This window comes from Chionomys nivalis, chromosome 7 (genome assembly GCF_950005125.1).
Source record: "Chionomys nivalis chromosome 7, mChiNiv1.1, whole genome shotgun sequence".
In the NCBI taxonomy this organism is placed as follows: Eukaryota; Metazoa; Chordata; class Mammalia; order Rodentia; family Cricetidae; genus Chionomys; species Chionomys nivalis.
This window is the reverse complement of record NC_080092.1, coordinates 79,451,721-79,516,018: the sequence shown is the minus strand read 5'-3', so window position 1 is coordinate 79,516,018 and position 64,298 is coordinate 79,451,721. Positions and strand designations below refer to the sequence as shown.

General features: G+C 44.0%; 4 protein-coding genes across 5 annotated transcripts in view; all 4 read left to right on the top strand.

Annotated features, from left to right (window-relative positions):
* Positions 1–3,578: 3,578 nt before the first annotated feature.
* Positions 3,579–3,878, top strand: LOC130878604 (keratin-associated protein 3-2). Its single transcript, XM_057776640.1, has one exon. It carries the CDS (start codon positions 3,579–3,581, stop codon positions 3,876–3,878), a length of 300 nt encoding a protein of 99 aa, XP_057632623.1.
* A 3,259-nt stretch (positions 3,879–7,137) lies between these two features.
* Krt40 (keratin 40) lies at positions 7,138–12,850 on the top strand. Of its 2 annotated transcripts, XM_057775495.1 has the most exons (7): positions 7,138–7,566; positions 8,525–8,607; positions 8,902–9,058; positions 10,056–10,217; positions 10,302–10,427; positions 11,458–11,678; positions 12,751–12,850. In XM_057775495.1, exons 1-7 carry the CDS (start codon positions 7,138–7,140, stop codon positions 12,848–12,850), a joined length of 1,278 nt encoding a protein of 425 aa, XP_057631478.1. The 2 variants fall into 2 exon arrangements, with proteins under 2 accessions (XP_057631478.1, XP_057631479.1); XM_057775496.1 differs by lacking the exons at positions 8,525–8,607; positions 8,902–9,058.
* Positions 12,851–27,322: 14,472 nt separating this feature from the next.
* Krt39 (keratin 39) lies at positions 27,323–34,347 on the top strand. Its single transcript, XM_057775551.1, has 7 exons — positions 27,323–27,754; positions 28,963–29,045; positions 29,650–29,806; positions 30,436–30,597; positions 30,701–30,826; positions 32,049–32,269; positions 34,101–34,347. The coding sequence occupies exons 1-7, from the start codon at positions 27,323–27,325 to the stop codon at positions 34,345–34,347; spliced, it is 1,428 nt and encodes a 475-aa protein (XP_057631534.1).
* A 19,830-nt stretch (positions 34,348–54,177) lies between these two features.
* Krt23 (keratin 23) overlaps positions 54,178–64,298 on the top strand; it is a 15,466-nt gene continuing 5,345 nt past the window's right edge. The window contains exons 1-3 of the mRNA XM_057776093.1: positions 54,178–54,637; positions 60,964–61,046; positions 61,874–62,030. Coding sequence (XP_057632076.1) covers positions 54,242–54,637; positions 60,964–61,046; positions 61,874–62,030 — 636 coding nt within the window. The 5' untranslated portion in view covers positions 54,178–54,241. The remainder of the gene's footprint in view (positions 54,638–60,963; positions 61,047–61,873; positions 62,031–64,298) is intronic.

Genomic DNA, 64,298 nt, shown 5'->3' with positions numbered 1-64,298 from the left:
AATCTCATTTATGACTAGGAAGCATGATATTCTACATACACAGTAATAAGCTGTTTTATTGCCAATACAGAGAAATAGTGCACACTGAGTAGGTTGACATCTTTTGGCCATGAAAATCTGATGACCTGCATGCCATTTTTTCTTTATAATGTCTCCAGAAAATGTCAAAGTCAATGCTTTGCTCTTAGAACCTAATCTTTCCTGCCCTAACATGATTTCTAATATCAGCAATTTATAATATATACGTGAGAAACCTGCCCAACAGACTATAAATTCCACGAGGACAGAGATTAAGTTTATTTTGTTCCCTGCCAACATTTATAACAGCATCTGTCATTATTCCTCAATAAATGACTAACGATGTCATTAATCATTTTAATGAATGAGACAAGGCTAAGGAGATAGCTCAGTTGGTAAAGTGTTTGCCTTGCAAATGCAAGGACTCGAGTCTGATTGTTAGAATCCACATTAAAAAGGAGAAATAAGGCCGGGCGTGGTGGCGCATGCCTTTAATCCCAGCACTCGGGAGGCGGAGGCAGGCGGATCTCTGTGAGTTCGAGACCAGCCTGGTCTACAGAGCGAGTGCCAGGACAGGCTCCAAAGCCACAGAGAAACCCTGTCTCGAAAAACAAAAAAAAAAAAAAAAAAAAAAAAGAGAGAAATAAAGTCAGGCTAGGTGGTTCACACCTTTAATCCCAGCACTTGTGAGGAAGAGGCAGGCAGATCTCTGTGTCTGGTCTACAGAGAGAGTTTCAGGACAACCATGACTACACAGAGTCTCAAAAAAAAAAAAAACAATTAAAAGTTAAAGATAAAAATAATATGTTTTTTTTTTAAAAAAAAAAATGGGCATTATGGCATATGATTGTAGCCCTAATGGATTGTAACCCTAATGTTGAAGAAGTGAAGATGGAGGATCCCTGGAGCTCACTAACCAGTCAAATCCCCTACTTGAGCAGCTCCAAGCCAGTGAGAGGTCCTGTCTCATAAAGAAAAGGTGCAGGCTTGAAGGGATGGTGCAGAAGTTACGAGCACTTTCTAGTCTTGCAGAGGACCTGGGTTCAGTTCCCAGTACCCACGTGACAGTTCACCCACATGACCAGGTGTGCTTCCAGTTCCAGAGGGTCTGCTGCCCTCTTCTAGACCCTGTGAACACCAACATGCACAAGATGCACATGCATACATACACATAAAAAAATAAAAATAACAAGTCTTTTTTTAAAGGGACGAATAGGTAAATGGTGTCTAAGGAACAACATGTGCACACATAAAAGCAAATACAAGCAAACATGCATGTGCACACATATATACACACACACACACGAGATAGTCATTTTTCCATAAGCAATGTGACATGCAATTTGGCAGCTATTCGTTGAGTGAGAAATCTCAGGGGGGTTCTAGAGCACTAAAGACTGTCAAATCCTCTCTTCCAAAGAAAACCACGGGGAACAATTTTTAAGTTTTTTAACTTAATATATACACCAACTATATTCTCTACTTGCAAATGTTAACACTTATTTTTATTTATTTGTTTACTTACTTATTTTATTTGCATGAACTTTCGAGATCAGTGTCTGCCATCCCACCTAAGGTTTCTCTCTTATTAGCTTCCCCCTCCTCCCTCCTCTTTCTTATGACTGTGTTTCTTCTCTCTTTACTTTGCTTTAAGTCTGGTCTGCAACTTAGTTCACATGTCACAATGTTCATCTGTGCACACCAAGGGTTTTAAACTCTTTTCGTTTCATGAGACTCACAGTGGTCTTTTAAGTGAGAGAATGCAAGTACTCCTGCTCTTCATTTGCAGACAAGAATGGCAAGACCCCCCAAAAAGTGGACTAACTATAAAAGTAACCAGGGATGTAGCCTACACTCCTAGGACCAACAAAGAGCTCCTTCTAGCTCTAAAGGGGGTCGCCTTGGTTCTATACACCTGTTCCCCAAGCATACAGACACATCCACCATCATCAAACACCATACACTGATGGACAGACAGCCTTAGAGTAGAAGCTGAGAAGGGTGTGAGGACCATGGCTTCCAGGATGCATGAGTTCAATCTTAGCAGAAATGCTCTCAGCTATAGGGATAATGCTATCCAGGGACACACCCAGCACTTGTTCTTAAGTGCTGAAGAGTCCCTAAGTCTAAACGGTGCCCTGGAAGTGGCTTGGGTCTTGCAACACATGGGAGAACAAAAAACTAAAATCTATCTGGTTCAGGCTCATGTGTTTGTGTTCTGTTGTGATCGGTTTTACTGGAATTCTAGTATTGTAGCTTAAGTTGTTCTTTGATTTAGTATTTCATTTTCATTCTATGTAAAGGTTAAATCTTAAACTCTTCCACATTTAACAGTCAAGGGGGAAAAGAGCAACAGTAATGGAAATTCTTGACAGGAGACAAAATCCTGGGGCGTGTATGATCGGAGGGTGTGTCAACCTGACTTGATATTTACAAAATGCACAGAGAACCGGGAATTCCCAACCAGACACAACTGGAGAAGTGCTGGATGGTGGTAGTATAATGAACATCAAAGGCTTCGAAAATACTAGACTTGAACATTTGTCCCTAGAACTCTATCTGGTAATTATTTCTGCTTCAGAAAAATCAGAACACACACAAAGATGCATGTAGAGGGTCTCTTTCTCTACTGCCACGGTTATCAAAGAAAAAAATTGAGATTAAAGCAAATGATAAAGAAAATGCAATCTTAGAGTAACCCAGAAGTACAATTCCATGATAAATGCTAGAGAACACTGAAAACATTAGTAAATACACTCAGGAATGCAAGATAATGAAATGCACATGCTTATGCAATAAGGTACATTATAGAACCTACACAAAATGATCCCAGAAATTCAAAAATGGACAATTACATACAGTCAAAAGTAGTTCTCATACATATGTAGTATTAATAGATAATGTTCCACTGTAGGTGAGTTGCCTTTATGGTTTTCAATAGTTTCAAAATTGTAGTGACTTTCATATTTCTTATTAAAATAAATGTTTTAAAGTTCTGCGATACTTCTCATAAAACTGTTTTCCCACTTTAGTATAGTGTTGAGCTTCAAATGCCTCAAAGCTCACAGACAGTAACAAGAATAAAATTCCCATTCAGCTCTTCAGAACAGAAACAGTTCGTCAAGTCATCTGATATAGAAACGGGCAAAGAGAAAAAAGTGGGCACAGCAGCATGGAGAGCAGCATTCTGCACATTGCTGTCATACCCATGTGGTCCCCAGCTAGCCTGGTGGTGGTGACATTGCAATAGTGGAAGCCATCTGTGGTACATCGTAAAGCTTGGGTCCGAATGACAAACAGCAAGAGTAATCAGTTCAAATTTGGCAACGAATTCAAATAAAAGGTAATTAGCAAAATAGGGACTCTTAACAGGCATCTAAATGTCAGGCCAATTAAAGGATAATGGGAACACGAACATAAACAAGAACCAGGAAAGAAGCCCATTGGTGGAACCAACGCCCACTGGAGAGGATATATAATAACCCCGGAGCAAGAGGAGACATTTGAACCTCAGAGACTTCATCTTTGCCTTAGACCAAAGCAAACCAGATTCCATCACCATGGCCTGCTGTGTTGCCCGCTGCTGCAGCGTCCCCACCGGCCCTGCCACCACCATCTGCTCCTCAGACAAGTCCTGCCGCTGTGGAGTCTGCCTGCCCAGCACCTGCCCACACACCATCTGGCAACTGGAGCCCACCTGCTGTGACAACTGTCCCCCACCCTGCCACATCCCTCAGCCCTGTGTGCCCACCTGCTTCCTGCTCAACTCCTGCCACCCAACCCCAGACCTGCTGACTGTCAACCTCACCACCTATGTGCAGCCTGGCTGTGAGGATCCCTGCACCCCAAGTTGCTGCTGACCTGTGGCTCCCTTGCATGGTGCCTGCCTTCGAAGAAAGAGTCATCCCAGGAGCCTTAGCACTTACCTGGCAGAACCTGCAAGGAGTTTGCTCTGATTTAGAAGCCGGAGTTGAGGGACAGGGTCATTGAGGACATCTCTCCTGCCAGCCTCCAAAAAAAGAAACCGGAATCTTTGGTAATGCGGCTTTTACCTGCAACCAGGTGCAGTGTGGACGGTTGATGCTCCAAGGCTCCTGAAGATGCTGACTCCTTCATCCTGATGTGCTTCTTTCTTTGGGTGTTTGGGGCTTCTGACTTCAGTCTTGGGTGGTATCCTTCTGCAAATTTAGGAACTTCTTCATGATCTTCCCAATAAATTGTGTGTCTATGGCATAGCACAAATGTGTATAATTGCTTTTTTGCTTGTTTCTAGGACTTGGTTAAATGTGTTTCTTATCTCCCAATGTTAGTTAGCATTTAAAGAAAAACTAACCGCCTGGGTGACATTGAAAACAGTGGCAGGAAAGTAAAGCTTATTGATCTTGTTGCTCTTGCTATTCTGGGGTAACTCAGTGGTCTGGTGTCATGATTAGGGTTTTTATTGCTGTGACAAAACACCAGGACCAAAAGTAACTTGGGAGGAAAGGGCTTATTTAGCTTTCACGCCCATATCGCAGTCCATCATCGAAAGGATCAGAGTAGGAACCTGGAGGCAGAAACTGAAACAGAAGCCATGGAAGAACATTGTCTGTTGATTTGTTCCTCATGGCTTGCTCAGCCTGTTTTCTTATACAGTTCCCAGGGATGGCCCCACCCCCGTGCCTGGGTTCTTCCACATTAATTATTAATCAAAACACTACCCTAAGATTTGTCTATAGGCCAGTCTTATGGAGACATTTTCTCAGTTAAGATTTCCCCTTCTCAGATGGCTCTAGCTTGTGTTAGTTGACAAAGAACACCAACCAGGACACCTGGTGTGCTGATTTGAATGGGATATGCTTCCCACAGGCTCATGGATGTGATTACTAGCCCTCAGTTGGTGGCACTGTTTGAGAAAGTCATGGATCCTTTAGGAGGTAGAAAGGGTATCACTGTGGACTGGCTTTGAGATTTTATAGCCTGGCTCCACTTCCTATTCTCTCTCTCTCCCTCCCTCCCTCCTTCTCTCTTCTCTTCTCTTCTCTTCTCTTCTCTTCTCTTCTCTTCTCTTCTCTTCTCTCCTCTCCTCTCTTCTCTTCTCTTCTCTTCTCTCTCTCTCTCACACACACACACACATTCTCTCTCTCCCCTCTCCCTTCCTCTCTTCTCTTCTCCCTCACACACATTCCTCCCTCCCTCTCCCTCCCCCTCCCCTCTCCTTCTTCCTCTCCTTCCTCTCCCTCTCCCTCTCTCTCTCTCTCCTTCCTGACTGCCGGACTTGTCTTATAGTCTGGCTGACATGCCCCTCCCATTTGAAAAGTCCAGAATTTCTTTTTTAAGATTTTATTTATTTTAGCACAGTTTTATTTTTAATTATGTATATTGTGTCTGCACCTGTGTGTGCGTATGTATACATGAGTGTAGATGCCTGCAGATGCCAGGAGAGGGTGTCAGACCCTCTGGAACTTCAGTAACAGGTGGTTGTGAGCTGCCTGACATGGGTGCTGGGAACTGAACTCAGGTCCTCTACAAGAGCAGAAAGTGTTCTTAACTGCTGCACCATCTCTCCAGTCCCCTTATTGTTTCTTATAAAAAGAAATAGAGAAATATATACCTACTCACAGCTCAACAATTCTACTCCTAATATTGGTCCAAGAGAAAAGAAAAAATATATCTACAAAAACACACACAAATCTCCCGCTCCCAGAAGCCACCAATTGCCAATAGCTCCTTGACTAGGGGCAGGACCCTGTGCTCACTGCTCCATGATCAGATTTGGTCCGGCTTGAGTTTGCGTGACTCTTCTGCACACTGCCACAACCACTGAGTTCCTCTGTGCAGCTGCCTTGCTGTGTCCGGTAAACACTGTCTCCTCATAATCATTTACCCCCTTCTGCTCCTCTAGTCCATAATGCTCTCCCAGCCTTGGCATGAGGAGTCTGATATGGGTATCCCAATCCAAAGCAGCTGGATGCCATTTCCACTGCTGTTTGAAACAGACATTACATAATCATATGTTCCCTAAGTTCCAATAGTCTTAACTTTCACGAAATTGAGACTATCATAAATAAACAGACAGATTCCATATAACAGGAGGTTAGATTTCGTGGCTTCCTTAGCTCTGTGACTAGGTACAATCAATGAGGTTTTCCAAATCTTCATCATAATTTCTGTCTCCGCTGTCCTTAAAAACACAGGTAAGGACTGTGGCTGTAGTCTGGGTAGATGATATACGTAGCCTGAACAATGCCTCATGTTTGAGCCCCAACACCAACATAAATAAACAGTAACAGCTTTTTAAAAATAGCATAAGGAATCTAAAATGGAAATATGTGAAGGCAAAGCTTGCACGTATGGCCATCCTCCCTGGGCACACTCAATCTCGACATCTAAGCAGGGCGGGCATGATTAGTACTTGGCTAGCGATTGAACATTTGAGATAACCAAAGATCACAATTCAGATCCTGACAGCCAGTTTCTACTTTGATCACAGGGCACACTTATACTCCTCGCTCTAGAAAATGAACACGCATGCTTCACACTCAGTATTTCTTTGCCATGTAAGCACATGCTTCAAGCATACAAACACACACACACACACACACACACAAGCACGTCAAGGTTGCTAGCCACCATGACCATTTTCATGGTGGTTGGTAGCACAAACAAATGCATGCAATTTAATGAGCTGTGGTGTCTATTTTTAAAGTAGACAAGAGCAATCAGTTTTCAAAATAAAAAACCTATGGAAATATTATTTTCTGTATCTCTCATGAGCTCTACCTAAAAAATCACTGATGGCTCGAATTTTCGCTTTGGTTCCTAATTCTTTCAAAAGAATAATGTTTCTGGTGGCCATTTGCTAAAATAAGGATTGTACCCAAGCAGCATGTGGAAATGGCGTTAGTCCCGACTTAGTAACCTGAAGTTATCCTCTTTTTACAAGGCATAAAACATCCTCGGTAAATAAGCAGCACTAATGAGATGTTTGTAGGAAAACTGGCACCCCTGGTGCTAGAGAAAACATCGGTGTGTCCTGTAAACACCCATTTGAAGGGGGATATAAAGGTCTCAGGAGGGAAGGAAACGTTTGGAGGCATCGGCCATACTGCATCCAGTCTGTTCATTCCTTCTCAGAAGATGGCTTCCGATGATTCCCCTGCGTGCTGCTCTTCTGAGCCCTGTGCAGTTGCCTCGCCCTGTCCCACCGACACGACTTGCCTTCCCAGCACGTGTGCCACATCCAGATGCCAGACTCCGAGCTTCCTCTGCAGGGCTCACCTCTCAGCCGGTCGCCTCTCACCCTGCTACTTCGCCAGCAGCTGTAGCAGTCCGTGCCTGGTCGGGAGCTGTGCCTGGTGTGAGGAAGGGGCATTCAACAGCAACGAGAAGGAGACGATGCAGTTCCTGAATGACCGCCTGGCCAGCTACCTGGAAAGGGTAAGAAGCCTGGAGGAGAACAACGCTGAGCTGGAATGCAGGATCCGAGAGCAGTGCGAGCCTGATGCCCCATTGGTGTGCCCAGATTACCAGCGTTACTTCGACACCATTGAAGAACTCCAGCAAAAGGTTGTGTGTCCCTAATGCTCTCTGTTTGCCATTCCTGATTTCTCTCATACTTTTACTGGAGCAGGTTGCTTGATGGATGGAAAACACAGGGATTCCAGGAGCTAATAAGCTGCCAGAAAAAGGGGGCCATAGATGACAAGGAATGTCTCCATATCAGCCCTATTGAGTGACTATAGAAATGTCATCTCTCTAGCCGGGTGGTGGTGGCACACGCCTTTAATCCCAGCACTCGGGAGGCAGAGGCAGGCGGATCTCTGTGAGTTCGAGACCAGCCTGGTCTACAAGAGCTAGTTCCAGGACAGGCTCCAAAACCACAGAGAAACCCTGTCTCGAAAAACCAAAAAAAAAAAAAAAAAAAAAAAAGAAATGTCATCTCTCTGCAGAGTTCAGGGAGAAACTGGAATATGATATCTAAAATCTGCTCTGTGTATATCATTGCATATTTATATGCTTTATCAAACAGATATTGAATGCCACCTATATTAGTTCACCTGGTAATCATTTTCTTTTCATGTGTATGTGTGCATACATGTGGGGTTGGTGGGGGAAGTGAATGTATGTACATGTGTAGAGGGAATGTATGTAGGTTTGAGGAAGCCTGAGGTCAAGGACAAGTGGCTTCAGCTCCCCATCTTGTTTTTTTGAGACAGAGTCTCTTCAAGGGAGCTGGAGTTCACTGATCTGACTGGCTAGGCAGAGTCCCAAGGTTACTACTCTCTCCACCTCACCGGTGCCCTCAGGACAAGGGGCAACAGGCACATGCTGCTAGACTTAGTTTTTTTTCCACATGAGTTCTGCGGGATAGCACCCGCGTCCTCCTATTGCATTGTAATCTGATAAAAGCGATGGTATGCTCACTGACAAAAGCTTCTATAAGATAATGAATGGCACGGCTGTTAAAACAGATTTGTGGGTTTCTCCCAGAGAGCTGTTGATTCCATGATGACTTACCTCTTAGATACTGTGCACGAAGGCAGAGAATTCTAGACTTGCCGTTCAGGTGGACAACTGCAAACTGGCCGCTGATGATTTCAGGTCAAAGTAAGTCCACTTATACTTATTTTCTCAATCACGCTGTATTTTAGATGTACATTTTGCATGTTAAGTTTTAAATCTAATTTGAAAATAATAATGGTTCCAGTGAGAGAGAAAATAATCCCTGCATGAGATATATTTTTTAAACTGAGAAACCTGAACTCCCCCATCATTTGGGATGCAAGGGAAATTGTGGCATATGGCTCCCCAGAGGCCACAGGTCACTCATCCTGTACCCCAGCACTCTGGTCAGTGTTTAGCCAAGTCAGCCTCTCCCCTCTCTTTCTCTTGCTGGGAAAGGTATGAGAGCGAACTGTCTCTTCGTCAGCTGGTGGAGAATGACATCAGTGGCCTTCGTGGGATCCTGGGTGAACTGAACCTGTGCAAATCAGACCTAGAGGCCCATGTGGAGTCGCTGAAGAGTGACCTCCTTTGTCTTAAGAAAGACCATGAAGAGGTAAGCCAAGTGGCTGCTGGGACAAGGACGACAGGAAAAGTTCTATTGAGAGATTTCATGGGTAAACTGTACTGGGGCAGACACTGACCAAGCTGGAATGAAACCAGAGGCACGCCTGCGCGGCCTACTGCGCGGCCTACTGCGCGGCCTACTGCGCGGCCTACTGCGCGGCCTACTGCGCGCCTGGTGTATCACAAGGTAGATGTGACAGACAGTGTGTATCCTTTGTAGCATCACCCTCAGCAGGGGCAGGAGGTGGGGCCACTCTCTCGCCAGCCCTTGCTTGGGTGGAGAACTAACTCCCCTAATGTCTATCTCCTTAGCTATACTGTACAACAAGAAAATTGACCTGATGAACAGGCTGCCAAAAAAGAGATAAATTGTTATGCGATATTAGGAGCAGCATTTTTATATGCTGTACATTTATAATCTTGTTTCTGTTATAAACTGTTACAAATGAAAAGCAGAGTTATGTAACAAAGTAAGACAAAAATTTATACTTTGAATATTTTGGTGGTAATAGTTGCTAGAAATTACAGATGCATACCTTAGCATGCATCAGGAATTTTATAAATTTATTGTTTAACTCTTCCCTTTCTCACAATAACTCTCTGGGAAAGAGAACAATATTATCGTCATTTTTCAGATGAAGAAACTGAGACACTTGAAAGTAGCAGGGAGAGTGCGATAGAGAAATGGCCCGGCAGTTAAGTCTGCTTCTTGCACTTCTAGGGGACCCAAGATTAGTACCCAGCACTCATAACTGCCCCCAACTCCAGCTCCATGTGGCAACAGACATAGACATGTCAATTTTAAAACTCTTCCTTAAACAAAAGTAATCAAAAGAGATTCAACCAAGAGAATCTGAACCAAAACCCAGACTGTTACCCCCTGTGCCAAAAATCAAAATAGGATTGCTATTTTTTTTATCAAATTGACATTACACACACATACACACACCCCACTCTGACATTCTTTACCCCATTTCCACTCTCAGGAGGTCAACGTGCTTCGTGAGCAACTTGGAGATCGGCTCAGTGTGGAGCTGGACACTGCCCCCACCATGGACCTCAACAAGGTCCTGGATGAGATGCGATGTCAGTATGAGACCGTGCTGGCCAACAACCGCAGGGATGCGGAGGAGTGGTTCGCTGCTCAGGTCAGTGCTCACCGGAAAGGGCGGGCTTCTGGAAAGGAACTGCGGGCTTCTGGTAAGGAGCATCCTAACCCTTCTGTGTTTCAGACCGAAGAGCTGAACCAGCAGCAGATGTCCAGCGCCGAGCAGCTGCAGGGATGCCAGACTGAGGTGCTGGAGCTGAAGCGCAAGGCCAACGCTCTGGAAATTGAGCTCCAGGCGCAGCAAACCCTGGTGTGTGGGAGAACAAACGGCATCCCGTGTCAGCAGCATGCCCAGAAAAGTCCAGGGAGATGCCCCCAGTTCACACAGCAGCTCTGAGTGTCCAGCTAGCCAGGGTGGCCGTTCCCTGCCTTTCTCCACATACATTGATAGTGCATATTGGAACCAGAGCGACAGATCAACAGCTTTCTTGGTCTCCCCAGGGTGCCTTGCTGGTCCCCCTAGGCCTAAGTATGTCCCCAATACCACCCACTAGAAACACAAAGAGTCTCAGAACACAGTGGAAGCAGAGAGCTGAGCGGAAGGCACTCAAACTTAACAACATATTTTAATTCCCTTTTATCGATGGGCAATTTTCCAGTTTCATTGTCGTATCTAAATCACACACAAAAAATCATTTCCCCAGTGTTCATACTACAGCTGAGATCTACACATTACCACACCCCTCCCCACCAAAGCAACAAGAACGCACCATACAGTGAAAGTCACATACACCAGGTCCCATCAGGCATTCGCTGGGTTGGGTCCAAGGAGTACAATAGATGAGCCACACCTGAGCATTCATCTAGGCGAGGCATGGTTTAATCTATGGCAGACACCTTCCCTAGCCTCATTGGATGGGGTGGGGAGGAGCTAGGGTCAAGAGAAGTGAGTTCCAGAATGTTCTGCAGTTCTCAGTGGAAATGGAACCCAGGTGATTGAACCCCCAATCTGCAGTCATTGCAGACACTGTGCTGCTCGTCCCTGCCAGGGGCTCAGACCCAGAGTGGCTTCCCAGATACTGTCCAACCCTCCTTAAGCTACACAAATATGTCCTAGGGGACAGCAGTCATAGAGATAGAGGTGACCCATTGAAAGGCCTTGAGTAGTTTTCAGGCACAGGAAGTGTTCCCAACTCATTTCACCCTCCCAGCCTTCCCATGACATGACTATAGAATAAAACCAAGTCTCAGAGAAGCTAAGTAACTGAGTCTCAGAGCTGGAAAGGGGTACGGCAAAGGTCTGACATAGGGTCCTTCTGAGAAGGTCTTCCTCTCCGCAGACAGAATCTCTGGAATGTACTGTGGCAGAGACCGAAGCCCAGTACAGCACACAGCTGGCCCAGATGCAGTGTCTGATTGACAGCGTGGAGCACCAGCTGGCTGAGATCCGCTGTGACCTGGAGCGGCAGAACCAGGAGTACCAGGTGCTGCTGGATGTCCGGGCCCGGCTGGAGTGTGAGATCAATACGTACAGGGGCCTGCTGGAGAAGGAGGACTGCAGGTAAGTTCCAGGGTTCTGCAGTCCCCCAAGTCCTAAAGGAGAATCCTGTTTCCATGAGGTCTGACCACGGTCAACCCCCACTAATAGGTTTAGGGATGTTTTCTTTTTAAAAAAAAAAAGAAGAAGAAGAAGAAGAAGTGAAGGCCTGGCTAGGTGGCTCGGTGCATGTTTTAGTTACTTCTCTGCTTCTGTGACCAAATACAAGTTAAGGACGAGAGTTGATTTTGGCTATGCGTTACCAGTGGGCAAGAGTCTGTTGTGGCAGAGCAAGATGGCAGCAAGCCTAAGGCCAGACAGCAGGAGAAGGAAGTTTAGAGATCATATCTTCAACTACAAATGCAAAGCAGAGGGCGTGAACCGGAAGTGGTGCAAGGCTATAAACTCTCAAAGCCCACCCCCCAGTGATGTACTTCCTCCAGTAAGCTGCAACAACCTCCCTCCCTACCACCACCAGAAAGCCACACCAATCTGGAACCAACTTTTTAAATATCCGAACCTATAGGGGACATTTCTCATTCAAACTACCACAGTGGGTAAAGGCACTTCCTGTGGAGCCTGATAACTGGTGGTCGGTGGTCGATCCCTGAAATCTACGTGATGGAAGAAGAGAACTGACTGACTCTATGGGCTGTTATCTGACCTACACACACACACACACATTCTCTCTCTCTCTCTCTCTCTCTCTCTCTCTCTCTCTTTCTCTCTCTCTCTCTCTGTAAGTCTAAAAGAAAAAGGCTGAGGCTGAGTCTATGATAGTGGAAAAGTCCGAAAATATCCTCAAGTTCTGAAACAGAATAATTTTCATATATGACATTCCCACAAGAGGAAATCGGTACGGTACGTGATATAACATTTGGCAAACTACAAAGGGGCTGCACAACAATCCCTACTGCAGTGAACGTGTAGCTGTAGTGGAGGTGGACGTAATGACTGTCCTGGGTCCAAAGATAGCACAAGTGAGAGACAAATCCCAGGCCTCTCCCGAGCACCATTTGTAAGGCAAGTTGTGTTCCTGAGATGACATGCTGCCAAGATCCTCTTGCTAAACTTAGTTTGAATTGGTCTTCCCCAGGCTCCCCTGCAATCCATGTTCTACAGCGCCCACAACAAGCAGCATGTGTGAGCCGTGTTCAGCCTATGTGATTTGCACAGTTGAAAACTGTTGTGCATGAATATTCCATCTCCAGCAAGGTGGGTGGAGGTTTGGTGCTGGTGCTCAAGAAAGAAGTCCAACCTCAACCAGGCCTCACTCAGTCGGGACACACGGATCCTCCTTGGAGTCAAAACCTCAGCCTGGCACACCCAGTACAGAAACAGGGATCCGCCCAGCTCACAGTGCCTGAAAATCAGCCCTGAGCATCTGGGTCTGTTGATGTTTTCTACCTTAAGAGGAGTGTGGTATTCTGAAAGCCCATAAAGCATTCTTGCTAATCTCCAAATAAAACTTGTTAAGTGTAGTTTAGTGACTAATTGCCATTGGTCATAATGACCTTTTAACAGAAGAGAACTTGTCTAAACCCATGACTCTGGTTTGAAAGTATCTTCAGCCCTCAGATTAGATAATCCATGAGAAATGTTGCATATCTAAAGAGACCAGATAATCTATGAGAAATGTTGCATATCTAAATAGACCAGACCTGAGAAATGTTGCATATCTAAAAAAAGGTATTTGTATGTATCTTTCTCAGAAATAAAATAACATTTATTTTACTTTTAATTCTAAATGTGTAAGGTTCTCCTGTTTTATCTTTTGCATATAAACAAAAATACTCTCAAATCCATCCCATGAATGGCCAGTATTTAGTCAGGACTTCCAGTTTTCTTCTTATAATGATGGAGGTGGGTCTTGTATCTATCTGTTGCTTTCATTGGTTAATTAATAAAGAAACTGCTTGGCCTTTGATAGGACAGCAGCTTAGATAGGCAGAGTAGACAGAACAGAATTCTGGGAGGAAGGAGGCAGTGAGCCAGACGCCATGCCTCTCCTCTCCAGGTGGTCACCATAGCTCTCCTCTCCAAGATGGATACAGGTCAAGATCTTACCAGTAAACCACCACCTCATGGTGCTACATAGATTATTAGAAATGGGTTAATCAAGATGTGAGAGTTAGCCAGTAAGAGGCTAGAGCTAATGGGCCAAGCAGTGTTTAAAAGAATACAGTTTCTGTGTAATTATTTTGGCATAAGCTAGCCAGGCGGCCGGGAGCTGGGGCGGCAGGAACGCAGCCTGCCGCTCCTCTCTACATTATAATTGGTTTTTCCACATAGTAGCAATTTTGCTTAACAGTTCATATGGTTATTTAATTTTTCCCTTATGTTATCTAAGCATTTTCATCCTAATTTAAAAAAAACATTTTTTGTGTTCATCATTTTAGTAGTTGGGTTGCTTAATATATGAAATGTTACACCTAGGCATAAAACAATTATTTTAATGCATTTTAAAAGCAAAGTAGAGCCAGGTGTGGTCTACTGCAATTCACATTTGCAATCTTAGCAATCAGAGGGGAAAAAAGCAGCATCAGCAAGATTGCTTCCATTCGAGACCAGGTTTGTGCAGTATGAACCTAAATGTGGTGTCCATAGCTTCAAGGCTGTAGAGCAAGGAATACGTAATGGGCTTCAAGACTATAGAAAAAGGCTGTGCTAAAAAGAGAGAGAGAGAGAGAGAGAGAGAGAGAGAGAGAGAGAGAGAGAGAGAGAGAGAGAGGGAGGGAGGGAGGGAGGGAGGGAGGGAGGGAGGGAGGGAGGGAGAGGGAGGGAGAAAGAGAGTTAAATATATGTTCATTTCTTTATTCTTCCTCCTAAGAGAAATCCCAAGGATTTTTTTAATGTAATGTTTTATTGATTCTTGGAGAACTGTGTACATGAATTTGGTCATACACATCCCCACCCCTAACCCCACACAGACCCTTCCTACCTTACTGTCCTCTATTTTCTTTCAACCCCCTTAGTCCAGTTGCTGCTATCTGTGTATTCACGAGTGTGGGGCCATCTACTGGAGCATAGTCTGCCTACCAAGGACCACACCCTTAAAGAAAACTGACTCTCCCTCCTGAAGAAGCCATCAACTGTCCATAGTTCCCTGGCTAGGGGTGGGGAATTGTGTGTCCCTCCTCATTCCATGGTGAAATGTTCACTGGTATCCACAGCTGAAGCAAGCTCATGATTGCGACAATCCTTCCACACTCAGATGATGCTGTTGGCTTCTGGACCTCCGACTCTTACAATCTTTCTACCATCTCTTTCATGGTAGCCCCCGAGTCTTGGAGGCAAGTTCATGTTGTAGATGTCTTATTTATGACCAAACATTCCCCTGACACATATTCTTTGCACTTAGCCTAACTGTGAGTTTCTGTGTTAACCACTATGCACTACACAAAGAAATGTCTCTGATGAGGTCTGATAGCTGCACTCATCTATGGGCACAGAGATGTGAATTTAGAGGGCAGGCTGATAACATATCCACTTAGCAAAATAACGGCAGTAGATATGCAAGCTAACCAGCAGGGGTAAAGCTTCTGGTCAGTACCAACACGATTTCTCTATGACCTGTGACCATAGGGTCTTAGTGTCTTTGGCAATAGGATTTTATCATTAAGTCCTGAGAAACCCTGAGATTCTATAAGAAATGACTATAATATGCTGGAAAGTGGAAGAAGGCAAACCATCTGAAGATTAGACGCTCAAAAAATGACTTTGAGGTGGGACCCCCAGATTTCCTTTTTGCCTCTTTTATCCCAAAGCAGGAGCTGGGCATGGGGGTCAACATCCCGGTAACATCAAGAAGTATAAACCAGAAAACAATGTCTCACCAGACACCTTGAGCTCTCTGGATAAAGAACCAGAAAGGGACCACCTAGAAAGATATAAAACCTTTAGATACTAGCCACTCAGCCCAAACAAATGCCACAGGGACAGAAGATCATTTTGTCTGTCACCATGCCCACCAGGAAAGGCCAAGTGAAAAATTCAGACTTCTGTCTTTTCCAGGCCACTAAGGCCACTGGAGTCCCCACTGGAGTGAAGTCAGAGAAAGCTAAGGAAGGGGACCAGTGCTTTCATTCTCACTGGGTGATACTGAAACCTTCTCCTAACACAGTGAAGACTATGTAGTGAACTTGGGCGTGATGCCTCATTCTAGCTGTGAGAAATCTTCTGCAGGGCTGATATCCAAGGAAGCCTGGAGATAAGCAACAACAAGGGCACACAGGAAGCAATAATAAGATGCTATCCCACCCAACCAGGTAGTACCTGGGAAAGGAGCCTGAAATCTCAGCCTTCTGGCACTAAGGAAGAGACTTCCCATTGGGTGTTAAAATAGGAAGTGGAGAACCCGGGACTCCACGCTTCTTTGGCAGCATGAGATAGTATCTCCCTTTGCTTTCAAAATGATGTCAGGGAGACCTGTTTGAACAAGATTGAAATGACAGCCAGAGTCTCACAATATAATATCCCAATGTTCCTGTGTCTATCAAAATTTTTTCATCATTTCAGAAGCCAGGAAAATGTCAACTCAAGTGAAAAAGTGCAAACAATAGATTCCAAGGTGCCCCTAGAGATGCTAGAATAGGCTAATGAGGGATTCAATGACATCATCATAGAAATGCTTCCATGACTGTGTTCAGACTAGCTTCTTCAACCAATGAAACACACAGCAGGGGCTCAGCGAAGGCGTCAGGAAGAGCAAGAGAAAATTTCAGAACTGAAAAATGCCATCAGTCCAACATGTGACTCCCTGGATAGGCTTTGCAACAGAACTTCGTTGGTGTGCCAAAAAGAAAAGAGAAGAAAATCTGATCACAGGGCCGGGCGGTGGCGCACACCTTTAATCCCAGCACTCGGGAGGCAGAGGCAGGAGGATCTCTGTGAGTTTGAGACCAGCCTGGTCTACAAGAGCTAGTTCCAGGACAGGCTCCAAAACTATGGAGAAACCCTGTCTCGAAAAACCAAAAGAAAAGAAAATCTGATCACAGAACAGGGAAACACCAACCAGCCTGAACAACAAAGAGAAATTAATCCAGAAACCACGGAGCATTCTGGGGAGCTTTGGGACTAGATCAGAAGGGCTAAGCTTCATATCCCCCATCTCAAGGAGGGGAAGGAAAGTGGATGGCAAAGTGTATTTGGAGAAATAAAGGCTGAAACTGTCCCACATTTTACAAAAGTCAAACAAATAGACTCAGGAAGATACACCAACATCCTAAAGGATAGATTTAGAAGCAAGAGTTCACGCGTGATATACGATGACAAACTTCTGAATACCAAAGAGCAAGTGTTGAAATAAGACCTACTGAAAGAAAAACTGTTTAAACGATGGTAGATTTGACACCATAAACCATTGTGCAAGTTTTTTACATGGAGATGAACACCTGAGAGGAACAGCTTAAAGATTTATTTCTTTTTTTTTTTTTTTTTTTTTTTTTGGTTTTTCGAGACAGGGTTTCTCTGTGGTTTTGGAGCCTGTCCTGGAACTAGCTCTGTAGACCAGGCTGGTCTCGAACTCACAGAGATCCACCTACCTCTGCCTCCCAAGTGCTGGGATTAAAGGCGTGCGCCACCACCGCCCATGGTTTCAGGGTTCCAGTCCATGGCCAGTTGGGTCCATTGGGCCAGTAAGCCAGGCTGAGTGTGCAGCAGAGAATGGTCAACTCATAGTGACCAAGAAGTGGAGAGACAAACAGGAAGATGTACACCACCTCCAGTGACTTCCTGCAACCCGACCCTTCCTACCTCTTCAGGCTTCCCCCACCCCTCAAAATCTTGGCAACCCATGGAGACCAAGCCCTCAACACCTGAGTCTCTGGGGGACACTGCATATTCAAATCACTACAACCATGGAGGCCAGTAGGAAAAGGCACAATTTTTTTTCAGATGCTAAAAGTAAAGAAATTTTCAACACGTATGTATTTCTTATATTTATGTGTTTATATATTCGCTCAGAAGATGACCACTTTAGAGGCTGGGAATGGAGCACGGTGAATAGAGAACTTGACTTGCATGCCCAAAGCTCTGGATTTGATGACAATACTGGACTTGGTGGTGCATGCCTAGAATCCTGACCCTCCGGGAGTGGACAAAGGAAGGCTCCAGAGATCACATCTACTGTAACTACAGAGAAAGTATAAAGCCAGCCTGTATATCCAGTTGTAGCAACATATATGTGTGTCTGTCTATATGTATGTATGTATACATATATATATATGTTATTAATTTACATTAAGTGTACAAATTAGTGGGTCTCCTTGTAACATTTTCACGCAGAGAGACAATGTATTTTGATCACACTCAACACCCTTACTGACCCTTACACCCTCCCCCAGGTCCCTTTCCTCTTCCCAGATTGCTCTCTGTTGACTTTCATGTCTATTTATTTCTAGATTCCGTGCACTTATGAAAGAAACACGATCCACACCCCCAACCCCGAGACTGACTTATTTTGCTACCATGGTGATCTCTAACTCCACCCCTTTTCCTGCAAATGACAGCATTTAGGAGATTGCACAGAACTAAGATGGCCCAATGCTTTGATGTTAATTTCCTGATTTTACATCTGCAGTCTAATTAAATAAGATGTAAGTACCGGGGCAGCAGAGTTCCCAGGTCCTTGGTGTGTCTTCCTCCTAACTTCCTGTACATATAAAATGAATTATCTCAAAATCTAAAATTTTTAGAAAAACTCAGTAACAGCTAAAGGATAATTCCTCAGTTTTTCTAGTTCTCTTTTGAACACTCATTAAAAATATACTAATAGCAGTTAACATAGGTTTAAGGTAAAATCAAATTTCAGACCGAAAACTTTATATCAAACGTATTTAGACGACACAGCTCTTCTAACAATAAAAAGTAGTGAAAATACCTAAAATGCTTTCCAGACAAATTAACATCGGATGATAAAACTGGTAAGAAACACAAAGCGCAATGCTAGAAAATTGCAAACTATAGCCATTTGGAATGTTCTAGTAGATAAGTGTCTTCACAGGTTGTTTGGCTATCACCTGCCTATTCTCTGTCTTCACCATACTTTTGTTTCAGCTGTAAGATTATAATATATAGAGTATTATTATTATTATTATTATTATTTGCATCAGGTTATTATTTTTTAATTTCCATGTGTGTGGAGGCACACATGTGTGCAGGTACACGTGTGTGTGTGTGTGTGTGTGTGTGCACAAGAGCGCACTGAAACCTGGGGTTGATGTCAGGAGCCATCCTCGATCGATCTTCCACCTTATTCATTGAGACAAGTTCTCTCAATCAAATCCAGATCTCATCAATATGGCTACTATTGCTAGCCTGCTTGCTCTGGGGAATCCTTTCACTGCTTTCTCAGTCTTGAATTACAGGCAGGCTGCCCCACCCACTTGGCATTTACATGGATTCTGAGGGAGTCCTGATGGTTGCATGGCAAGCATTTAACCACTGAGACATCTGTCCAACCCCTGAATCAAGTTTTTGAAACATCTTTCATTCAGCTTCTGAAAGAGTGGACGTCTTGCCTGCCAACGCCACCTTCTGCGCTGCCCACTGCGTCTGGGTTCTCCAGCTCAGCAAGATATTATTATTATTATTATTATTATTATTATTATTATTATTATTATTATTATTTTGGTTTTTCGAGACAGGGTTTCTCTGTAGCTTTGGTGCCTGAGAGTATTATTTATATGTAGTTAATTTCAATATATCTTAAATAATGTATTTTTATTTATCATATATGTTTATTTCTGTTTGTTTAACATTTTTCTCAGTACCTATAAACACTTCTTGGAGAGCTGTATGAGTTTCCCATTAGAAAGCTAGTCACAGCTAACTCCCACCATGCAGGACAATCGTATGGTCAGAAAATCTGTTTGTCTTTGGAAAATTAGAGGCTGTCTGTAGCCTGGGCCATGTAAAATCAAAGCAGGAAAGTCTTTATCATGGGTGGTCACTTGGGGGGCCCCACCCAGTGACCTTTAGGAACTCAGAGCCCTTGGCATAGTATTAAACTGGCATTATTCTAATGGTTAGCCCCAAATCTAACCTTTTTTTTAATGCCCCACCCACCCCACCATTTACAAATGGTGTTAGGGTTGGAGAGTCGAGCTTTTTTGGCGATAGCCCACTTGCGCAGGCCGAATGGCCATTCCTTTCTCACTCCCCACAGTGATTTAAAATCTCTAAAATTGTAAGACCATTTTATCTTACTTCACAGCCATATTATAATTACATTTGTATAGCAACTCAAATATGCTTTTTAATACCAAAAAATTATAAGCCAATATTTATGACTGACACGAATCCAGATCATTATGCACTCTCCAACTCACCCCACAATAAATTAATTGATGCCAATGGTGCTGATGCTGCTGATGATGTTGCTGCTGCTACTGATGATGCTGATAATGATGGTGATAAACCAAGAGCAAATTCTACACAAAGTGCAGGGATGTCAGTCCTGGGAGCCTTCACATCTCAAAACAGTGCTGAGGGGCCTTTCTCCACCGCATTTCAGCACTGCACACGTGCACATTACGCAGTAGGTGTTCGGGATTGTCAATTAATTAATTAAAATTAATTAATTGATAATTAATAAAAATTTACCCAGTGAAATGTCGAAGGTTCCTCATTTTTGTTAAGAATATAATGTTTCCATAGCATTAGTAATTTATTTAACAGCATGCCTATAATTTTAATACTTAATGTTACATAAAAATTATGGCAACCTCTCATCTGTAAGCACTCACACACACACCCTTGCAGTCTATGGTCCATAGCAGCACACCAGAAGGACTCTAATGAAGAACAGTGGCCTTGAACCTCAGCTGTAAAAAGTATTCATGAGTCTGGCGGTGGTGGCGCACGCCTTTAATCCCAGGCAGAGGCAGGCGGATCTCTGAGAGTTCAAGGCCAGCCTGGTCTACAAGAGCTAGTTCCATTATCGAAAATCAGGTGTTCATAGGTTTGTGGGCTAAAGTCAGGGTCTTCTATTCTATTCCATTGGTCGACTTCTCTGTTTTTATGCCAGTACCAAGCCGTTTTCAGTACTGTAGCTCTATAATAGAGTTTGAAGTCAGGGATGGTAATGCCTCCAGACGATCCTTTATTGTATAAGATTGTTTTGGCTATCCTGGGTTTCATCCCCCTGAATATTAACCTTCATCAGGCGATGAAAGAAGAGAGAGACAGAGACCAACATTGGAGCACTGGACTGAAGTCTCACGATCCAAAGGAGGAACAGAAGGAGAGTGAGCACGAGCAAGGAACTCAGGACTGCGAGGGGTGCACCCACACACGGAGGCAATGGGGATGGTCTATCGGGAACTCACCAAGGCCAGCTGGCCGGGGACTGAAAAAGCATGGGACAAAACCGGTCTCGCTGAACATAATGGACAATGAGGACTACTGAGAACTGAAGAACAATGGCAATGGGTCCTTGATCCTATTGCACGTAATGGCTTTGTGGGAGCCCAGGTAGTTTGGATGCTCACCTTAATAGACCTGGATGGAGGTGGGTGGTCCTTGGACCTCCCACAGGGCAGAGAAACCTGCTTGCTCTTTGGGCTGAGGAGGAAGGAAGACTTGATTGGGGGAGGGGGAGGGAATGGGAGGTGGTGGCGGGGAAGAGGCAGAAATCTTTAATAATTAAATAAATTAATTAATTAAAAAAAAAAAAGAGCTAGTTCCAGGACAGGCTCCAAAGCTACAGAGAAACCCTGCCTCGAAAAACTAAAAAAAAAAAATAAAAAAAAGAAAAGTATTCATGACTTGTGGAGAACTCATGACTGAGTTCCTCTCAGTGTGTATTCAGGACAGTCAGGTCTTACTTCACAGCGGGAGTTATGTTTGAATAATACGTTGCTAGGCAATAGTTTTCATTTTGTGAACATCAGAGTGTAGTTATGCAAACTTTGGTGACTGGCCAGTCAGGCCTCTTGAGGTAATAAAAAATCTGGGAAACATAAGCTAAACGGGGCTGCTGCTATGGAACACGACATCCTACTTTATGGGAGTTTCGCAGTTGTTCTGCCTTTGAGACATTGTATAGCCATGTAGCCCAGGCTCTCCTCAGACTCACAATCCTCCCACGTTAGCCACCCAAGTGATGGAATTACAAGCATGTACCATCACTCCTGGCGAGCATAAAGCTTTATAGTAAGCTGTTCTATATATAGAAAGAATGTATTCTAAAACGATCATTAAAGAAACAGAATAGTAAATTGGTGACCCAGTGAATAGCTTATAATCATGCCCTACATAGACTCGAGTGTGCTATAATGCTGATAGCACCGTCGGCTTGCCCAGCGTCAGCACAAACACTGCATAGGACATCACAGTGGCCACGGTGTCACGGGGTGATGGGAATTTTTTAGTTTCAAGGTACTATGATCCCATCTTCGTCTGTACCGTCCATTGCTAACTGATAATATTTTTTATTGAAGACACGATTGTGTTTGCAATTCGAGGAGCCCTTACTGGCTCTACAGAAGGAGCAAGGCCCTGCTGAGCCCTCAGCTACCCACCGCAGGCTGACTGTTAAGCCATCTTCCTTGGTCCTGCACAGCCCCACACCCAGAGGTCTCTGCGCAGAACACAGCTGTGAAGACAATGCCTGCCATTTCTCTCTCTCAGCTTTGCTCTTACAGGAGAGATGTTGGACGTAAACTTTACTACTTTAAAACCCCAAAATTATAAGACTGAAAGAAGAGAAAACACATAGAAGCCCAGAACTTGGAACATACTTCAGGATCTTGACTTCGGGTCTGGATAGATGGCTCAGTGGTTAAGAGCACTTGTTGCTCTTTCTGAGGATGGGGGCTTGGTTTCCAGCACCCACATGGTGGCCCACAACCACCTGTAACTCCAATTCCAGGAGATCCAATGCCCCCTTCTGTCCTCTCTGGGCACCAGGCACATACACGTTGCACAGACATGCATGCAGGAAGAATACTTGTGATTTTAAAAAAATCAAAGATTTGATAACATTTTGTCTGACTGTCATAGGATGGGAATGTTCATCTTCCCTTGCACCCCATAGAGGAGAAAAGCTAAGCTGCTCTTTGGGATAAATGGAATATTTAAGTGTGATGTTAACAAGCCAAAGCTTTAATAATAGGCAAAGACTGCTCACCACACAGAGAACATTTTTAAATGTAGATTGGACTCCATTGCCCTTAAAACATTTTATGGATGAAAACAAATAGCTAAGAAAATTAAGAAGTCATAGACTGAGTGAAAACATTCCCTCCTTGTTCATTTCTTATTAAATATAAAGTACAATATATTACATTTTAAATACATAATACATAAACATATTATATATGTTCTGAATTTCTCATTTAGTGTTTTTATAATGAAATTCTATTCTCTCTAGAAGTGAAACAAAGACTTAATATATCAACATTATATATAAACACATACTTGTATTTTGAATTTGTACATGTATCAGTATCTTCTGGCAAAATCCCTTTCCTAGGACATCTAGCTAGGCTCCCAAGAGAAAGGACTATATGCACACACAGAGAAGCCTTGGTCAAAACATCTCACAAAGGCTATATTTTTAATAGAAGGAAAATAAAAATATTCCAGCTGTTCTCACAGAGCACCATCTAAGCTGAGGCAGGAGAATAGTAGGCAGCAGCAATAATGAGTTATCAGAGCACGGATGAATCTCGGATACCTGATGAGATGAAGATCTCAGGGACAAGGAAGTATAAACAATATGATTATATTTATATAAACCTCAAGAACACACAAGGCTTGCCTACAGTGTTGAGTATCTGATGTAGGGGCCACTGTGACTGGGGTGATTTAGCAGGAAAAAAAAAACCAGAAAGGAAGTTACAAGGCTGGTGTCTGCTGTTTTATCTCTTAATCTGGGTGATGATTGTGGGAGTGTGTGTGTGTGTGTGTTTAAACCTCTGGGGGCTATAAAATTATAATCTGTGTTGCAACCGTACACATGAACATTCACTACTTTTCTCATACATTCAAATTCCAAATAGATCAAGATTTCAAATATGAAATGTAAGTCACAAACAGGCTAAAAAGAAAATGAAGAATTCACCTAACACTTCAGAACAAGGAAGGGCTTTGTAAGAGCAACTCAAAATTAAGAACCTATAAGATATTGATAAGCTTGACTTTAACATTTGAGTCATTTCATAATCTCAAAGTTGTGTAAAGTCCAGAAGGAGACACATAGCAGTGCGAACAGTAGCTTTCTTTCGCAATCTGTAGATCGGCACGATAGCTTCTTTCTTTTAATGTGCTTTTATATAAAGTCCACAAATTGATTTGTTACTTTCAGGACCAAAATAGGAAAGTCTGGAAATTATCGCTTCTCTTCATCTTACTGCTTCTCTCCTTGCAAGCCGATTCTCTCATGACTCATTTCCTTATTTTGCGCAATCAGACGGATTCCCCTTTGATTCCTGCAAAGCCGCAATCCATCCATTAACTCCTACTCTGGACTCTTCCATATCTTAGTTATTACGTGGTCAGTTTTCCTTTCCCTGTAAGCACGTGTGTTTTCCACCCATGAAATCCCTCTTCCTCATAGTTCTGAAGCTCTTCTTCCACAGAGGCGCCGGCTGCCCTCTTTTCATTGTCAAAGAACAGTGGGGATTTGCCACTGTCAGTTTTCCACCGCCCGCTCATTTTTTTTCATTTTCAGCATTCTGGCTATGCCATGGCTAGTCTACATAACCTATCTTGATGCGTTTCTTTATCAGTCTTGAGACAGTCAACAAGCAAAATTTTGGGGACTCTTAAGATAGCCAACAAACACAATAGTTTAACATGCAGAACTTTTTAATGATTCCTGTGGAACAAATTCAAGTTTTTGGTTGCCTGGCAATAGTTGCCTGGATGCCCTTGACCTAGCCAGCCTTGTCCTGTAGTTCCTCTTCATTCTACCTAGGCTGGATCCTCAGTCATCTTCTACGCTCTTCCTGCCTAGTCCCTCCACTGAGTTTTACTGTTGGGAATTTCTGCCATTTTCCTTTATCTGTGTGTTTCATGTCTGCCCCTTGGGAGACTGCACTCATCGTCTCTGCATGATGATCCAGAATTGTCCCCAGAGAGTGGCTGACAGTCTAAGTGACTTCAGTATTTTCTCCATTGGTTTTAAACATTCTGATTATCGCATACTAAATCCAAATCTGCTTGGGACTCTTTTCACAGGCTGTCCAGTCTATTGCATTGGTCTGACTAGTCACACGTCAACAACATGCTATTTTAAGTATTAAAGTTTTGCATTTTATTGTAATATCTTGAAAGGACTATTTCTGTTTCCCTGACTGATGTCTCTCATAAATCTTCAAAATATCATTATCTGGTTGAGAACAAAAACATTTATTTTTGAGAGGATCTGAATACATTTTTGGTATGTGAATTAAATGAACACAGACACAGCTGAGATTTTATTTAGTGGTGTAAACTGTGTTTTCATCCAAGAGCACGACATACCTTCCTTTTTATTCTGGTTTTCTGTCCTTAGCTGAAGTTAAACATGCTGTTCATGCAAATATTGTACCTTTGAAACAAAATGGATTACTATAATTTTATGTTGGCTGCTACTATTCAGAACTATGGGGTTCCTTGCAAATGTGGCCATCACCTAACCTTGGAGCCTGTTATCTATTATGCTACGTGGGAAAAGGGACATAAAGTCACTAATTATCTGATTATGCTGGATTATTTGGGTGGTCCCACTGTACTCACAGGGTCCTTAAATGGGTCAGAGAGGTGGAAGCTGTGCCAGAGTGGTGTGATGTTAGCAAAACTCAAGGGTCCCTTTTGGTTTTGAAGCTGGAAGAGAACCACAGACCAAGGATGTTATATTCATCAGATTTCCATCACGTATGTGAACCACCTTGAAGGAGGAAACGTTTGTTTTGGCTCATTCTTATACAGGTTGCAGACCATAGTGAGTTGTCTCGCTGTGGAGCACATCACAATGGAAGTGTTTGGTGGAGGAGCCTGCCTGATTCATGGCAGCCAGGAGGAAAGGGAGTGTGCTGGTTCGTTTTTGACACCCAAACAGCTATTGTCATCTAAAAAGAGAGAACCTCAACCGAAGTGCCTCTGTCAGATAGACCTGTAGGCATGTCTGGTGCTCATTTTCTTGATTAGTGATTGATATGGAAGGGTCCATCCTTCTGTGGGCAGTGCCACTCCTGGGCAGGTGATCCTGAGAGGTATAAGAAAGGCAGCTTACCGTGAACCCAGAGAACACGACAGTAAGCAGTGTTCCTCCATGGCCTCTGTTTCGGTTCAGACCTCCAGGTTCTGGCTTGAGTTCCCGGCCTGACTTCCCTTCATGATAGACTGTAAGATGTAGGATGAAGCCAGGCATGGTGGAGCACACCTTTAATCAGGAGGCAGAGGCAGGCAGATGTCTGGAAGTTCGAGGCCAGCCTAGTCTACAAGAGCTGGTTCCAAGGCAGGCTCCAAAGCTACAGAGAAACTCTGTCTCAAAGAAACAGAAAACAAAACAAAAATAAATAAGATAAACCCTTTCTTTATCAACTTTGCTTCTGGTTGTGGTGTTTCCCATGGCAATAGGAGGCAAACTAGGGCAGAAAGGACAGCGCTAGGGCCCAAGATCTCCTCCACAGACATACCCTCATTGATCTAACTTCCTCCCTACCTCCTAAAGATTTACCATCTCCCCATAGCAACCATATTGATTGACCAAGCCAATGACACATGGACCTTTAAGTGACATTAATCCAAGCATATCAGGTGTGAGTCATGTCTAGAAGGTGGGAAAAGTGAGAAAACCATTCTCTCTTACAGCCTCCATGAAACACCGGAATCAAGTAACTTCTTAGAAATGATGAAAGTGCTGTTTTCCTCAGGAAGAACACGCCTGCCTTCAACATCAAATCAAGCCCAACAGAATTCATGTAACATGTAAACACTGAGCAATAAAACTGTTATAAAATATGGGCTGTAGGCAATCAAAAAATTCTCAGTGTCTTTCCTAAGAAGCACCTTGTTAAACTTGAAGCTTATCAGGAAAGCTCTTAACATAATCCCAGCAACTGGACCTGCAGAGTCCTGTTTGAACATTTTAATCCATATTCACCATGTCTGAGTGATAAAAATAGGGAACTGAGCTGTTCAGATCAAAACCAAAGTGAAATGCTGGTTTCCGAGTTCTCCAATAATTATCAGATGTTAATAGTTTCCCTTTTCTAAAGAAGAAAGGAAAAGAGGGTTGCACTCATTCCTGGTGAGGCTGAATGTCAGCTAGAGAGGTCAACAAGGATTTAAAGATCGTAACACACTCACGTCTGTTTCATAAGGGCTGCTGGGAAGAGCGTGAGGGCAGCTCCTTTTGAAGACCCAACGTGAAGCTCTGGGCCCAATGACAAGCAGTAGTTGCGATGGGTAATAACTTAGTAACCACCTAAACGCACATTTTTATGAGACAAGTAACTCTTCCCAGGCGAGTAAAAAGCAGATTAATGAGATGTTCCTGTGGGGTTCGACATAAACATTAGAAAGGAAAACACCCCACCTCTGGTGTCACCACCTGGAAGGAAGGCTATATAAGCACTTCAAAGAAGAAAAGCCATAGGCTTGGCATTTAGGACCAGTTGAGGGTGCTTCGGGTGGTGACCACAAACTCTAAGACAACCCGAAGCTGGACACACATCATGGATACCACGGGCTCCACAGTCACGATTTCTTCTTCAGCTGCCTCCCCAAACTGCCCTGGGAATACAAATTTTCTGACCAGTTCTTCTGACAACAGCTGTTGCCATGGTGGCCAAAGAACTCCCCAGGGCCAGGGCTGTCGACGCACCCCTTGCCTTTATCGCACCCCTAACTACTTGATAAGAGTCTATGACTTCCATCCCTGTCTGGAAGACTACGGCTGGTGCGGGGACGGTATTAATAGCCACGAGAAAGAGACCATGCAGATTCTGAACGAACGCCTCGCTAGCTACCTGGAAAAGGTGCGGATGCTGGAAGGGGAGAACTCGGAACTAGAAGATAAGATCCAGAAGGAGTGTGGCAAGGCCCTCCCTGTTCTGTGCCCCGACTACCTATCCTATTACACCACCATCGAGGGCCTGCAGCAGAAGGTAATAACCCGGCAGAGTGCTGAATCAAACTATGAGTTAATGGTCTCTAAACCGTGGTTATCTGTTAGATTTTAGTCCTTCTAGAAACTTCAATGCTGATATGTTTTTTTGGTTTTTTTTTTTTTTTGGTTTTTTTTTTTTTTTTTTTTGGTTTTTCGAGACAGGGTTTCTCTGTGGTTTTGGAGCCTGTCCTGGAACTAGCTCTTGTAGATCGGACTGGTCTCGAACTCACAGAGATCCGCCTGCCTCTGCCTCCCGAGTGCTGGGATTAAAGGCGTGCGCCACCACCGCCCGGCTGCTGATATGTTTTTAAGAATGGGAAAAAAAAGAGGTTAACTGTTGTGGTACATGCCTTTAATCCCAGCACTTGGGAGGCAGAGGCAGGTGGTTCTCTGAGTTCGAAGTCAACCTGGTCTAAAGAGTGAGTTCCAGGACAGTCAGAGCTTCACAGGGAACCCTGTCTGGAAAAACCAAAATAAATGAGGAAGGAAAGAAGGAAGGAAGGAGGGAAGGAGAGAGGAAGAGAGAGTGGGAAGGAGGGAGGGAGGGAGGGAAGAAAAGAAGGAAAGAAGGAATTCCTTCAGTGAAATTCATCTTGAGATAATACGTATGTGTTCTATATCTTTTTTTATTGTGTGTTCTGCCATTTTATAACTCAGGATTGAAAGCTAATAAGATTTCAATGGTCATATCTTAAACAAAAATAAGAGAACAGGGCTCTGAGAAGTTATTTTGCTTTTTAAAGTCTCCAAATAGTTTTAGCTGTTTATCTGGTTACTGCTTTACTGGGACCTTTAATATCCATCTTGTCATCTTCACGGTATTTAAATAGTGTGTCTCTATACCAGACCTCAGTTTCCTGCCCAGTGCTTGCTGCTACACACCTGGGTTTGCTCAATTCTTATTTTTTTTCAACAAATGTTTACTGAACACCAACAAAAATGTTCCAGCCACCATTCTAGACTCTGAGAAAATATGCCTCGACTCTTTGCTTTTTAGTATGTTATAGTAATGGGGAAAAATCAGAAAAGAGGGCAATATTTTCATTAAAAAAAAAACAACATACACAGTATTTTTCACGTCTTTTAAGCATCTCTCAGAAGATTCAGGAGAATTCTAACTAGTCTTCTGCTAACTGGAGCACACCTTTCTTAAAGTAGGGGATCTTGGTGTTGGTCTCATTTGTGTGTTCAATCTCTTAATTCTAGATCTTGTGTACCAAGGCTGAGAATTCCAGACTGGTCTCACAAATTGACAACACCAAACTGGCTGCAGATGACTTGAGAGCCAAGTAAGCCTGCCCAGCACTGTCGCCGGTGATAGGGTTCACCCCGAGTCTGACTTAAACATTCCCCGTGAGGCTGTCCCTGCATCCACTAAGCCATAGCCTATCAGCACCAACCCAGAAAAGACCTTCAGATTCAACTGATTGAGATTAACAGCCCTCACACTGTACACAGCACCTGCAGGGATGGCATGCAGCCCCATAGGATTGCCCTCAGGGAGACAGGTAGGGCCAATAGCTCGCAATCTTGTTCCAGGCAAGAAAACCTTGGTATAATGAGGAAGGAACCTACACAAAAGTTTGTAATATGAGACAAAGCCAAAAATACAAACCAAGCTTCGTGAATCCAAACCCAATGGTTTTCTTACACTGTGTCGCCTTTGGGAGCAAAGGAAAGAAAATAAACTCCCTCTGTCTCAAAGGGCAGCAAAGTGGCACCACTCTGGCAGACTAAGTCATGATATGGATCAAATGGTTTCGCTTCTAAAAGGAACAAAGTCTCCCATAGAGACACACTCAGTGAGCGTCCCAAAGGAGAATGAAGCCGGAAGTTCTGCTGAGCTTGTATGTCTGCTTTCTAATGCCTTTTTTGTCTTTCTGGCCTTTAAAGCTACGAAGCTGAGTTATCCATCCGCCAGCTCGTGGAAGCCGATGCCAAGAGCCTGAAGCAGATCTTGGATGTGCTGACTCTGAGCAAGGCTGACCTAGAGGCACGAGTCCAGTCTCTGACAGAGGAACTTCTGTGTCTCAAAACCAACCATGAAGAGGTGAGAAAAAGGCCAAGAGTCAGCACAAGTTAACCCCTACATTTAACATCAGTTTCTCTGAGTTGTGTATAACAAAGTGTATCACCACTAGACATGCCTCCATTTCTTAGCCATGGTATACTGTTACGGCCCATACCATCAGCTTACTATCCTACATCTAATGCCACGTGGGTAGAATATTCTCCATCATCCCAATTTTCTCATCTTCACCAGCTTTTGTAGAAATCCTTGAACAGACTTCTGCCACCTCCTTTTGGAAAAAGCCCATTCTGGCACAAGCCAGTTCTGGCACAAGTTCATACGGGCACCACGGAGATGGTAGTCTTTCCATACAAAGCCCACCTCCGTGTTACTGTCCCCATTTTTCATCTCTAGCAATGATCTTAAAATTTATGAAACTCTGATCTTGTTAGTCACAAGATCTTTTTCTGCACATATTTGTGCACGGAGTCATACCTGAAATCATTGTAGGGTACCTCAATAACACCTATAAATCATGGGCCCCTTTGTTGTGAGCTGTTTTCCAGACCCAATTAAACTAAATTATTTCTGTCAGATTGAAACAAAAAACACGGTGAGGAAGGGTCATCTATTCACTAAACAACTTCACATTCTTTCTCTCTCCATAGGAAATCAATTCCTTACAGTGCCAGCTCGGGGACAGAGTCAACATTGAAGTAACAGCTGCCCCTGCTGTTGACCTGAATCAGATTCTACAAGAAATGAGATGTCGGTACGAGTCCATTGTGGAGACAAACCGTAAAGATGTAGAACAGTGGTTCAATACACAGGTAAGGGGAGAGCAAACAAGTCAAAAACAATACGCTGACATTTCTAGGAGTCAGTCTGCGAGTCCTGCTTCCTTGCAAAATGCCTGGAATCTTTGTGTTTCAGATGGAGGAACTGAACCAACAAGTAGTGACCAGCTCTCAACAACAGCAATGCTGCCAGAAGGACATCATAGAACTGAGACGTACCATGAATGCCCTCGAGGTTGAACTGCAGGCCCAGCACCGAATGGTACCCAGGAGGTTTTACCAAGCCTAACCTTACACTGGTGGCAACGGTCCCTGATGTCTGAGTGCTCCACTATTTCTCAGGCTGTGTCCTTGTCGGTTAAAGGGTCTATGGCTAGAAAAGACCTGCATGGTCAAGTCAGTTCTGGAAATGTTGGGTGAAATGAAGGCTAGCCTCTCCACAAGCTAGCCTGCAAGGTGGCTCACACCATGGATCTCCAAGGAGATATGCTGCATTCAGCATTCCAGAACTTATTTGACTGTGAAAACTCTTTCTCCCCCAGGGGTGTGTCATAGTGATCATGACCCACGGAAAACCCATTTGGAAATACCAGCAGAGCACTGGATTTATTTTACGCAAGGCATTACTATAAAGTAGCATATTGGAATTCGGAAACAAGGTTCTGAAAGACACGGTGTAAATCATTAGCCAACTTTACTGATGAGGTCCCAGAACATGGGAGACTTTCCCAAGCCAGATCCACACCTAGTTCATGGATAGAAACGCTGAGATTGAAAAGCAGTGAGTGACCTTCTCAAAGTCACCAAAAAATTGAGTTCGGATCAGATCCCAGAACCAGCACCACCTCTGCTTCCTAAGACTGTGTCTCTGAAATAAGATAGTGCTCAGATGTCCTCTAGGAGGGGCATTGAGAAAACCTTGCCACAGGTTTCATGCCCTAGTAGTCCGGTGATGTTGGCCAACTCACTGAACGTAATTTTTCTCATCTATAAAAACTCAGATAATCATATGAATAACCAGGGTTATTAAAACCTAAAATCGCACCATTATCTTACAAGAAAGAACTTGACGCATTCGAATTCCGACATTCATGTTTTACTTAGAAAGGAACTGACCCACTGAGGGAAATGCCTATAGGTAAACATTGCTCACTTCCTTTGAAAGACTCAGATGCTGGCTGAATGACGTGTCCTGGTATGATTTTAATGCCTGAGCTTCAGTAAAGTGAGGCAGATTTTTTTTCCTCTCTCACCAAAGAGTAAGAGATTAAGTGGCAAAGGGTAGGGGTAAAAATGAGAGGATAAAGGAAAGCAATATTATCATTTTTATCTTGGAGGTATTTGGCTAGGATGTGATTGATAAAGGACTCAGAGAGCCATTAACATGGTCACAAAGAAACTATTGTTTAAAATGGCCTTAACAATAACCTTAAGGGAATTTGAAGAGCGTCATCTTTTGAATTTATCTTCCACCCCTCCCACAGAGAGATTCCCAGGAATGTATCCTCACTGAGACGGAGGCCCGCTACACAACCCTGCTGGCCCAGATCCAGAGTCTGATCCATAACCTGGAAGCTCAGGTGGCAGATATCCGGAGTGCCCTGGAAAGACAGAACCAGGAATATGAAGTTCTGCTGGACACCAAATCCCGGCTGGAGTGTGAAATTGCCACCTACCGAAGCCTTCTGGAGAGCTTTGATGGCAGGTATGTAAAATTAAAACAATATACATGAGCAAGATACACACACATGCACACGTGCACGCACACTCACAAGCATGCACACATGCACACAGGTGGGGATGGGGGCAGGGCATTAGAGAACAATGCTTTGATCTCCTTGTCAATGATGAGAAAATCTGGAAGGTGATTATCAAATAGTCTCTAAAGACCTACAGTTGTAACCTAGTTCCAATTTGAGATGCAGGTAGAACTAAACTGGTTTGAAGAGCAACATACCGAATTAATTCTTTACAGGTTGCATCCTACTAAGACAGCAGTTCTTAACCTCTGGGTGGGCCGTGATCTCTTGGGGGCCAAACAACCTTTTCACAGGGGTCTCCCAAGAACTCAGAAATACCAAATATTTACAATAAGATTCATAACAGTAACAAAATTACAGTTATGAAACAGCAATAAAACCAATTTTATGGTTGGGGTCACCACGAGAGGAGGAATTGTGTTAAAGGGTCGTGACACCAGGACGGTTAGAACCATTAGTCAAAGATGAACATGGTTCTTTGCTGAAATAAGAAAGTACAACCCTGGGGCTGGAGAGATGGCTCAGCGGTTAAGAGCATTGCTTGCTCTTCCAAAGGTCCTGAGTTCAATTCCCAACAACCACATGGTGGCTCACAACCATCTGTAATGAGGTCTGGTGCCCTCTTCTGGCCTGCAAGCATACACACAGAAAGAATATTGTATAAATAATAAATAAATATTAAAAAAAAAAGAAAGAAAGTAAACCCTAGTCCCATATGAGACCACAGAGCTCAGGCTGAAACCCCCAACTCTGTCTAGATGTTGCCCTTCACCCCAACAGGAGCATGCTGGCATGTATGTTTCAGGATCCTTTCTTTTACAAATAAACTTTTTGTTTTGTTTTAATGATAAATAAGCCAACCTACCGACCCATAAAGAACTCAGCTAGCCCTGAGTTCTTTGAAGTAATACAGGCCAAATGAACCCCGCAAAAGCTTCATTAAAATTGCAAAGGATACGACAACCCCAAAAGAACCCGTCGCCTCTGCCCACTGTGCTCTCTTTATGGGCATGCGCACACCACACAAGTGCAAACGCTAAGTGGTGCTTTTTCTTTAAGGAACTAGAATATGCCAAAAGGCCACCAGTTGTCCAATAAAAATCACCTATTGTAAGAGTGTACTGCAAACTGCTGGCTAGTCCAATTTTCTAAAATCAAACAAACAACAACAACTTAGAGACACTCAGTGGGTACTCTGACACTTTCTGGTGATGTACTCAAGACTCCCCCATAAGTGGCATTCAGATCACCACTAACTGTATGAAAACTTTCCCCACCCGAGAAAATTATCTAGCTCGTCTCCATTTTCCAGATAGCAAGCCCCTCCACTTGCTGCGCGCCCGCGTTGATCTGCGAGTTTAGTTCCCATTATGGCCACTCCGCCCACGCAAAACTAAAGTTCAGGAGGGCTGACTGGTTCACCCAACATCGCCCACTAGCAAACAAGAGAGCAGAGCCCCGCCCCTGCCTTTGACTGCTGGTGCAGTGCGGTTGCCATGGGGCTAGTGGATAAGCTTCTCCCAGGTGATACTTCTCAAGCCAGGAGGCTGTCTTCCAAGAGATCTGCTCCGATTCTGGTTCTTCTACTAACCACAGCACAAAATGAATGAATAGGCATTTAGCAGTGCTTATTTTGAGTGACAAGTATCGAAAGCTTAACCACTCCCATCTTCTCCATAGCTAGTATTGGCCTTCCTTAATCACTGCTGAAATTCTGTTGTTGTTGTTGTTGTTGTTGTTGTTATTGTTATTGTTGCTGTTGCTGTTTCTACTTAGGCTTCCCTGTAACCCATGTGCCACCAAATGCGAGCCATCCCATCAGGCCAGAGCTATGGAGTGTTTCACCCCAGTTTATACACCATCTTCACTCCCTGGGATTCACAAACCCTGCCGTGCATCTGGACCCCCATCCCGGATCCTGGTTAAGATATGCACCCTCACCAAGGAGATCAAAGACGGGAAGGTCATTTCTTCTCACGAGCATGTGCAACCTTGTTATATCACCAGACTCGCCAAAGTTTAACATCCCAAGGTGATGAGAGTGACCCACATACATGAAAGAGAGGCCAGAGTATGCTCCTGTCCGAAAGGTTTAAGAAACCCCCAGTCCCTTAAGGTACTTAGTTTCTTACTACTACAGTGGGTCCCCATCTTTTATTCTTCTCCTTCCCTGAGTCGCTGCTACCAACATGATAATAAGGCACATTTCTCTGGAAGGATATTTTGCATTATCGCTGGGATGGGAACTGATTTAGCGAGTGCCCACAAAGACGTCCTACCTTGCTTGCCTACCCACGTGATGGATGGGCAGGTTTTTCTTTTGTTTACTCAAGCCTTGTTTATCTCTGTGCCTCCGTAGAGCCAGTCAGACAAGTTCTGGGATTGGTTTTGGCAATTGGCACGTGAAGGTAAAAAGCCACAGCCTTGCCTTCTAGATTCCTTCTTTGGATATAGAATGAAGCCAACACAGGAACAGAACAAATAAGGAAGACTCAAGAAGTCTTGTTTCCGGGAATGATGCAATGACAAGCCTGGACCCTGCTGACCTTTGCTACCTCAACCATTGTTTATCTGTACTAGTGCATATCCCCTCCACCAAAAGTAACTTTGGGGGTACTGGGGGCTTTCCTGCATGCTCTATGCTCTTCCCCCACCCTTACTTGTTTCATCCCAGGTGGGACTTAAATTTGCCATCTCCCTGCCTCTGCCTCCGGCATATCTGGGATTACAGGTCTATGCCTTCACGTGGCAAATACCCATAGTCTCTGAAGCTGTGGGAGCCACAAGGCTTTTCTCCAAGTGGCTTTAAGAATCAAGACAGGTTGTATGGGATAAATCTAGAGCTCTCTCTATGGAGTCATTTTGAAGCAATAGCCTGGGTCCTTCCATTAAATGTTGGCTATTTCTCTTTCTATCCCGTAGGGTATGGGAGTTTGAGCCGCTTGTTTGACAAGGGGAGTAGAGCTGGATTTCTCAAGACATAAGGCCTGATGGGTAACAATGACAAAGTAGCTTAGATCCCTGCTTCAATCTGTCTATCAGAGAAAGATGGAAGTATCATCCACAGACTTCCCCAAAGAGCATTAGTGAGTACTCTCAGCTTGCAAGCAAGCTCCAAACGCCGGCAGCCACTGTTCTACACCAGCCAGCCTCACAACTTCTAGAACATGACCACAGAGTAGGGAAGACACTCTTTGAAAAAGATTATTGAAGATTTTCAGAGGTGTTAGTAAAAAAGAAAGAAAGAAAGAAAGAAAGAAAGAAAGAAAGAAAGAAGAAAGAAAGAAAGAAGAAAGAAAGAAAGAAAGAAAGAAAGAAAGAAAGAAAGAAAAAACTCTAAAGCAAACACAAAATGTTGAGTCCAAAGACCCAACGTCCTAAATCTACCCATTTCCTATCGTGACCCTGCACAGAGCATTCAGCCTTCAGTCTTCGTCAAATTGACTCCCTTGTTTGCTCAATGAGAACCGTGCCTACTTCACAGGGCTGTTGTGAAGACCTCATGGAACCCCCTCTGTGCATGATCATTGTGTGTGTTTGCCCTTAGCTATAGCCTAGACCCAAGTTTCTTTTGTCAATTTAAAATTGTTTCATTTTAAAATTCTTTCTCTGAGACTTTAGTTATCTAGTCATGATTTGGATATTTTAATAATGCTCAGTGTTGGGGGAGGGGAGACATAAAAGAGAACATTTCCTGTGATTATACCCACAATTATATTAATAAAGCATTTGAATTCTTAAGAATATGTATCGGATACCAGTTGATGCTCACACCAAAGACACTTGCCTTGTTGAGCATATGGTTCAGCCATGTGCTTCCTCCAGACAAGCAACAGCTTACACAAAGCAGGCAGAATGCAGAACTCCCAGGAAGATCTCTTCTGCTGTGAATTTCTCACTGAAATACACAGAGTAGCTCCTGTCAGCATCTCCCTGCATAGTAGCTCAGCCTGCAAGATGGAAATCTGGAAAGTAAAGAACGAGCTCAGAGACCAGGAGCACTCTCCACCCAGAGTGTGTGTGACCTTGAGTAAAAGTGATTTAATCACATTGGCCTTGCCTGGCATACAATGGAAGGGTTCAATGGGCTAATGATGGTGACCAGGCTCTGTAAATGGTGTGTAGTGCTAGGCAGAAATGAGTTCGCAGTCCCTAAATTAGACCCTAGACATGTGTCGTTTCCATCCATGGTGCTTTCCTTTAGGTTTAACTCAGTGCTGGGCCAGGTAGATCCTGTCTGGTATACACCCTAAACACTAACTGGAAAACCATTTGGCAAGAGGTGAGAGAGAGCTACTCACCTTACTCTGGGAATTTGATTCTATTCGAACCCAGGGTTTAGGAATCACTAACCTTGAGCTGATGGGGTAATGACATTCTCTGTTTATGCCAAAAAAAAGAGACATCTTTCTCCTACTCCAAGCAAAATACCCTCCATGCCACCCATGCTAAAAATAAGCTATTATGACCTGCATAATAAAGAGAGAATCTGGCACCTCAAAGGCCTATAATTTTTAGTTGTCTCCTTAGTATAAAAGCATGTTTAAAAAAATCTTTAGGATTTTGTATACCTATGACAGAAAAAGACAGTACAAAGTCCAGATTTTTTGAGAAAACTAAATAAGTATCCTATATACAGTCAAGGGGGTGGGGAGTAAAGAACTCTTTGTGTGCCTGTTGTCTGTTTTTTACACACTTCAGTAATAGGTCAGCAGTATGAGAACCTGAGTTGGGATCCATGGAACCAACATACAAAGCCAGGTGCTGCTATCTGCACCTGTAACCCCAGTGCTGGAAAGGCAAAGACGGGAGGATCACTGGAGCTTGTGGCTAGCCAGCCTAGCCAATCGATGAGCTACAGGTCCAGTGAGAGACAGGTCTTCTAAAAATCTGAAATAGAGAGAGATAAAAGAAGACACTTGACATCAACCACTGCTCTTCCCATGCACTCATACATATACAAGAACGCACACACATGCATGCCTTTCCCCGTCTTTTTAAGTGAGCACAATAATTGCGCAGTAATGAGGATCCACTGTGATCTTTCTATATGTGCAGACATCATGGACTAATCATCTCCAGTGAACTTTCCACATATGCAGACAGCATGTACCGATTATCTCCAGTGATCTCTCCACATACGCAGACAGCGTGCACCGATCATCTCCAGTGATCTCTCTATATATGTAAATGGTATGCACTGAGCATCTCCACCCACCCTTTTTTCTTTTTTTTTTTTTTTACCCTCTCTTTTAGACTCTGACATTAGCCTGATAGACGACCACACTCACAGACCTCTTCCACATGTCCGTCTACTTGACTCTAAGCTAAGGTTAACCAATAATAGTCAACACATTATCAAATGCTTGAACTCAACTGATGATCACACAACCACCATAAAGTAGCTACTAATGATAATCTCATTTAACCCCTGAAGAAACCACTGGTTACAGAAGTTAACGCTCTATGCCACACAATGGTGAGACTTAGTTCTAAGTACTTTAAATTCTCTTATTGAATTATATATTATGTAATCTCATCTAGCAGAAATGTACCATAGCATTGATGTCATTTCTGTTCTTCAGCGTTCCATTCCCAACACTTGCTGCCTCTAATGAGAAACCATTTAGGAGCCTCGTGTTATCAGCACCAACTGTTCTCTTTATCCAAGCTCGTGGGCTGGGAGACCTTTAACATTAGGAAGGTATTTTGTTAGCAGCTGGTTGCCTTTTTCATATCACAGATAGAGAGTCTAGGGACCAGATGAAAAAACAGTTGGCCAATGAGAAATCCAACTCTTTCTTCTACTTCATACCCTGACACATCTGCTCTGGACAGCAGTAAAACCCAAACAGGGGATCTAAAGGAACAAACCATGAACCAACTCCAAGACACCGACCCCTGGTTCAGTCCCAGAGGCACCATTTGCCTTCTCTCCGTTTATTCTTGCGTGCTCATCACAGACTCTTCAAATCTAATGCCCTTGCTTCATTTTTCTCACCAAATATCACAGTCACATGTTGCTGTGATATGACTCACCCTGTTGTGTCTAGTCATTTATCTATAAACAGGACATGATGCCAGAAATAACATCCTCAAACCCCTCCTCCAAGTATCTTTTAAAGGATATAAATGATATTGGTGCTCTCTAGATGATTTCTAGAAACTAGCTACTGTAGCATCTTACTAGGAACTCCCATGATTCCCATGTAGCAAACAAGGAGAACTGTATCTTACTCTGGGCAGAAATGAGCCATTTCTTGACTATGTTAATCCTTATCTACTCATTTTATTTAAAGAGAAAGTTTTTATAACAAAAAGGCATTTTAAAAGCAAACGACCTCTTCAAATAAGAGGGAATGAAGAGAACAAAGTTCAGAAACAAAGGAAAGTGTGTCACACACACACACATACACACACTCATTTTAAGAAGAATTCATAGACTGAGTCAATCAGCATCTACAACGCAGAGCCCTGGGTTAGCATCATCACAGGCAAGCCTAGAATGTGTGCGTTGTTTCAACACTGTAATCAAGAGTCTTTTATAGGAAATGAATCCTTCGCCTATTTGGCTGGCTAGAAATACCTGGTCAATGTGTTCATGCAGGATTCACAGCTTCGTGGGAACTGCCCACGCACCCAGCCAAATGGGAGCAACCCTGTTTGGCAACATTGGAAAGGCTTGTTTTAATTGGAAAGATCCTTTCAGGCTGAGCATCATGCATGGAGGGTTTTGTTTAGGCAATGCCTTGAAGCTAGAGGTTACCATTTCCAGGCATATAAGGATAACATGGAAAAAGCCAATTTTCTAAATATCTCAATAAGATGTCACAGAAGCAGAGTTTCTGAACAAGTTTTCCTTATTGTCCCTTCTCAGAGTCTGTTCCTTTTCCTTTTCCCTCTCCATCTTTTCCACTCCCTAATCTTCTCCTGCTTCTCTCTCTGACACCATGAAGCAACCGAGGCAGATATACCGGTATTGCCTGAAGAAACTCTCTAAGGTTGCAAGTTCTGATATTTTTAGGGTGAAAGCAGGTCAGGGGTTCCTCTCCCTATGTCCTTCTCAAAAGAAAAAAAAAGTCAAGAGGACCTTCCTTCTAAATCAGAAGCAAAAATCTGCTATCATAGCTCTGTATGGTGTCCTAGTGGGATCAGCAGATGCCTTGGGAGTCACTCTGGAGAATGTTATTCTACATTTGGTATCTAAGGCCTTTGGAGAAGCCACTTAACATACTGACCTAGAAAATTTGGGAAGAGACTGAGTTTCTCAGAAGGTGTGTCCTTGGTCATAGAGAATTATCTACCCCAACAGTAGGTAAGCGTACAAGACTCCTAGCTGCACATCAGTGAGGACTGTCAATTGCCCTATGTTTCCACTGACCCACTAAAAACCAACATGACTATGCCCTCTCCCTTTACTGTCACCACCCAAGAAAAAACTGCCCCACATTCCAGCATGACCTTGGTTGAAGAGGGAAGTCTCACGGTGGAAGGCAAACAGAACTATAGCTATCCTAGAGGAATCTGTAACCTGAAGAAACGAAGGAAACTAAGATGAAGATCTAGAACAAGTGCTCTAGAAAAATCCAGAAGTGGGGCATTAGCAAAAGCTAGTAGAGGACTTGGGCATGTCTGGTCAAGAAGCAAAATAGTGAACTGATTAAGAGCAAATACTAGCCAGTCATGGTGGCACAAGCCTTTGATCCCAGCGCTCAGGAGGCCAAGGCAGCAAATCTCTACATTCAAGACCATTCTGGTCTACACAGGGGGATTCTGACTCAAACACCAAATGACAAGGAAACAGAGACCAAATACTTGAATCTAGACAAGCTGGATCTTGATGGAGGAAGGTCATTGGTTAAATAATAAAGAAACTGCCTAGGCCCATTTATAGGCCAGCCCTTAGGTGGGTGGAGTAAACAGACAGAATGCTGGGAGAAAGAAGCCAAGTGAGGGAGTCGCCATGATTCGCCCACCAGACACAGACGCAGGTTAAGATCTCCCTGGTAAGCCACCAGATTGTTGTGCTACTCAGAATATTAGAAATGGGCTAGATCAATATGTAAGAGCTAGCCAAGAGGCTGGAACTAATGGGTCAGGCAGTGTTTAAAAGAATACAGTTTCCGTGTAATTATTTCGGGGCATAAGCTAGTCGTGCGGGCGGCCGGGTGGCGGAACGCAGCCCCGCCGCTTTTATTACAACAGGATCTGATTACCCAGCTGTGAGATCCCATAGGAGCTCTTTAACTTCTCTTATGCCACTTCCTTGTCTGTATAATGGGGTTAGTAATGGCATGTACTTCATAGTGTTGAGATGATGACATTAATTAGTGCATGCAAAACACTTAGAGCATCTTAGGCACCCCATAACTTTGTTGGTAAGCTGTCCTTATGATGTTGTGAGGAACTTACATTCAATTGGTAAAACAATCACACTAATACTAACAAGTTATCTCACTTAGGCAAATGAACAATAGAACAGCTGTCCAAAGCCATCCCAACCTCCTCCTTTCAAGAGAAAGTAGAACCATGGAGTGGTCCATAGTAAAATGGAGCATAGGTCCAAGTCTTCCAGAATGCGTGGAATTCAATTAGAAAGGCCTATATCTATAATAACTAGCCCTCATATTTCAATGTCAATCAACAGTAAGAAGATGCCCCTCGGTCAGAAAAAAGAGGGAGACAAGCATGTAGTCAACCTTGTACTTACAAGATCAGTGTTGTAGAAGTGAGAAACAGAAGGGCAGTTCATAAGAGTCTGTCATATGAACCCTTCCCCTAGAACAGTATCTAGTGTCCTTGCTCTTCATGGTCTCAGTGTTCCCTGAAACCAGGTTATATGGTTAACGAGGGAAATTAGTAGGAAAAATTCTGCAAAAACTTCAGATTTAACATAGGACAGCTAATCTATAACCAAAATAATTACCTGTGTGCAAAAGCCACAGTGCCTCTTAAAGCCAAAAATAAGAAGAGCAGGGCAATTATAACTTGTTGAAATGTATACCTCAGACACTGTTCTAAGTACTTTGCATGTATTTTCTCACTTAATTCTAATGATTACCCAGCAATGCTGTCAGTATTTGCACTACTAGCAGCTGAATCAGGACGCAGAGAAGTCAACTTCTCAATGTCTTGTAACTAGGGCATTGTAAAACCAAGATTTAAACAAATTCACATCTTCTATACTCCATATGTCCAGCTGTGGGAAATAGATGAAGTCCTGGGAAATAGATGAACAATGTGTATTGCTGACAGGAGCACAGCCATGTCAACGACCCCAGTGTCTCGGACCCATAGGAATGACAAGTACTTAGTCTAGGGAAGAATGTTGACAGTTTGTGCAAAAAGTATCAACTAGCTTCCTCCGTAGAAGGAGCTGTGGGCCGCTTCCCACCGCCTGGCTCCTGACTAGCTTTACCAGAAATAATTACACGGAAACTGTATTCTTTTAAGCACTGCTTGGCCCATTAGCTCTAGCCTCTTACTGGCTAGCTCTCACATCTTGATTAAGCCATTTCTAATAATCTGTGTAGCACCACGAGGTGGTGGCTTACCAGGAAGGATTCTAACCTACTTCCATCACGGAGAGGAGAGCTATGGCATCCATCTCACTGCCTTCTTCCCCCAGCATTCTGTTCTGTCTACTCCGCCTATCTAAATTCTGCCCTATCAGGCCAAGCAGTTTTCTTTATTAATTAAACAATGAAAGCAACAGATAGATGACACTCCCACATCATTCCTCCTCCTTGATGCTCCCCTACAAAGACCCCCTACCCTATGGAGATTAGCTGACCCTCCTCCCTTTCAGATGTATGTATTAAATGTGCTCAGTGTGTACCTCTATCAGAACGAGCAACCCACCTGATCCCAGCCTTTCATATGTGTGTCTTTCTTCATTCCCCCATTGTCCTAGTCAGGTCAATCCAAAAGTGTGGAGGTCACAGCATCAAATGATTATTCAAGCTTGCTACTGCAATATTTGTCAATTAATCAAAAGGCATAAAGGTTCCAGAAATGTCTTGCATTAAAATCTAAGAAAGTGAGTCCTCCACATGTGCCAGCATGTAGTTCAATCCAAGAAGGAAGAACAAAAAACATTTTTTTAAATTTTTTTTATTTTCAAGACAGGGTTTCTCCATAGCTTTTTGGTTCCTGTCCCGGAACTAGCTCTTCTAGACCAGGCTGGCCTCGAACTCACAGAGGTCCGCCTGCCTCTGCCTCCCAAGTGCTGGGATTAAAGGCATGCGCCACCATCGCCCGGCTAACAAAAAACATTTAAACTTAGAGTTGGACAGTACTTCAGACCTGGGATCTCTCTTATGGCTCCATCTTTGTCAATAAATTAATGAATCTATTCTCATTCATAATAAAAAAGGTGCTCCAAACTTCAGGTGAGAACTATTAGGCGCAGATACTTTGCCTCCGGATGGTATTGATCTTGCTTTCTAGCTCACGTGGTATTCGAAAGGTATTATTGTGAGTTGGCTTCTGGGAATGCCTTTGGTTCTTGGACACTAATACAAATAGTACCTTGAACTCAGCAGCCTGAGAGCAGATACAGGCTACAGTAAACCAAACAAAGGGCTATGCCCTGGAGACCAGAAGCCTGCACTAGACAGCATCCATCCCACCTCATTCTCAATGTAGAAGTTGGGTTGTTGGACTTAGATAGTTTATTGCTTGAATACTGTCTCTCTCCTCTACTAGCTACAAAGCTGAGAACTCTTCGTTGGAAAAACAAGAAGAAAAGGGAAGATTCATCTCCAAGCTCCTTCATGACAAGTGCAGGGTTAAAAGGGTAGCTTCCAGACATCCATGTTTCCAACACACAACTTGTGGTTTCGCCAGCCATGTGGCTTTTCAGATCTGGAGAGGACTTGCTGGCTCAGTCTTATCTCACAACTAACAGGACACCGAGTAATAGGATGGACAGGCCCGGGATCTCTTTAAGAAAGATACAAATTGGATGACAGGGACAGGTGACAACAATGAGGAAAAGAAAAATTGCATGCCCTATGGCCACTGAGTAAGGAAAGCTGAGAAGTCATCTGGGGCTCACCCAGTCAGGACAGCAGCTCTAGGTCACAGACACAATGGCCATTGTTCCAATTACAGCACCATCTCTTCATATTAATGTTAAGCCTGTGTAGTAAACAGCAATTAGTGATGAAGAAACGCAGGGCCCGGGTGGCCCTGTCTGATATGAAGGTCCGTAAAGGATTTTGAGAGCTGTGAACCAAGGATGAGACTGGGAGGGAATGGGCTTTAGTCATAACGAAAAGATAACATATTCACTCAAGTCCTAATTGTGGTGCCTGGGCTGTCCAGGATATTTAGAAACAGCCAAGACTCTGTGTAATTCCAACCTTTCCTATAAGGATGAATTAAATATAAATGGAAATTCCACATCTGCGTGATGTCTTATAGAAGTGCATGTTCTAATTTTGTAAATGCCTATAATTTGGGTAACTCAGGATTTGGAAAGTAAAGCCGCTATGAGCATCTATGCTATTACATCAATAAAGATTCATGCTAGACACATGTATTGAAATTTTTATTTTAATAAAATAGAAAATTCTAATCACTTTACTTGACTTCTCGAAAAAATAACTACTGGAATTCCTTTTATATGCACATAGACACACGCGCACGCGCACACGCACACAAATTACCATGGATTTAGTGATTCAAACACACTGACTTTTTATTTTACAGCTGTCTGTTTTGAGCCCAGCATGGGCCTCCAGGCTCTAAGACCAAGAAATCAGCAGAGCTAGGTTCCATCTTGAAGGACCCCAATGAGAATTGGGCCCCTTACCTTTTCCACCTCCTAGGTGCTGGGAGCTGTCCTTGGCTTGTGATCTCCTTCTGCTGTCAAGGTGGGAGAGCGCATCACTCTGAACACCACCTTCCTCTCTTCTCCTTCTCCAACACCGAGTGGCGATTCTTTCTCCCTTTGGCATTAGAGATGACATGGGCCCTCCTAGGTGACTGAAGACGATCTCCTGACTCTGAGGCCGGTTGATTAAGAACTTGAATTCTAGCTACAACTCCGATTACCCTTTGCCATTTAACACAGACTGTCGGCAGGATCTGGGTGCTAGGACGTGGACACCTGTGAGTAGGGCATATTCTGCCTACTGCACTTACACTTGCTAATCATAAACTAAATGAGGGGAAGGGGAGGAGGAAGAGAGTAGATGAAAGGAGGAGAGAAGCACAGAGAGGGAAGGGTCGGGAAGGGAAGGGATGGGAAAAGAAGGAGAGGGAAGGGGATGGGAAGGAAAGGGCAACTGAGACCTCATTGTTATCTCTCAAAACCAACACCTAAACTGGATACTATATATACAGTGATGAAGATATGTGTGTTTAAATCCTCTGGCCAATCAAGTTCCCATGCAGTCCTTCAAGCCTCGGGGAACACAGCCAATACAAGGATAAAACATGTTTAAGGACATATTGTAACTAATAGTTTGCAGGTGTAAACATATTCCATAACCTTCAGAGGGCACCTTGTTATGGCAACAACAATAACAATTAACATTTATGGAGCATTTATGGTGTGTCAAAAGGTTAAGTGCTCTCTGTGTGCTTTTTCCAACAACTACTCATTTTACAGACAAAGAGCATGAGGCAGTAGAGGCTCATAACTCATGGGAGTCATTGGGACAGGGGCAGAGCTAAGATTCAACCCTAGGACTCTGTGACTCCAGGCTTTGCACTTCCAAGCACTGTGCAAAAACAGACTCTTCCTTTTAGGTCACAATATATATTTCAAAATAATTGATTCTCTAACAGACTTTGTAATCTTGGGGCAAAAGCAAAGGTCTGAATTGCTGATCTGAGTCTCTCTTGTGATCACTTTTGGCTTTTATCCCCAACCTCTCATAATTCTGGGGGAGAAAGAAAAGAAAAGGTCAAGACCATTTAGAGAGGACAGAAACGGGAGACTAGAAAGAAAGCAGTGATCTAACAAAAGCATGTCGGAATGGCTGTCACTTGCTCAAAAGATATATGGAAAATCCAAGTTCCCAAGGAAAAGCTGTAAGACAGGTTTATTATGCACCACCCTATCCTAATCCCTAGTTGTTGTAATACAAGATAACACACAGAATGTTCTGGTAAGTTGAATTTTATTTTAACGTCTTCTTTGTCATAGCAGGAACGTGGTTAAGGTTAAGGATTCCAGCCTACCACCTCTGCCGATTTCACTAAATGATTCTGCTGCCAAAGGTCACAGGTCAATCACAAAGTGCCCTTCTTACTGTCCCCACATGCTTCTTCCTGCTCTCGGTCACTTTCCACATGACACAGGAGCTAACCATATGACCACGGCTCAGCGCTGCTTCCTGAGAGCTTTCTGTGATTTCCCATGACTCTGACGCTGAAGAACAAAACACACCACAGAGCTGGAAGAGCCTGGGATCACCCCCCATAGGTGTCTGTTGTTCTTTAGTTACTTCCTAGGAATACAGGAGCCGCAGTAGGCAGTATGCCAAAACAGCATCTTGAGGCATCCCTGGTTTCGTCCAGCTCTGCTTTTTTCTCTGTTCTCTCTGCTCTAGTAACTCAGCACAGGTGTCTGGGTGACATTTGTGGAAGGAAGGAAGGAAGGAAGGAAGGAAGGAAGGAAGGAAGGAAGGAAGGAAGGAAGGAAGGAAGGAAGGAAGGGGAGAACAAAGTAATGAAGCCTCCCCTCCCCTTTTTTTTAGAAGCAAAGTTTTACAGAGTCAACCAGATAAACGTCTGCATTTCAGGTCCCAGAGTATCAAGTAGGGATGGATTCTGGTACAAAGAGTAAAGCAGGGACTCTCCCCAGGTCCCACTGGCCCTGATACAACAAGAACCTCTGGGCTAAAGGTAAAATCTACGAGAACAAGAGTTTAGGCAGATTTCATGAGGTAATGCCTCAGCCAACCAACACGGGGGATACTCAGGACGTCACATGAGGATGTGGCAACAGAAAAGGAAAGTAATACCCAAGGAGCGTCGACGCTAACGTGCTGGCTAGCTCAGGGATTATTCCTGACAGCAGCCTTTGTAGACGAGATTTGTGTGATTAGCTGCCATGCCTGCTGGATTAAGGAGAAAAGAGGAGAGGATTGAAACCACTCTGGTCTTGCGATGGCACACCCCACCCACCGGTGGGCATCTGTCGGTCTTACTTCACCTGCAATGAACACAATCATCACCTCAGCAGGCCTGGCGCCATGTCAAAGTGGTACAAAGGGACTCTGTGCTTCTAAAGCCAGGCTTATGGCATGGCGTCTGGCCACTCCTCTCCAAAACCTTACACGGCTGCTGTCTCCTCTGAAAGGTTCAGTGTCAGCTGAGATGTTCGGTGTCAGCAGGATGGTATAGACCTTCTTTTATGGGGTGAAAAGGACAAAGGACACACAGTAACATCTGATATATCAGACCACTCCTCCTTGGCATAGACCCAGGTATAGAGTGACAGATATATTGCCCAGAAGATGGTGACAAAGTCACCATAAGGTGAAAAGACCTTGGCAGCCAGGAAGAGGGTGGCTTTTTGTGTAGTGATGACACTAAATTTCTGTGTCTCCATGAAAACTGGCAAATTCTAAACTAGATGCATAAAGGAGTAAGGCGGCACTGAGCGCCCAGGACCAGACCCTTATATGACAGGTCAGATAGTTAGGGAAATGAAGACTCCAATTTTGACTTAAAAGCAGGAGCCCTTGCCCGTCTACGAACCTGTCTCACCAGTGGTCCTTCCTTTCCTCTCATTACCATTCATTTGGCTAACATAAGTTGGAGAACATAAAACATGAACATGTGGTCCAGGAGCATATGCCTATAAAACATAAGATTCCTAAAAATCCTTAATATTCAGTTGGTAACTAAAGGACAACATCAGGGAGAGAATCCTAAAAGTTTTGCATCGATGGATTCTAACTTCTCCTTGGCATCTTTCCTTTGGAGAGTCAAAGTCACGGTGGACCATGCTGTGATCCCAGCCCCTGGGAGGCTGTGGAAGGAGGACCTCTGGGTTCAAGGACAGCCTGGGTTACACAGCTAGATCTCGTTTAATAAATAAAAACGAAAGGCAGACATCAGTGAACACTCCAGCACCTCTGAGGTGAAGTGGGGGAGGAGAATAAAAATAAGGGATTTTTTTTATACATACAGTTTCACATGTATCATATAAAAGTGAACAACAGGAAATACACAACACTCTCAGTGAGGTATGCTCACCAGAAAAGCCAAACCTAAATCTCCTAAGAGTACTCGACCTATTGCCAGCTTACAGAATCACAAGGGTCTGATGATTGTGCTTTTTTTTTAACTATTCCAAAATTTGGGGAGATTCTGCAGGATTTGAGTTTCCAGCTATTTTTTCTGGACACTAAAGAGAGCTTCCCACTCATTCCCAAGTGAATCTCAGTCTCAGACCAACTGTCAGCAGGTCATAGGGCAGCATGTTCCCTTGTAACCGCGCCTGCCCACCATCAGCCTCCTTTTCTGCTCGCTTCGTCTCACAAAGACTTCTCCACACTCTCAAGCACCGCTTGAGCTCCTTCCCAGCGCCAGCCTCAGCAATCCTTCCTGCCACAGGCTGGAGATATTGAGGAATTAAAGATGAGTCAGACAGTGCCTTGCTGAGTGGTGGGATAACTAGGCAGTGGTTTTCCATGTGGCACGTGCAGCAGACATGCCTTTCAGTAATGTTTTCATGTGTCCAAATTGCCTAAAACACATCTGCGGGCCTTAATGCTTGCTGGTCTGGATGCTGTGCCTATCATCCCACTGCATTAGGTTTACGTTCTCTTCCTGGATTCTCGTGTCTTTACCTCTCCCAGATTCTTATCATTCCTCATAAGAGCCCAGATGCTATTTGTTGGTGGTTACTTGTAAGGCCCTGCCCACTCCGTAATCTATGAGTATCAATATCCTATAAGTAAGTTTTAAGTTATTTCTTGCTTTTGAAGATAAAATTGAGGGTCTAGGGGGATGGTTCACTGGGTGAAGCCCTTTCCACACAAGCACGAGGACCTAAGTTCAATCCCCAGCACCCATATAAATGGCAAGAGGGCGTGACAAACCTGACTGTGATCCCAGCACTCAAAAGGCAAAGACAGGAGCTCTCTGGGGGCAAGCTGGCTAGGTAGAGAAGCCACATCAGAGATCTGGGGATTCATTGAAGATTCTGCCTCAATATATAAGGGGGAAAGTGGTCAGAAAACGCATCTGATGTCAACCTCTGGTCTTCATATGCACACACATGCAAACACGCATATATACACGCATACATACATAAAAATCAAAGTAAGGCTAGTTCCCAGCACTGACAGTTTTATAAAACTTTCTTCTGTGCTCTTAAAACCCTTTTGCTCATGCATGGTTGGGGATTTTTTCTTTTGTTTTGTTTGTTTGTTCTTGTCCACTCACCACTATGCACCGAAACAATTCGGAAGCAACTCTGAGCCAACGCTGTTCGCCCGAGTCTGTCATAGCATCCTGAATGCTTCACTGCTCCTATTGTCTCCTTCTACCAGACAAACAGAAGTCGATGGGGATCAGTTTCACTTGGCCCTAGTTTAAGAATCGCAATGTCTAGTCTGTTATCACCATCACCATGGTTACTATGCTTACCTGTACCTTTTTTTTTTTTTTAATGTAGCCATTTCAAGCATAGAATAATGGCATAGGAATTTTGCCTGGAATTCTACTGCCATTTGTCCTGAAATATCACACGCAGTAAAAATATGTTTGATGATTATTATGGCCATTCTGCCACTATAAGGAGAAGAGTATCCTGAAATGCTTCGTTGATGGAATGATTGTCTTTAAAGGGCACAGACAAGCTGTGCTCTGGGTCAGGGCAGCTCCCTGCTGGCTTCTGAGATGCCCACATGCAACCTCTCCATTCCCTCGCCACCCAGCCTCTCCAACAAAACACTCTGTGCCTCTACATGACGGTGTCTTAGTCCATCAGAAAGACAAAACAAAGTCACACCGAGGTGGTAAAGTCACAAACTAGAACTACACAGAAAACCTTGAAATCATATTGCAGGTGCAGGTTTGTCCCCTGAACAAAATGACAAAAATACTGGACATCTGCTGGAAAGGTAAGAAGAAGTTCATTCTGGATTGTTATATGTCGTTTTCCCAAAATTATTCTAGTCATCCATGTCTTCCCAATGATACAGCTAGAGGGTGTCTGAAGGGTTGATCAGGATTTACCAAGGGTTGCCTCTGTGTAGTGAAATTAGAGTGTTTCTAATCTTCTGTCTTGTACTTTCATACGCTAACAGAATTTTTGTAATGGGCACATAACATTTTTACACACCCGGCACCAAAGCCATCATTTCTTTTCAAACCCAATAGACTCTCTGTGGAAGTTATAAGGGAATTTGCTGCATGGCAAATGACAAAAGACTGCCTGCCTCTCCTCGGGCCTTTCACATTACACCATCATGTTTCCCCACCCTGTTCCGGCTACGCAATACAAAAAAAATTTTCTTGTTTTGTTCAAGGTTAATTCTTATAAATCAAAACCCACACATACTGATGTAAAATGAGGCAGGAGCCAGATATATGGGTTAGTAAGTCATAGCTTCTCAGACACGCCTGGAATTATTGGGGATGGGATCAATTCCACATAGATTCTTGTGAAAGAATTCCGGGGTGCAGCCTGGACCTTGTACTCACTGGAGGCAGGGTTGTTCTTTTTTTTTCTCCTTCTAGAGGCTGGCTCCATGTCAACAGAACCCATACGTAACCACAAACCCGAGTCAAAGCCAGTGATCAAGAACTTTCTGTGTCCACCAGAGCACACAATCTCTGGAGTTCATGACCGAGTACGTCACAAAACCAACATGTGGAAAGAAAGATCTCCTTTGGCTCATGGTATCAGACAGTCCAGTCCATCAAGGTAAGAAAGGTGGAATAGGGTTCATTGTGTTGGGAGCTTATGGCACAGACTCAGTGTTAGATCAAGAAGTGGAGAAGGAGCGGCCAAACTGGAGGCGAGGTTACCTCTCAAATGCTTTCTTACAGCAATGGCCTTCCACCAGCTTTTCCCCTCCTCCTGAAGGTCTCCCAGCCGTCCAGAATAGCACCACCACCAGTTGGGAATAGTCAGACCTTGAGCCTTTCAGGGACCTTTCAAGTTCAAACAAAGCCACTTCCTCTATTTTATTTATTTTTATTTTTTTAATTTTTATTTATTTATTTATATTTGGATTTTCGAGACAGGGTTTCTCCGTAGTTTTTTGGTTCCTGTCCTGGAACTAGCTCTTGTAGACCAGGCTGTCCTCGAACACACAGAGATCCGCCTGCCTCTGCCTCCCGAGTGCTGGGATTAAAGGCATGCGCCACCACCGCCCGGCCACTTCCTCTATTTTAATTGTCTCTCTGTATCTCTCTTATTCTTTTTTCTATAACAGAATAGCTGAGAGGGTCATTTCTTACAATTCTCAAGGCTGTGAAGTTCAAGGCTGAGTCCACATTTGGTGAGGATCTCTTTGCCTGCAAAGTCCTGATGCAGGATGGGTTATCGTGTGATGAGGGGAGACAGAGACAGAAACAGAGGCAGATGGCATTTTACAACAAATTCACTCTTAAGAGAGCCTGCTAACCAACCAACCCATTAATATGTAGAGATTAATCCATCCATGAAGGCAGAGTGGTTACTATCTAACCATCTCTGAGATGGCTCGCCTGGTCCCGCCTCCCCCTACTTCACAGTACAGATCAAATTCCAGTGTGTGTTTTGAAGGAGACATTGGAAGCAAAAGCACCGCCTTGGTTCTTTCTTCTCATTGGAGACCTAAGTGGCCCCAAGTTCTCCTTCTAGGAACCATCGAGCTTTCTTCAGTCACAATTATAGCTTTCCAGTATTTTTATGGCCAAATAAGGAAAATCCAGGAAACATTCTTGGCTCCATTATTGATGCAGAGCAGAAGGGGCAGAGCTGGTGTGTTTCAATGGTTTTATTTATAACTGAAACTCGGGTACTCAGGTTCTGTGGCTTAACCCCAAAGGGATAGGAGATAATGGCATGGGAGGGCCTGAGCTAAAATTCTTACTCTATAAAACTTCAGGACTGAGCTTATGAGAAAAACACCATTTACAAAACCCTTCAGTGTTTCAATGCTCCAACCAGACTGTGGTACTTAGAAGGCAGAAGACCTAACGCTACTTTCCAGAAGGTTGCAGTCTCAGAGACATGTAGCGAGTGTGTTAGGCAGTGAAGTCGGTAGTGAGAGGGCTGGGACCGGCATGGCTGGCACAGTGTCTACTGTCTAAGAAGCTCTGAGAGTGATTCCCAGCACCATCCATATAAAATGAGTAGCAGGGCCCATGACTATAACGCCAGCACTCAAGAGGTGGAAACAGGAGACTCAGAAGTACAAGTTCAAGGTTCTCCTCAGCTACATAGAAAATTTAAGGTCAGATTTAGCTACATGAGACCCTGCTTCAAGTTCAGAAAGAGTTAAGAATGAACTTCACTTCCACAGGAAACAGCTGGATCCTGTGGGTGCTTCCAACGTCCGCAGAAGAGCAGGGATACCGAGTGACCCATTCTACTGGAAGACCTTGGATCTAGAGGAGGTCATTCCCTCCCAGCAGAGCATCAAATTCATTCCAGAGAATTCAGAAAATGATGAAGGAAGGAAGGAACCCTTGAACCCACCTTTCCAAGGAAAAGCCAAAGTCATGCACTCAATTACACTGTACCTGCATATAGCTCTGAGTCATTCACCTTTACGAACACCTGATCCTTTGTCTACAATGTATGTTATACCTGGGCATTGGACTGGGAATAGAGGTCAGTAGTAAAGCATTTGTCTACCACTGGTCCTGGGTTCCATACTCAGTACACACACACACACACACACACACACACAATGATAACAAATTATAACCTTTCCCTGGAAATAATCAATTGCTGTTATAAATGTTAAGTTGGGAGCATAGCCCCCAGCCCCCAGGCCTGAGAGTTGTATTGGTCTGGACTCCAAATCCCAGAATGCCAGGTCCTGACTCCTCCCTGGGTATTTAAGTGAACTCCCAAAAGATGAACACGTGGTCTCTTTTCCTTCCTCCTGGTGGTCGCGTTCATAGCCTCCTGGTTCCCCCTCGGGGCCACCCGACAGCACAGGAATCCTAATAAACCTTGATTTTTTAATTTGGCTTGTTTTGATTTGGATTGATTGGGATTTTGCACCAGCAGAGAGCTCATGTTAGGAAAAATTCCTAACAATAAGGATTAACAAGGTCTGTGAGGCTCCCATTATGGGAGAAGACCTGTACAGGATCGCTTCATGATTGACAACAGTGTTCTGCGGCAGGGAGAATCCTGCTGTAGCTTCACTAACTCCAAGTTCCCTCCCCACGTTCCCTTTAGGCCTCATTTCCCCTTATCTGCGCAATTAGTAGCATTGCAGAGTAACACTAAAGTCTCTTCTGATAACTGATACTTTATTTTTTTGTTTTGTGTGTATGTGTGGCATATGGTACATGATTGTGTGCGGGGTGGGAGGTTGAACACACCAAAATACAGTGAGGGACACTGGGCGTCTTACTCTGTCACTTCACCTCATTCCACTGAGAGAGTCGCTGCTGAGCCTAAAGATGGACTGGCGGCCACCAAGCCCCAGAGATTTTCCTGTCTCTCTTCCCACTCCAACAATGGCGAGGTTACAACAGCAATATCCCACCTGGCTTTTCACATAGGTTCTGGGGATTTGAACTCTGGTCCTCTTGTTGGCACAGAAAGGGGCCCTTAACCCATCTGAACCATCTCCATAGACCCTGACATTTTGTTTCTCAGTCTTCTTTAAATCAGGTCACCAATAACCAGCACACAGCCTGTGCCCCAAACTATATCCTTTTCATTCCCAACCTTTAGCTTGGCAGAAAGATTCATCCATCACATCAATCATGGCAGGCTTCCTGTTTCCACAGTCTGTGCTGTAGGTCACATACAAGCCAATGGTCTGCAGACTCAACGAGAGAGAGAGAGAGAGAGAGAGAGAGAGAGAGAGAGAGAGAGAGAGAGAGAGAGAGACTGCTGAGCAATTAGCAAAGCAAAGCTATATTCCTCCTTGGAGCCCAGGGACATTCTAGGGACAGGCTGGGTTGTTTGGTTTTGTTTGAGGTGTGCTGGGATGAAAGGCATCCTGGAAGTGGAAGGCCAGTCATTCATTAATTAATTATGACTGTAATTGAGGGTTTGTTCTGAAGAGCGATTCCTTTGAAATTACTTTCCATCAAACAGCAAGAGCCACAAAGGAATCAGATATTCTGTGCTCTCTCTATTTCCTCCTGCACAGGAGCAGTTTCTTCGAGGACCTGAGATTCTGGTTTGTTCTGGTTCTACCCTTCCTTATAAGTCTTTCTTACTCTGGCTGTAGAGAGTTTATCTGGAGAGTGTGTGTGTGTGTGTGTGTGTGTGTGTGTGCGTGCGTGTGCATGTGCGTGTGCGCGCGCGCGCACATGCTCTCATGCACGCACACTTGATTAATGTTTCGTTTTTAAAAGGAAAATCTGTACTACACAAGATAGTCTTAACTGTGGACTTTAATCTGACCTTTTTTGGGTGAGTGTACATTGGAAAAATTCCACTGCAAGATTAGAAAGACACCTGAGATGGCAGGCTACCCACCTGATGTCGTGGGCCACACCTCCCGGTTACCACCGGGAGGGAGGAGGGAACCGGCATATTCATGTGGTTCTAAACAACAACAGCAAAGTGTGTTGGCCCAGGGGCACCTCGGGATTGACCAAGAGGAAACACACATTGCACAATGATAGGATCTTGTCGGTACAGTTGTCAGAGGAGGAAACTCCCACAGCAAAGGGCATAAAACCATCCCAGGCAGTCTGGGGCAGCTCAGTCCTGTGGTGTCAGAGAGTCTAGCCCTGCTCCATACACAGATGGAACCATGAACTCCAGCCAGGGCTTTAGCCAGACCTACTCGGCCTCTGTCCACGGCCTTGGAAGCAGCTGGAGTCAGCCTGGGAGCTTCCACAGGACCCCTAGCGTCCATGGAGGCGCAGGGGGTGTCCGCATCTCCCTTTCCTTCACTACACCAGGCTGCCTGCCTCCTGGAGGATCATGGGGGTCTGAACGAGGCAGTCCCCTGCTAGGTGGAAATGGCAAGGCCACCATGCAAAACCTCAACAGTCGCCTGGCTACCTACCTGGAGAAGGTACGGGCTCTGGAGGAGGCCAATTCAAAGCTGGAAAGTCGCATCCTGCAATGGCATCAGGAGAGAGAACCTGGCAACAGAAAAGATTATTCCCAATATGAGGAAAACATCAGCCACCTTCAGGAGCAGGTAAGACACTGAGAGACTCTGAAGCTGACCATGGAGGAGAGGGGGAGTAAAAAAAAAAAAAAAAAAAACAGCTCATGTGACAGTTCCAGGGGAAAAGAGCAAAAGAATTCAAGTCTCAAGTATTGCTCGTGTAAATCCTACTGTCATATCTTAACCATGGACTCGGGGAAACTTGTTTGTAAAATTAGTTTTCTCTCTACAAATAATATAGAAAGTAAAGACAGCAAACATTTCAGAATTATTATTGAGTATCTTTTAAAAAGCAAAACTGCCTGGTTTTCTGCATGCTTTGAAACATAAAAAAAAAAAAAGTCTCTAAGTCTTAGAAATGCCAGCCAGCCGGGCACCGTGCAGTATCACTTTAGATCCAGCAACGTTAGGGAGATGATAAGGGCTGGTATGCAGGGTGCACCCTCGGTACACAAGGCACAGGAGAGAATTTACCTCTACTCCACCTCAACGTCCTGGCGACAGTGTGCCTCTCTAGCCACAAAAGACTGAGTTACACTGTGGTGCAGACCATGCCCAAAAAGTTGTCACACTCCACCAGCAGGTATGCCACTGTGGCATCCTTGGCTATTTTTCTAGAAGCTGCTAGAAGTTAAAGTTGCTCACACTTCTGAGCTGCGGGGGGGCGGGGGTGATAAAATGAGAGCCAATTTAAAACTTGGCATAGACTACAGAGATATGCTTCAAGAAACAGCACGCTCTCAACCAAGCATCTAAAAAGCTAAGGTCCCACCTTCTGGGGTGTCAGGATGCAAGTAGAGGGAGGCATCTCACAGTTATGCACCTCCCCTTTGTATGAAGGAGTTCCAGGAAAACCCCTGTGAACTCATGATGTAGCCTACCCTGGAAAGGCCATCGCAGGCTTCCAATATTAATACCGTGTTATTTCACAACACTCAGCCATCTTTGTTTGAATGTAGGAAGGACCAATCAAGATAACATAAATCTGTCCTTGTAATGACCCCTAATTATTGAATAATCAGCCTAATAACTGAGTGTGTAATTGCCTTAACTACAGAGTGCACAGCTGTCTTTGTGAGGAAAACAAGGTGACTCAACATCCACACAGGGCTTTTCGTTTAACGAAGCTGCTTTGGCTTTAGAACGGAGGGAAAAGATGATGTTTGCCAATGGTCAGCCAGGAGCGTGGATCCCAAAGAAATACCAGGCTACAGCTGGCCCAACAGCATGGATCCCAATAGCAGAGACAAGTAGGGAGAGGGAGGAAGGAGAAGGAAACCAATATTGGGCACTTCCTGAATGCCAAGCAGTGTGGGGGAGGGGCAAACATGCATGTTGGTGAGAAGGACTTTCCGCAACGGTGGGACTGATCTATATTACCTGACTTCTCACACCAACTGTTAGGAAATTCAAGTTCAAAAAATGTGAAATAACCGCTGAAGGCACCAGCAAAAGGCAGAGGTGGGACTTTCACTCGGGGTCTCTTTCAAATGATCCAGCCTCCACTTCAGCGTGGTGCCAACTCGACAGCCTGGTACAAAGATGAAATGTGTGCATTGTTCTCAAGAACGAGGCAGCAGGTTGGCAGAACTATTCATGCCACCCTTGGTTCAGAACGTATCATTCAGTTCTTATATCTCTGCGGAGCAAATATTTTTATCCCCAGCTTCCACACCAGGAGACTGAAACTGGATACTTCCTTTCGGCTTGCTTTTCTAACTCCCTTAGAACAGAAATGAGAGGGAGAATGAGTGGCTTCAGCTATGAGGATGGGCAGCCAGCCCACCCCCTGCCAGGCCAGAACTCTGGATTCTGAAGCCAAATAGGTCAAGGTTCAAGTTTTTCTAGATCGTACTTTGGATGTTTCACTTTCTCTGCTTTGGAAGAGTGTCACTCTTGAAGGTCGAGGTTGTCTGTCATTCCTGACTTCCCCTGTTTACAGCTGAGGTCCTAAAAGGTACCTCAGTCCCCTGGGGCTTGCTCTCCCTGGGTCCTGCTGAAATATTTAGAGTAAATACATTTTTCCCTCATTTTGTAGTGTTAAGTGCCACTCCAAAAGTCTGGGAGAAATGCAGTTCAAAAGTGATTCCAAACCTTTCGAAACACAGAATTGGACATAGCCATAGGAATATCATTCATAAAACTCCCTGGTGATTCTCAGCACGTGATATTTGGGAGCATGGTCAAATTGTCTACTTGCCTCTGCTGAGTAGGAGATTACATGCCTTGGGGCCATGATACTATGCTAACACACTAACTAGATTTTTTTCAAAGAATGAACTCAGAGCCTTGGGGAGAATCTAGACAATTATTACAACATACAGTTTAAAAATCTATGCCTCATATACTATTTCCCAATCCATCCCAATCCATTTATGACTATGAAGGAAGTCTCAGAAATAATGGCTGCATTATAATACCGTATTAAGTAAACCCAAACAGTGAGAAATTTCAAATATGAAATGTGGGTGCTGGAGAGATGGCTCCGTGGTTAAGAGGATTTATAGTTCTTGCAGAGGACCTAAGTTTAGTTCCCAGACCTTACAAGATGGCTCACAACCACCTGTAACCCCAGTTCCAGGACATCCAATGGCCTCTCTGTTCTCTTTAGGTTTCTGTGTACGCACATATATACACTCAGCCACACGCACATAAATACACAAAGATAGATGATAGATAGATAGATAGATAGATAGATAGATAGATAGATAGATAGATAGTAGATGAGAGAGAGATTGGTTCCATGTAGCCCAGATTGGCCTTGAACTCACTATGTATCTGAGGATGATTCTGTTTTTTTTCTAGTTTTTATTTATTTATTTATTAAAGATTTCTGCCTCCTCCCCGCCACCACCTCCCATTTCCCTCCCCCTCCCCCAATCAAGTCCCCCTCCCTCATCAGCCCGAAGAGCTGTCAGGGTTCCCTGCCCTGTGGGAAGTCCAAGGACCTCCCACCTCCTTCCAGGTCTAGTAAGGTGAGCATCCAAACTGCCTAGGCTCCCACAAAGCCAGTACGTGCAGTAGGATCAAAACCCAGTGCCATTGTTCTTGAGTTCTCAGTAGTCCTCATTGTTCGCTATGTTCTGCGAGTCCGGTTTTATCCCATGCTTTTTCAGACCCAGTCCAGCTGGCCTTAGTGAGTTCCCGATAGATGATCCCCATTGTCTCAGTATGTGGGTGCACCCCTCGCGGTCCTGAGTTCCTTGCTCGTGCTCTCTCTCCTTCTGCTCCTGATTTGGACCTTGGGATTTCAGTCTGTTGCTCCAATGTGGGTCTCTGTCTCTGTCTCCTTTCATCGCCTGATGAAGGTTAATATCCAGGAGGATGTCTATATGTTTTTCTTTGGGTTCACCTTCTTATTTAGCTTCTCTAGGATCACGAATTATAGGCTCAATGTCCTTTATTTGTGGCTAGAAACCAAATATGAGTGAGTACATCCCATGTCTGAAGATGATCTTGAACTCCTGATCCTCCTGTCCTCACCTCTCCTGTACTGGGATTTTAAGAACGCGCCATCATGTTTCATTTATGCAGTGCCGGGTATTGAGCCCATGCTAGGCAAGCATTCTGCAAACTGAGCTACACCATCCACCCTACATGTGCTTTATGCCACGTACACTCCAAGGCCTCACTCACATGGACCACAAGAATGCTGGCTGGGGAGGAATTACATACCTGATGTTGGCTTCTCAATGAAGAAGTGATCACTTTAACTTGGAAAAGTCAAATAAGTGAGTTTTTACTCCTCTGGTTTTGATGTGTGCACTGTGGGGCTGCTAATAAGGGGAGTGTCAACCAGCCCAGTAGTGTGGATGACTACAGTCACTCAGTGCATGAGGAAGAAGGTGCTCAGGGTGCTGAGCTTTGGGGAAGGAGCTACTTTTACTTTGCATGAGTAAATAATACAAGGAATAAGAAGCCTAGAAGGGAGAATTCTAGTAAAAATGCCATAAAGTAGGACTGTGGGCAATAAGCCAGGATAGATCTGCAGTTTTCACTTTCAGGGCAAAATTCAATGAACCTTCCAGACTCCCTGGAGTATGACAAGTATGTGTGCAATATTATCTCATTTACCATCTCCTAATCCTCACAATGCATGGGTGAATGGCCATGATTACTGTTCTCACCATTTTACGGATGCAGAAACGGAGACTCTGATAGGCTCAGCCAGCTAATGCGTAAGACAGGACCCCAGCCCTGCTCTTGGAGTGCCAAGTCCGGCGTTTCCCCGACTTGTAAAGGCTGCATTGTGCATTCACAGCACCAAATTCCAAGTCCTTGGTGAAGCTTTAAATAGGACCAGAGTTTTAAAAGGCACCTTTGTATTAAGGAAGAGGTTTGACTTAAGAAAAATTCTCTCTAAATAAAAGGATTAGCTGTACAAATACAATGGGAATGCCACAGGGTTCTGTGACTCCAGCTGCTTTGCAAAAGCTTAAAGCAAGGATCTCCTGTTTATAATTAATACAGACCCCTTATTGAACAAATGATGGGACTGAAGCACAAGGATAGGATGTAGCCTGATGGGGAAGGAAGTCAGGCCAAAGAAATGCTTCAGTTTCTACTCTGTCACAATGTTTCCTACAAAAGATAGGAACTTTCAGACAATGAGAAATTGACCTCATTTCTCCACATCAAATGTGGGCCCTTTCTCCAATCATAATGTCCTGTATAACCAATTGCTCAGACAAACAGCTCCCATGGGTGTTTTTTTTTAATGTAAATAAAACTTAAGGGAATATCTAATGACCAGTTTTAGCTGGAGGCTTTAACACTGTAGAAACTTGTTAAGTAGCACCATTCGATGGTAGAGAATTCACTCAGTTCTTGTTTTAATAGCTTCCATAGAGGCAATCTCATCACAAATATATTGCAAATACATACATCTTCCTGAAGTTTACATATGTGGATCTCGTCACTTTGGGCAAAATAATAATGATTGTTTTATATGACGACTGTCTGAAGTATATTTTAGATTAGCAATCATGGAGGAAGGGTGTCTGTGTCAAGTGTAAGAATCACACACATTGAAGCTAACACCTGTACTTTAGGAAATCTTACCCTATAGTCACAATCAGAAAAAATCTCAGAAGCTGGGGGATGGCTCAGTGGGAGAGGGAAACTGCTATGCAAGCCTGAAGACCTAGGTTTGGATCCTCAACCTTCATGTCAAAAGCCAGTAATAACTACGCATACTGTAGCCCCAGGACTAGTCGGGAGAAGTGGGAGACAGGAGGATTGCTGGGGGTGCTGGTCACGACCCAAACTCCAGGTTCAGTAAGAAACCCTGGCTGAAAGGAATAAGGAAAGAAGTGACAGAGCGGGACACTTGAGGTCCTCCTCTGTCCTTCTGAAGCCCATGCATGGACACATGCATGCGAACACACCACACTACACGCTATACACACACACACTCACACACACTCACACACACACACACACCACTTTCTTTTGAAACAAAAAATCTCACAACCCAAACTCTAACATTTTCAGATTGTAAGCAAAACCACCAAGTTGTGTTCACATCACTAGACAACTGGAAAGCATTACCAAGAGGCACGACCCCACCTTACCCCAACTTCACTCCTCCAGTGGACACATCAACCCCAGCCTGTCAAAGAGCTACATAAACTTGTGTTCTTCTCAGTCGCGTAAGAGAAGCTTCTTACCGCAATGGATAGCAGCTAGCAGAAACTCCTAACAAACAACTGTGGGTGCCCAGATAGAGACAGGGCATCTATTTCTGTCTGCCCTGCTCCCCGAGGCACAGGGAACACTGAAAGAGAGGGCAGAGAGAATGCAAAAGGCAGAGGATGTGGAGGAGAGTTGTGAAATGCTCCGCATTTGAGAAGCATGACCACCGCTTCAGCACACAGGACCTGCCAGCAGCCATGGTACCTTCACGAGACCTGCACAAGACCAAGCCAGTTAAACTTCCAGCACAGGTGAAACGGGATGATGAGGCCCCACCCCTAGCTGAGGAGCTACTGGCAGTCAGAGACTACTTGAAGAGAGGGAGTTATTTTTCTTTGGGGAAGGGATTGGATAGCACTAATTGGGCTTAGTGGGTTAAATAATAATAGTAATAACAATAACAATAAAGAAAAGAAGGGGAGAAAGATGAACGAATAAAAAGACACGGAAACCAACAGCAGACATATTCTTTCTGTGTTTTTCACCTGGCACATGTGACTTGATTCTCACCATTTGCTAAATAAATAAATAGAATTTTTCAAGAAGGAAAAGATTGTTGTCTGCGCTGCAAACTTCTGGCAGAGGAAAGTGGCGCTGAGGCACGCAGCTGTCATGGGTGGATCTGCTCTACTGGACTAATTCTTACTGTGCCTATTTTACAGATCGTGGAAAGTAAGATGACCAATGCTCAAATTGTTGTGCTCATTGACAATGCCAAGAAGGCAGTGGATGACTTCAACACCAAGTAAGTCCCTTCTTCACAGAGTTCCACAAAAGGGAAGCTCGGCCTGCTGCAACTAGCTGCCAAAATCTTACTGGATTATACTTAAAAGGGCACAGCAAGAGTCTTGTGCAATTTAAATAAGCCAGATATAAAGTGCACATGAAAGCATGTGAAGATCCAAATATGAATTAAAAATCAGACTCTATTAAAAACTTTTCATTTTAGAGATGGTAATTTTGTTGTACCTATACAGAAAAAAAAATATCTTTTTTATTAGATGCACTCTGCTGCAGTTAGGGTTAAAATGCCATAATGTCCATAATTTGCTTTGAACATTTTCAGCCATGAGCCGTGTATATTGGTGCACTCTTACAATCTCAGCTCTTGGAAGCTCTTGCAGAGGCAACAGGGTGGTGCATTTGAGAGCAACCTGGGATACATATTGAGTTCAATAGCATCCTGAGCTACATAGCAAGACCTTATGCCAAAAATAAACAAACTACCAGTTACCACAAAAGAAAATTTCAGCAATGAATCTAGATGAATCAAATACGCAAGATATTGGTGGGTAATAAAGCTAGGTGGCAGGTCCAGGTCTGTGCGTGTTCACTTCTGTACTGCACTTAAAAGGAGGCACTGAGTCACCAACACACAGAAGCACAGTATGGAACAATGTTCTGTACCCCTGTATGTGTCCTGTTTCAATGTATCAATGGCTGATGGTGTCCTACATGCCTCTTACTTCCACCTGGAAAGTAAGAAAGCCCCTTCTCAACCCACGTGGACTCTGGCCAAGCCCACGGCCTTCCAACAGCAGGAGTGTTCTAACCCCACCTCTCTCACCAAAGGTTTGAAAGTGAACACTCCTTTAAGAAAGAGCTGGAAATTGAAGTCGAGAGCCTCCGAAAGACCTTGGATGATCTGACCATTGTCACGACAGACCTGGAACAGGAGGTGGAGGGAATGAGAAAAGAACTCATCCTCATGAAGAAGCGCCATGAGCAGGTGGGACTGCCCTGGGCTCCTGGGAACCGGGTCTGCCCCTAACTTCACCATTCCAGGGTGACCCCATAGTAATAGATGAGGCCACACCTGAGTGCCAGTTCCAGTGTCCCTCATACGGAACCACAGAAACATCGAGTTTTTTTCTAATTTCATGGTTATCTTCTTAGATGTTAAATGTAACCTAGTACAGTGATAATGAACAGGAACTGGCAATAACAACAATATTAGTAGTAATTTGTTATCACACACTGGCTTCCCTGACTCATTAGTATAATACCGTAAGAATCAGGACTGGGAAGATGTCTCAGTGGGGATAGTGTTTGCTATTTAAACATAAGGATCACAGTTTGGATTCCCAAAGCCCCATAGGCAAATGTGGTGCTTCCTGTAATCCTGGAACTGGGGGCCAGAGATTGGATCCACAGGAAAACCTGGCTGGCTAACACTAATCAAATGAATAAGCTCTGGGTTCAGCAAGAGACCCTGACTCAATAAAATAAAAAGTGGATAACAGTGTGTTGCAGGGAAGGCCTGCTTGTTCGACCTGGCCGCCCGGCTAGCTTAGCCCCAAAATAACCATACAGAAACTGTATTAATTAAATCACTGCTTGGCCCATTAGCTCTAGTTTCTTATTGGCTAATTCTTACATCTTAATTTAACCCATTTCTATTCATCTTTGTATCGCCAGTGGCAGTGGCTTACCAGGTAAAATTCCCAGCTTCTGTCTCTGGGGGATCCATGGCGCCTCTCCAACTCCACCTTCTTCCTCCCAGCATTCAGTCCAGTTTTCCCACCTACCTAAGTTCTGCCCTATCAACAGGCCAAGGCAGTTTCTTTATTCATTAATGGTAATCAAGGCACACAGAGGGGTCTCCCACATCAACAGTGAAGGAAGACTGATAGCATCAGCATTGAGGTAGCATACATATGAACATGAATGTGCACGTATACATGCAAACATGCTTACACACATGTGTGTACAGGATACACTTAAAGATGCAAAACTATAATAATTAAGTGGGACTAGGAAGAAAGCTCAGTCAGTACAGTGCTTGCTGCAGAAGCTAAGGACATAAATTCAAACCCCCAGCACACACATAACAAAACCCTGGTGTGGTGGCATGTGCCTGTCACCTCAGCACTAGAAAAAACAGAGACAGGTGGATGCCTGGAGTTGACTAGTCATCCTGTATTGCCAGATTGTAGAGTTTTATGTTCATTGAGAGACCCAAAGATAAGGTGGAGGGCAACCTCTGGCCTCTAAATGCATTTGCACATGGGTACGTGTATTTACACACATGTATGAACACAAACATTGAAACAAACAGAGGCAAAGATAGAGAGTAAATGTGAGACAAGCTTCCTTTATTGGTAATGTGCAGAAAGCAAGGACAATGGTAGAAAGAGGATGCTAAAACGCGAAACTCAAGAATCCTCAGCTACAGAAGCATGTAACCGAATTGCAGAAATACCTGTCATTCATATTAAGTCCCTGAGACTAACAAAGGGGCATAAAAACGTGTTGGGGAAACCCAGTTGCTTCTAAACATCAGAGCTAGGTTTCGGAATAGCTGTCTAAACAGTAATTACTAGTCACACCTTTCCTGTGGTCACTTGGTTTCCATGAAGCATAAGGCACGGCACTTTTAAAATCTCTCTAACATCTGACTTTTGGTTCCTGAGCTAACTGCTTCCCCAAAGCTTTGGCCTAGACCTGAAAATGTTGGCCACTTAAATACATAGACACATTAGCAAAGAATATTTGCTATAAAGGAGTCTATTTGCTTCAGACATGTAATTGTTTCTGGAATATTCTCAACCAAGGCATTAAGTCAAAGAAACCATCTGACTATGTGTTGTTATAGTTTGAACACGAATTGTCCTCTGCCGGCTTGGGCTTTGAATGCTCTGTCCCCACTCATGGGACTTTGAGAGGTGGAATACATAGGGAGGAAGTAGAATACAAGGGGTGGGTCCTTGTGGGTATTTGTTCCTGCCCACAGGTGATCTCTCTCTCTCTCTCTCCTCCCTCCCTCTCCCTCCCTTTTCCCTCCCCCTTCCCCCTTCTCCCTCTATTTCTCCTCTCTCTCTCTCTCTCTCTCTCTCTCTCTCTCTCTCTCTCTCTCCTCCCTCCCTCTCCCTCCCTTTTCCCTCCCCCTTCTCCCTCTATTTCTCCTCTCTCTCTCTCTCTCTCTCTCTCTCTCTCTCTCTCTCCTTCTCTGTCTTGCTCCTCTCTGTCCTTCAGGAGGTGAGGAAGCCCCTATACA

Excerpts from the sequence above, each read along its gene's own strand:
- LOC130878604 (XM_057776640.1), top strand. The coding sequence starts at position 3,579 with ATGGCCTGCTGTGTTGCCCGCTGCTGCAGCGTCCCCACCGGCCCTGCC.
- Krt40 (XM_057775495.1), top strand. The coding sequence starts at position 7,138 with ATGGCTTCCGATGATTCCCCTGCGTGCTGCTCTTCTGAGCCCTGTGCA. Across the intron at positions 8,608-8,901 it reads GCTGATGATTTCAGGTCAAA|GTATGAGAGCGAACTGTCTC; the intron begins GTAAGTCCACTT and ends TTGCTGGGAAAG. Across the intron at positions 11,679-12,750 it reads CTGGAGAAGGAGGACTGCAG|GCTCCCCTGCAATCCATGTT; the intron begins GTAAGTTCCAGG and ends GGTCTTCCCCAG.
- Krt39 (XM_057775551.1), top strand. The coding sequence starts at position 27,323 with ATGGATACCACGGGCTCCACAGTCACGATTTCTTCTTCAGCTGCCTCC. Across the intron at positions 29,046-29,649 it reads GCAGATGACTTGAGAGCCAA|CTACGAAGCTGAGTTATCCA; the intron begins GTAAGCCTGCCC and ends TGGCCTTTAAAG. Across the intron at positions 30,827-32,048 it reads TGCAGGCCCAGCACCGAATG|AGAGATTCCCAGGAATGTAT; the intron begins GTACCCAGGAGG and ends CCCCTCCCACAG.